General features: G+C 46.1%; 2 protein-coding genes across 6 annotated transcripts; one reads left to right on the top strand and one right to left on the bottom strand.

The window, feature by feature from the left end:
* Window positions 1-35,519: 35,519 nt before the first annotated feature.
* Window positions 35,520-41,513, bottom strand: MRPL23 (mitochondrial ribosomal protein L23). Of its 3 annotated transcripts, none has more exons than XM_063944712.1 (5): window positions 41,440-41,513; window positions 38,834-38,956; window positions 37,400-37,482; window positions 37,249-37,322; window positions 35,520-35,974 (listed from the first exon to the last, which is right to left on the bottom strand). In XM_063944712.1, the coding sequence occupies exons 2-5, from the start codon at window positions 38,896-38,898 to the stop codon at window positions 35,810-35,812; spliced, it is 387 nt and encodes a 128-aa protein (XP_063800782.1). In that variant the 5' UTR covers window positions 38,899-38,956; window positions 41,440-41,513; the 3' UTR covers window positions 35,520-35,809. The 3 variants fall into 3 exon arrangements, with proteins under 3 accessions (XP_063800782.1, XP_063800780.1, XP_063800781.1); XM_063944710.1 differs by lacking the exon at window positions 41,440-41,513 and adding an exon at window positions 41,272-41,387; XM_063944711.1 differs by lacking the exon at window positions 41,440-41,513 and adding an exon at window positions 41,277-41,366.
* On the top strand, window positions 41,473-68,020 carry LOC134969012 (general transcription factor II-I repeat domain-containing protein 2B-like). Of its 3 annotated transcripts, none has more exons than XM_063944708.1 (2): window positions 41,473-41,555; window positions 66,135-68,020. In XM_063944708.1, the coding sequence occupies exons 1-2, from the start codon at window positions 41,520-41,522 to the stop codon at window positions 67,956-67,958; spliced, it is 1,860 nt and encodes a 619-aa protein (XP_063800778.1). In that variant the 5' UTR covers window positions 41,473-41,519; the 3' UTR covers window positions 67,959-68,020. The 3 variants fall into 3 exon arrangements, with proteins under 3 accessions (XP_063800778.1, XP_063800777.1, XP_063800779.1); XM_063944707.1 differs by having other exon boundaries at window positions 41,517-41,594; XM_063944709.1 differs by lacking the exon at window positions 41,473-41,555 and adding an exon at window positions 41,604-41,689.
* Window positions 68,021-72,089: the final 4,069 nt, after the last annotated feature.

Here is a 72,089-nt window from a genome sequence, read left to right as displayed (position 1 = left end):
CTGGAGCTTGATAAACAAATGTCTCTTTGAGCATCTCTTATATACAAGGCAGCATCTCTGATATGCTCTCTGGTCATTAAAATAGCATCCCTATCTAAGGTGTCAATCTCCGTAGATAAGGAATCTGCCCATGCCGCAACAGCACTACAAACCCAGGCCGACGCCATAGCCGGTCTAACAATAGTACCTGAATGAGTGTAAATGTGCTTCATGGTAATTTCCTGCCTGCGATCAGCAGGATCCTTGAGGGAAGCTGTATCCTGAGAAGGCAGTGCCACCTTTTTGGATAAGCGTGTCAGCGCCTTGTCTACTTTAGGCGAAGATTCCCATCGTATCCTATCCGTTTGTGGAAAAGGATACGCCATAAGAATCCTTTTGGGAACTTGTGGTCTCCTATCTGGAGATTCCCAAGCCTTTTCGCACAATTCGCTCAGCTCAAATGAGGACGGAAAGGTGACCTCAGGCTTTTTCCCTTTATACGCGTACCCTCGTGTCAGGGACAGGGGGTTCCTCAGTAACATGCAAAACCTCTTTAATGGCAATAATCATGTACCGAATACCTTTTGCCACCCTCGGCTGTAATTTTGCATCTTCATAGTCGACACTAGAGTCAGTATCCGTGTCGGTATCTGTGTCATCGATCTGGGATATAGTGCGCTTCTGAGACCCCGAAGGTCCTGGCGCCACAGGGACCGGCATTGTCTAGCTACCTGACTGATCCCTAGCTTCAGCCTTGTCTAATCTTTTATGCAATAGATTGACATGTGCATTTAAGACATTCAGCATATCCACCCATTCCAGTGTCGGCGTTGCTGACGGCGACATGACATTCAAGCACTCCCCCTCCACATTAAGCGAGCCTTCCTCGTCAAACATGTCGACACACACATACCGACACACTTCACACACACAGGGAAACTCTTTCTGAAGACAGTATCCCCTTTAAGGCCCTTTGGAGAGACAGAGAGAGAGTATGCCAGCACACACCCCAGCGCAATAACCCTGGAAAAAAAACACAGAATGCCCTTTTCCAGAAGCGCTGAGTAGTAATAAAACGCCAATTATGTGCCCCCCTCTCCTTCAAACCCCCTTTCACCGTGTGTAAAGCAGGGGAGAGTCCGGGGAGCTTCCTCTCAGCGGTGCTGTGGAGAGAAAATGGCGCTGGTGAGTGCTGAGGGAGAAGCCCCGCCCCCTCGGCGGCGGGCTTCTGTCCCGCTCAAAGTTATTAAAAGATGGCGGAGGCTTTTTTATATACATGTACAGTGCCTACCTGTACATGTATATTGTATTTTGCCATAAGAGAGGTGTTATATTGCTGCCCAGGGCGCCCCCCCTGCGCCCTGCACCCTTACAGTGACCGGAGTGTGTGAGGTGTATGGGAGCAATGACGCACAGCTGCAGTGCTGTGCGTTACCTCAGTGAAGCTCTGAAGGCTTCTGCCGCCTGAGACGTCTTCTGACTTCGTTTCTTCTGGCTCTGTGAGGAGAACGGCGGCGCGGCTCTGGGAGTGAACGCCCAGGACGAACCTGTGTTCACCCCCTCTGGAGCTAATGGTGTCCAGTAGCCGAGGAAGCAGAGCCTATCATTTAAGAAGGTCTCTCTCCTCAGTCCCTTGATGCAGGGAGCCTGTTGCCAGCAGTGCTCCCTGTAAAAATATAGAAAAAATCCAAACAAAAATGCTTTCTAGGCAGAGAACTCAGGGGAGCTCCCTGCAGTGCACCCATTTCCCTCTGGGCACAGTGTAAAACTGAGGTCTGGAGGAGGGGCATAAAGGGAGGAGCCAGTGCACACCCAGAATCCAAAGCTTTCTTAAAGTGCCCTATCTCCTGCAGAACCCGTCTATTCCACATGGTCCTTACGGAGTCCCAGCATCCTCAAGGACGTTAGAGAAATGTGGTATAATTATACTCTGGAGAACTAACAGCACGTCTAATTAAAAAAAGGGGAGTCCTCTCGTTCAAATTATGGGGTCGATCCAATTAGCCGCGAAGGGTGTGCTGTGCCGTTGCGACAGCCTTTCAACAACAGCAACGGCACTTGATCTCGCACCCTTTGCATTCTGAAATCAGTCCCAATTCAAACAAAATTGCTCGGACCCCTATTGGGCAGCGCGCAATTTTGTGCGAATTCGGACTGCTGTAGAGTGCGGCCCCTGACACGATGACTCTCGCCCACACGATCGTTGCAGCTAATTGGATCAACCCCTGTGTATTGCCTTACAAATTACTGTCTGGAGATAAGTGTGATCACCAGACAATGACCTACAATGCACTGCAGAATAATGAAGACGTCCAAGCATTGGGAAGATCTCCCTCCGGACTTGGGGGCACCCACGCTTGAAAGAAGAGAATCAACTCCTACAAACAATATGACCCCCTTAGTTGTTGTTATTAACTGGTGATCAGCAAGCAATGTCTACCAAGAATGCTTTCCAGAGATGTATAATTATGCCCAGATCTCCCCCAACCTGGGTTAAATAAAGAAACGGGTTAACCTCATTCAATGTGATCATTTTTATTTGTTTTCAAAATGGCATGGCTTGTTGGGCTACCATATTATTCCCATACATTGCAAGTGTTTAATTCAAGACGGCAAACAATAGCAAGTGATTATATTCAAGTGCAGATATTATTACAAAAGCCTATACAGTATGTGTAGAATTCTGCTGCTTTATGCTGTTTTGGAAAGATGGGATATTTTTTTGAAACAAGAAACAGTATTTTGGTGGTGTTTAAAAATAAATAAATACATTGGCAACATGTTAGTAAATGACTCAAAATGTTGGAATAAATGATCCTGCAACGACCAGACCAAGGTATATTTCCTGTAAGTCCTGATATTCCCTCATGTTTATAAATAATTAAATACCTAAAACATATATATATATATATATATATATATATATATATACACATATACATACACAGTATATATATATATATATATATATATATATTCATATTCTGCAGCTCTTTACGCTAGCTTGCAATCTAGGCTGCAGTTCATTTTATCAGGTAATTAACCTCCCAGTGTGACTTTGGAGAGTGGGAGCAACTAGAACACCAGAGAAAACCCATGTTAACACTGGGATAACATACAAGCTTTCAGGAATCTAACCCATACCCCCCAGTGCTGTGGGGCTGTAATGCTAATCAGTGTGCCCCAATACTGCCTATATGTTTTGAGAATGTACCTATGCTAAGAACAGGTAGGATAATTACTGAACTTCTCAAATAGATTACTTCACCTATGCATGAATAAGGAAATCCTGAAACCATGACCCTTAAGGGATACTGGAGTTGGGAAACCTTCACCTAGATAGCTTGAGCTAAATAGGTTTCTAAGCACTGGCGTATCTATAATGGGTGCAGTGTGTGTGGTGCACATGGGCCCCAGGGTCCAGGGGGGCCATACACCCTGCACCCATTTCTTCTATACTTACCTCTCTGGGAGCCAGCATTGGCAATCACAGCTGTAAAGAAATCACAGTAAAAATGTCCGCCAAGACCACTTTCCTGGAGTTTTGTGCATGTGCAGAGGAGAAAGTACAGGGAAAATGGCCGCTGAGGCCATTTTCCTGGAGACCTGCACAGTGCCAGTCTACTAGTGCTCAGTGCACAGATAAGCACTGCCAACTAGAGGAGAGTTAAGTGTGCCCAAACGGAGACAGCACACGGCTCCCTCCTCTCATGATACATCCATTTCTATGTAGACTGTTGAAATGCCAAATTTACCATGAATGTGAAGCAAGCCAGAGCTTGACCCCAGTACCTAAACTCTACAATAGTTACTGGGAAAGGGATCTGCAGGTTCCCATTCCAGCAATGGTCGCTCACACATGAGCGCATGCGCACATCGCAGGGATGGGATGAACCTCCATGCCTTTTTTAATACATTCAAATGTTGTTTAATTCCTCATTGCTTCAAAATTATTGAGTCTAAAACCTGGTAATTAATTAATATTCCCAATAATGTTGCAGATATAAAATGCTAGATCAAAGTCTTTCCTCTGTTACTGATCTGGAACGTCTGAGTACTTGGTACCATCCTGCATAAAACATTTTTTTTTACTATCCATTTAGCTAAATAAATAGCTGCAGATAAGCAAATGCTATAGAATGTGTAAATCCCCTTAAAAGATAAGAACACTTAGCCCCACTCCCCACCCACTCACGCAGATTTCCTCCTCAGACTATTTTTCTGGTCTTTCCCTCTGGCTGGTTTGTTACCAGTCCTGTAAAAATAATAATAAAAATGTCAAATTGAATCCATATGGTTTAATACTAGGCAACCGGATATGGAGCAGGCTGGGTGCCCCCACCCCTCCTTCAAACCACACATATAATCACTGCCAACCCCCCAGCACACACATTGTGTCACCAGAAAATTAAGGGCAGCCCTGCTCGTTATTTCAATTTGGAGCCGCAGGGAGACCTGGAAAATACAGTAGTGATTTCCCTGGTTTAATCTGATTCTATATAGAGAGAGTCAAAGGAAGAATGACGGGTAAATAGCAGTTATGATGTGAATGAATGGAGGCCGTAAAACTATTTTACTTGAAAGCTTCAAGAACAATCACAGTGTACTGTTCACCTTATACTATTAAAGAGACCACAAGATCTTCTTTACTCATACTCGCGTGTCTCATATTATCAGGAAACCATGAGGATGGACAATTGTTTTATATTTCTATGACATAAAACACATACGGTGCATTGAACGTTATCCTTTATAGAAAAACAATGTTATGCTTACGATCTGTTACGTAGAACATAAAGCAGCTTTAACTTGGATTAACACCTCTGTCTGCTGTCCTAGACTGACCTCAGTCTCTATATATGCCAGATGCCTTTAACGCAAAACTGCTTTCTGATCATAACTAGGTTTAGATTGTTCTGGCTTTTACTCATGATGCCCCAAAAAGGGCTTGAATGTGGGGCATATTATTTAGTGATTCTCTTACAAAAAAGGACACAACAGGTTAATAATAGTGCAGATCATCCAGAAGCAAAGAATCTCAATTAAAATAAGAGTTAGTAAATAATGGATAAAATACAGAATAGTTCCTTTTATTTACTTCAAATAAAAGTTTTTATTGTTATGCTGCTACCATACTGATGCTCGAGTACGCAACTTTAAAACCAGGCGTTACCCAAAATGACATACTTATTTGCAAAAAGAACAAATTAACAGTGAAGAAGGAGAGAACTAGGGAAAAGGTTAAAGAAGACAATTGCAAATCATAAGACTCATCCCAGCCCCCTTTCCCAGGCCACAAACCCAGCAGGAAAACCAACTGATGGCTCACAGTGGACCCACACAGAGACTCAACACACAATCTTACGTATTCAAAACGTAAGCTATTCAAATAAACAATATTAATTACAAACATGAATAATAACTGTTCCAGTAAACAAGTTTAGCAGACTTTTTCAGCTGACTTCTATTGTTATATGAACAAAGTAGTGCACCTCTGAGGGTATAGAGGAGACGCAAAAAAGGGACAGCAAGGAAAGAAGAGGACAAAAGGGGCGAGAGCAAGAGTGGGGAGTATGGTGAGAAATGGCAAAGATATAGTCTCTCTAGCCAGAACTCGAGTAAAACATGCTAGCGGTACCATTCTGGGCCCACGGCAGGGTGTTGAGTGGGGGCCCAGCATGCAACTCACAAATGCAAAACATAATATATTTCAAAGAAATAACCAGAAGGATTACAGACACAAAGTATTAAACTGTCAAATAAACTGCATTACATAGAAGATGAGTTTAGCAGATATTTGAAGCAGCTGAGCGAGGAAAGTGATCACTACAGTATGTGGAAATTCGAATGAAATATATGTGAAGGGGCATTAAAGTCTGTTCAATAGAGATGATTCTAGTCAGTTGCTATTGCAGGCAATAGCTCAGACGATGGCTAGATGGCTATATACGTAGATCATGTGGTCATCCAAGAAGTGATGAGATGTATCACTGATTAGTGGAGAGTGGAGAAGTGGTCTGGGAGGTGGCTGATAGACAATTACAAGGTTGACAGTCAATAGGTCGACACCATAGGGTCAACAGTCAAAATGTCAACATGGTCAAAAGGTCGACACACATATGGTCAACACATGGTTTTTAGTTTTTTTTATCATGCTTTTACAACTTTTGTTGCATTTTACTATCTATGTCACAAACTATTACCTATAGGGACCTTGTGGTGAGTGAAGCGAGCCACCGCGTCAAAAGCAAAGTGAGCGAAACAAGTGGATGCATTTCAACAAATTTGGGTGAAATATTTTCAAAAACACAAAATAAAATAAAAAGTTGACTTTTCTTGTGTCGACCTTTTTCATGTCAGCCTTGTAACTGTTTAACTAACAGACCACACCCAAGTTGTCCAAATCAACCAATCAGCATCTACCTATTATTTTATAGAATGTACTTGATCAAGTCTGATTGGTTAACATGGGCCACATTCTACTTATGACAGTGATTGATACATTTCCATAGAAGAAAAAAAGTATCTCACAGACAAAGTAAGTTAAAGTCAAACTGTATGATTCTTTTTATTTAACATCCCATCCAAAGCTTGCTGACATTTTTATCTGTCTTGAAAATAAAGAATTACATTTTTGTAAAAGCTGTTTTAATACGTTTCCTCTTGATCCCTCCAGGTGCATAATGGAATTAATAGAGGTGAAATTAGTGCTTGAAGAAAATCACTGTTCTTTAGTGTTCCACATCCACAAGGCTACATTTCAGCCATAGGAACACTTACATACACAGTGTCTTTTAAACTTTTATAGGGTCAGAAAATTTGTTGCACGAGGGACAAAGGTGATGAAATCCAACTGAGTTTTAGTCAAAAGTGTCTAAGAAAATCCAGAAGTCAAGCCAGGACTTTAAAGAGATAATTAAAGTCTGAAGGGGTCCAGTTTATATTGCAGCGGTGTAATTAGGTGTGTGAGTAAATAATGGTTTGGATCGAAGTGAGCAGAGTAATATGGAACAGATTAGGCGATTCAAAGGAATGTTGAAGTCATTGATGATAAGGGAGAAACAGGCTGTGGGTTCTTTTTTCTATTTTATTCTCTTTGAAACAATTTTTTTATGGTTCCCGCCTGGTGTCACTTGCCAAAAAACAGTGATTGTAGAAGAGGGCTGATTTTATAGGTTTACTCTTCTACCTCCTTGTACACTGAAGTATACTAGATAGTGATTGGGAGACAAACTGAATGACCTTTGATTACGGAGCGGAGCGCTTCCTGGCATATTGGAGGTGAAAATATACGTTATGGTAAGAACTTACAGTTGATAACGGTATTTCTCCTAAGTCCACAGGTTCCACAGGATAACATTGGGATATGATGAAGCGACAGCATATTTGCACCAATCGGTCAAAGCTTTTCGGCCTCCCAGCATGCAACGGGCCTGTTCGTATAATTCCGCCTCCTGGCTCAGGTAAATCAGTTGTATTCCCAAAGCCCAAGGCAGGAGCATCATAGATTACCCTAATCAGGCGAGAAGAACACACATACACACCCTTCCGTACAAGAAGGAAGAGGTTAGTGAGTAAAAGGATCCTCAAATCAGGTGCGTCAGGGTGGGATCCCTGTGCAACCTGTGGACTTAGGAGAAATACCGTTATCAACGGTAAGTTCTTACCATAATGTATATTTCTCCGGCAGGGTCCACAGGTTATCCACAGGATAACATTGGGATTTCCCAAAGCAATTTAGTGGTGGGGACGCTCCTGACTGGACAGGAGAAAACATCGCCCGAATTCAGCGTCATGAGAAGCAAAGGTATCCAAGGCATAATGTCTAATGAATGTGTTAATGGAAGACCATGTGGCTGCCTTACATATCTGTTCTGCTGAAGCACCATGTTGTGCTGCCCATGATGGACCTACCTTACGAGCAGAGTGAGCAGAGACATTAGCCGGAACAGGGAGATCAGCTTGAGAAAATGCTTCTGAAATCGTCATCCGAAGCCACCTTGCCAGTGTCTGCTTATCAGCAGGCCATCCTCTCTTGTGAAATCCGTAGAGAATGAAGAGAGAATCTGTCTTTCTGATGGCACTGGTACGATCCACATAGATCTTTAAGGCAAAGACCACGTCCAGCTATGCATCTCCCGCAGAAAGGCCTGGTACATGGAAAGCCAGGACTACAATTTCTTTAATGTGGAATTTAGACACCACCTTGGGAAGATACCCAAATCTAGTTCTGAGAACTGCTTTATCTGGATAAGAAATCAGAAATGGGAAATGACATGACAATGCCCCTAAATCTGAAACTCTTCTAGCTTGCGCCATGGCCAGTAGAAAGAGAACTATAGCTGTCAACCATTTAAGATCCACTTTATTAAGTGGTTCAAAGGGGGCAACTTGAAGGGCTTTTAGGACTAAATTTAAGTCCCAAGGCACTGTAGGAGGAACAAAAGGAGGTTGAATGCGCAGCATTCCCTGGAAAAAAGTACACACATCCTGTATGTTGACAATTTTCTTTTGGAACCATACAGTCAATGCTGACACTTGCACTCTCAAGGAAGCCATCTTCAAACCTTTATCCATTCCTGCCTAAAGGAATGCTAAGACCCTGGAAACTCTGAAAGACTTAGGGTCCATTTTCTGTTCACTGCACCAATGAATATAGGTTTGCCACATTCGGTGATAAATGCGAGCTGAGGAAGGTTTCCTTGCTGAGCATTGTTTGAATTACCTATTGTGAGAATCCTCTTGACTTCAGGATAGAGGTTTCAAGACCCACGCCGTCAAAGACAATCGGTCCAGATGTCTGTGATAACAAGGACCCTGCATCAGTAAGATCTGGACGCTGAGGGAGCAGGAGTGAAGCATCCATCGCATTCACTGCAGATCTGTGTACCAATGCCTTCTGGGTCAAGCCGGAGCCATTAGAATCACGGCACCCTTTCCTTGCTTTATCTTTCTCACCACCCTGGGTAATAGGGTGATTGGAGGAAACACATAAGCCAGATGAAAGTCCCATCTCACCGACAGGGCATCCACAAAGATTGCTCTGGGATCCTTTGTTCTTGACCCGTATGCGAGAACTTTGTTTTTCTGGTGGGACGCCATGAGATCTATCTTTGGCAACCCCCACTTGTCTACAGTCTGGAAGACCTCCGGGTGTAGAGCCCATTCACTTGCCTGAATGGCGTGTCGACTGAGAAAATCTGCTTCCCAGTTTAGGACTCCCGGAACGAACAATGCGGACAAGGCTGGATAATGAAGTTCTGGTTTAGTATGAGACTTATCTCCTTCATCGCTTTTCGGCTGTGAGTTCCTCCCTGAAAGTTGAGGTACGCTACTGCTGTCGCATTGTCCGAGCGGATCTGAACTGGTTTTACCCAAAGAATGTCCTTTGCCTGAATCAGTTCCATGTATATGACCCTAAGTTCCAATATATTTATTGGCAGGCAACCTTCTTCCTTGGTCCATTTCCCCTGGAAACACAACCTTCCTGACACTGCTCCCCAGCCCTGGAGACTGGCATCTGTTGTCAGAATTTTCCAATCTAATATCCAAAAGGATCCACCCTTGTCCAGATGGGATGTCTGTAGCCACCAGGCTAATGACCTTCTTACTTCTATCGTTGTCTGCATTTTTATCGTCTGATGAAACCCATTCCATTTGGCAAGAATCAGAGGCTGCAGATGCCTCGAGTGGAACTCTGCATACTCCACCATGTCAAATGTTGACACCATCAATCCCATCACACGCATTGCTGTGTGAATGGATATCTTTTGACTGTGTAGCAAGTCCTAAATCCTTGACTGAACCTTGGATATCTTGTTCAGAGGTAAAATTACTCTCTGAAGACTAGGGCAGTACGGATGGTGTAATGGTTAGCATTACTGCCTCACAGCACTGAGGTCATGGGTTCGATTCCCACCATGTCCCTGACTGTGTGGAGTTTGTATATTCTCCCCGTACTTGCGTGGGTTTCCTCCGGGTACTCCGGTTTACTCCCACAATCCAAAAATATACTGGTAGGTTAATTGGATCCCAACAAAAATTTACCCTAGCTTGAATGTGTGTGCGTGTACTTGTGGTAGGGAATATAGATCGTAAGCTTTACTAGGGCAGGGTCTGATGTGAATGGCCAAATATTCTCTGTAAAGCGCTGCGGAATATGTGTGCGCTATATAAATAACTAGTAATAAATAAATAAGACTTGAATCTAGTACAGCCCCAAACTGATCATCCGCTGTGATGGAACTAGAGACGATTTTGCCCAATTTATGAGCAATTGACATAGGAACAATTCCTGCGACTGTGCCAGGATTAAAAGATCGACGAGGTATGCAAAAATTCTTATCCCCTGCTGGTGGAGGGGTGTGGTATGTTAGGTAGATTAGTCTTAGGTCGACAGTGTCTAGGTCGACAACTATTGGTCAACAGTAAGTAGGTCGACATGGTTTCTAGGTCGACAGGGACTCTAGGTCGACATGAGAAAATGTCGACATGAGAACTTTTTTTTGTGTCGTTTTCTCTGTCCAGTGACCGGGAACCCCAATTAGTGCACCATGTTCACTCGCCATGCTTCGGGCAAGGTGCCTCGCTGCGCTCGGCACAGGTTACCGTTCCCAGTATTAGTCCACGTGGATCATAAAGTATGAAAAGGTTACAAAAATGGGGGGAAAAAATTGAAAAACTCATGTCGACCTTGTGTCATGTCGAACTAGAACATGTCGACCTAGAATACCTGTCGAACTACTTAATGTCGACCAATAGTGGTCGACCTACTTACTGCCAACCTAAAGACTGGATCCCCTGGCGGAGAAAAGCTGCCATTACCACCACAATCTTGGTAAGTACTCTGGGGGCTGTGGCTAACCCAAAAGGTAGGGCCTGGAACTGAAAATTCTGTTGGAGGATAGCGAACCTGAGATACACTGATGGAACAGTGCTATAGGAACATGTAGGTAAGCATCCTTTATATCCAGGGATACCATATAATCCACTGGCTCCATGGCCAAAATGATGGAACGTAAAGTCTCCGTATGAAACCGAGGTACCCAAATGTACTTGTTCAGCACTTTGAGATTGAGAATGTGCCGAAATGACCCATTTGGTTTCTGTACTAGAAACAGATTGGAGTAAAAACCCTGTCCTCTTTGTTCATGAGGAACTGGAAAGACTACTCCTGACTGAATCAATTTCTGAACTGCCTCTTGCAAAGCCCTGGCCTTCGTCTCTACCCGAGACGGGTTGGTACAAAAAAATCCTCAGAGGAGGGTGCTTCTTGAAGGCAAAAGCATAACCTAGAGATACCCCTTCCTGCAACAAGGCATCTGTTGTAGACTGCCTCCAGATCTGTGCAAACTGAAGAAGTCAGCCCGCCACCCTGAGATCCCCCAGGTGGAGGCCCGCACCATCAGGCTGATGGCTTATTATCTGTTTTACCAGATGGCTTATTATCTGTTTTGCATGAAAGAGAAAGGAAAGGGTTCGAAATGCCCTAGAGTGGTGCACACAAAATTTAATAAAAATATAACTTTTAATGTAATATATGGTAAAACCAGCGAATATTAAAAGGAAAGTAAAGTAGTGTAGATAAGAAAGAAATCGTGATTAAAATTGAGAGAGCTGGGGCGTGGCCTGGCTGTGGATGCAGGAGGTTGTGCAGCACTCAAGCTCCTGCCACAATAGCAGTTTTAACTGCTCATTTGCCGCACAGCTTCACTAACTACCCTTCACATACCCCACTCGGGCCTCCCCGGCGCCGACCAGGACGGTCGCGGAGCCGGCGGGTGCTCCCTGTACCCGTGCGGGTTGCGGCCTACCCTGCCAGCCGGAGCCGGGACCTCGCGCTCGGAGCTGACCCGGACCGGAAGTGCGGCACCCGGCGGTGGAGAGACGGGCCGGAGCTGTCCCCATCGTCCCTGGGGCCCCCGCACCATTCACCGCTGACCACCTCGTACTGGTGAGTTTACACTCGGACGATCCGCTCTGTGCGGCGGTTCCCCGAGTGCCCGGCGGCTAGCTCAGTGACGAGAGGGAGTGCGGCGCCGGTCACGTGGTGCCGCTCCCGGGGCCGGACGCGGCCACTGCTCTAACGCACGTCGAGTGCCCCATGAGACCCCACTAGGGCTCTGGAGACACCAACCACTGCCACCACTGACAATCTCCCGCAGACAGGGGACACAGGAGGCACTCCACGGGCACCTGAGGAGAACAGCCTGGCGGCGCCATCTTGGTTCCTGGCAGACACCACTGGCAATTGGGAATAGGAGCCTGCAGTAGCCCATACTAACAGAAGCTGCTCTAGGACGCTTTATAACCCGGCTGCCAACCAGGGTGAAGGTGACAGGGGCTGTTGACACAGGACCCCAACCACCCCACTAGTTATAGGGGTCGAGCTACACCTTACTGCACATTCTTAGCCTGACATAGGGAATTGAAGCTCCCCCTTGTGGACCCCTGCTACATCTCACCTTCTCTACTGTTACACTTGCTTGTATTATAACAAAACAACTTGCCCACAACTAGTCACCGCTGTGTGACCATCATGTCCCCACCCAAAAGGAAATAGACGCCTCCTCCTGCAGCCATGTAGGGCCGTTTCGAGGGATGATGGCTGACGCCTTCTGACACGTTCTACTACCAAAATGACCACAGATCTGTTTTGCTGAACTTGCAACGTCTTGCTAGACCCGACACGATAACGCACCCACCCAGACATGCATGTTGCCGATCACACCCACCGTTGCACCTGACACTCTCTTCTGTATGGTGGCGACTTAGAGATCAGTGAATATCAGCCCCAAGCTCTGGGATATGGGATCGAGGGAGTGCTCAGAGTGTGACCTGAGGTTCTGATTTGCCCATTACACCTGCCCCAACGCTTGTCGCACATCCCCTTCTTATTACCCATGAGTCGCAAGAATCGTAGGGGAGTGAAAACCTCTATTTGTCAGTCTGCAGTCACCCCCCGCTCAGACCTAAGGCGGTTTTTCAATCTCCGGAAAGATACAGCTATGTCGACTCCACCGACGCCTTCCTCTCCGGCGCACTCCGAGAGGGCGGAGAAGCAAGGCGAAACCAGGGTGACTACACCAGATAGGAACTCCGCTGGACAGCAAGACATGCAGAAGGTCCTCGCCCTCCTACAGACCTTGCCGACTAAGGCGGACTTCACATCTTTGGAGAGTAAACTTCGAGATGTGGTCCACTCTGAGGTGTCCTCACGTCGGTCAGAACTGACCCAGCTGGGTTCTAGAATCGAAACATTGGAGACCAGGGGAGATGAATCCAATGCTTTCCAACACGCACTGGTGGACACTATCAGGCTTCAAGCAGAAGAGATTCAAAACCTGCACGACCATCTTGATGATATAGACAACAGGGGACGTCGGAACAACCTGCGAGTGAGGGGCATCCCTGAAGACATACCACAACAGAGCATCCCAGATGTCCTCAACAAGATCTTTGGTGCAGTCCTGGAAACAGACCCGAACGACCCCATTGTTTTCGACAGAGCACACAGAGCACTGCGTCCCAGAGGCTTGCAGTCCGACCGACCAAGAGACATTATTTGCCGCCTCCACTACTACAGCCAGAAAGAAGAGATAATCAGGAAGCTCCGGAACGCCGGAGACCTAGACTTCAACGGCTCACCTATCCAGGTCTTCCAGGACCTTTCTCGCCACACCCTACAGTCAAGACGTCAAGTAAAACCCCTTACAGATGCCCTCCGCAAAAACAACATCAAATACAGGTGGGATTTTCCTTTCAGTATCACAGCGACCAACGACGGCAGGTCTGCAACGATTCGGACCCCCGAGGATGTCGCCCCCTTCTGCTCCACCCTGTCTATTGACCCAGTACAGGTCCCTGAGTGGCAATCCGTAGGCTGGAGATTACGCCCCCCCCAACCTCCCCGGGCTGACATACCTTTCCAAACGGTGGGATCTCCTTCAGCAGCACAGAAAAGGAATCGCTCCCTTCCGTCCCATTCATCTTTATCGTCTCCCTCGGCTGTGAAGACCTGATCACCCCTCCTTTAAAATGGCAACCTTTCCTCGCTACGCAAGATTGACGGACACGGAAAGGACGGCTTCACTATATCAAGTTACCATAGGAGGGGCCATGGCTCCAATACGAAGACTGCCTCCCTTGAGGCACCATGCAGTTGGGGGGCGCGTTGCCTCCCGGAACCTCGCCTCTATATTTGATAATTCCCCCATACCCGAGGGACCTAGACATTCCAATTTCCTGAACAGAGTGAGATTTAAGCATCTCTGCCATGATATCTACTGAATTATCGCAGCTCGGGTAATGTACTGTTTATATTGAGGTGACATGCAATGTTCACATTACTGTGGTTATCAAGTATGCTCCATTGATTTAGTTCGTGTGGGAGGGCGGATCCGTCCACCCCCTCGTTACCCCATTTGCACCGCAATGTTTGGTCCTGGAGCGATAGATGGGGACACTGTCCCCGTTGTTTGTTTCACCAGGAGCGGTGCTATGTTTTCACATGTTCGATTGTTCTATATTGCTATGATTTTCTGTTCTGTTGTTCTTCCTATATCCCTTTCTTTCCACCCTCCTCTTCTTCAGGTTCTCTCTTCCCCTCCAAAAGTACCTAGACTTACCAATGCCCAAACACTACTCTATGCTGCTGGGATCTCGGTGAGACCAGATTTACTATTTCTTTTTGGAACGAGTAAATGGCGCTACTAAAAGTGGTTTCTATAAATGCCCGGGGACTCAACATTCCTGAGAAGCGGTCAAGGGCCTTACGAGAATTGAAAGCCGAAAAAGCAGATGTTGCCTTTGTGCAAGAAACCCACTTTAAAGAGGGAGCGGCCCCCTCTCTCAGGAATCATGACTTCCCTACAGGGTATTTCTCTAATAATGTTGATGGTAAGACATTGGGGGTAGCGATCTTGATCGCTAAGCATGTGACCCTGGCTGATGTTGTTTGTCATCAACTTGTCCCCGGCAGGGCTCTGCTTATAAACTGCACTATCGCTAATAGAGCTCTTACATTTCTCAATGTCTATGCCCCCAATAAGGCACAGCCAGGATTTTTGGAAAGAGTCCTCACGCTAGCCCAACCTCATATTAATGGGATTTTGCTCTTTGGCGGGGATTTAAACTGGTCCTTGGAGCCCCGATTAGATTCCTCCAACCCCTCCCCAAGGTATTCGGATAAATTACACCGTAGGGTCCGGAAGATCCTACATAACTTCCAACTTATTGATGTCTGGAGGATACAACACCCCTCCACTCGAGATTTTAGCTTTTATTCACACCCTCACAACACTTACACTAGGATTGACTACTTATTTATCCCACATAGATTTTTGCACCTGGCTGAGGTATCTGCTGTGGGCAACATGTCCTGGACAGACCATGCTCCCGTCTCTCTGGGGGTTCGCCTGTCCCCTGTTCGGCCGAACTCTTACACGTGGAGACTAAACGAGATGATCATCCAGGATCCCGGTTGCCAGCAGCAGATCAGAGAGGCGATAGCTGATTATATGGAGGTCAACGACACAGAGGAGATCTCTAAAGTGGTAGTCTGGGAGGCACACAAATGTGTAATTAGAGGAAAGCTTATTCAAATGGGCGCCCATAGGAAAAGACAACATATGGCGACACGGGAGGCCTTGTTACAAAGAATCCAAGCCTTAGAACTTCTCCACAAATCCACCATGTCAGACGAAAACCTTCAATCATTACTAACGGCTCGGAAGGAATTAGACTCGCTTATGTCCCACAGACTGAAGTTAGAGGCTAGAAAATGTCGTAGTCGATATTTCCTATGGGGGAACAAGCCTGGGAAGCTGCTAGCGCGGGCTCTCCAGGCTCAACGAGCGGCATCTTTTATATCTAAAGTGAAATCTCATACGGGAACAACACAACACACCACGACAGAGATAGCAGCAGCCTTCCGACACTATTACATCCAATTATACAACCTAAGAGGCCCCACGGAGGCAGATCCTGATCTCTCCCGAAAGGCCTCCATTGCAGAGTTTTTACGGGAAATTAATTTCCCCACTCTTACATCTGAAGAAGTCGAGTCACTGGAGAACCCCTACACTCTGGCAGAGCTCGAAGAAGCTGTAAAAACCACCCCAAATGGTAGGAGTCCGGGCCCTGACGGCTTCTCTTTAGCTTACTATAAGACATTTGGGGATGTTTTGCTACCTATGATGCTTAGAGCTTTTAACCAGGTTTCAGACCAGTCCTCCTTTTCCCCCCAGTCTATGCTCGCACATATCACAGTGATCCATAAGGAGGGCAAAGACCCGTCACACTGTTCCAGCTATAGACCCATTTCCCTACTAAATGTGGACTTGAAGCTCTTCGCCAAATTAATGGCGAACCGCTTAAAACTTTACCTTCCAAAACTGATACACTCGGACCAGGTGGGTTTCGTCCCGGGCCGCGAGGCCAGAGACAACACCACGAAGGTTCTCGATTTGATCCATTACGCATCAACTTGTAAATCCCCCTCCATTCTCCTCTCAACAGACGCAGAAAAAGCGTTCGACAGAGTGGACTGGGATTTCCTATTGGGGGTGTTGGAACACATGGGCTTGGGCATGGTGGGCCTCCAGAGAATCAGGGCCCTGTATTCTGACCCTGCGGCTCGCGTACGTATCAATGGTGAACTATCAGACCCGTTCCAGATACGTAATGGGACTCGTCAGGGGTGTCCTTTGTCACCACTTATTTTTGTGCTATGCATGGAGACCCTGGCGAGGGCCATTCGCCAGAATATTAACATCACAGGGCTACAGGTGGGGAGGACGGAGTACAAGCTTGCCCTATTTGCAGATGACCTCCTCGCAGTAATTTCTAATCCTTTGACCTCTATACCCAACCTACTTAAAGAGTTCAAGCGTTTTGGTACTCTCTCCAACTTTAAAATTAATTTATCGAAATCTACAGCAATGAATTTAACACTAGATCAGACCAGCCTCCAAGTACTACAATCTATCTCGCCCTTTGCATGGCATCCATCACAATTAAAATATTTAGGAGTAATCCTTCACAGGGATCTCTCCCATATCTACCAATTGAATTTTCCCCCACTCCTATCAAAACTCCAATCTGATCTCTCCAAATGGGGCGGGAAAAAAATTTCATGGATAGGGAGAATAGCAGTAATCAAAATGAATATTTTACCCAGAGTCCTCTACCTATTACAAACTCTGCCTGTTACTATTCCTCGACAATGGTTCCTCTCACTACAACGTAAAATCAGAGACTACATTTGGGCGGGGCGAAAACCCCGATTTAAGCATGAGATCCTCTTTAGACGGAAACATCAAGGGGGTCTTCAACTTCCCCACTTTTTATCCTATTACCATGCAGTACTCCTTACGAGAGTCATGGAATGGAGTAGTGAATTCCACAGGAAACAATGGGTAGACATTGAACTGGCCTCTCTTAGCTTGAACTCCCCCTGGCTTTCTAAAGTCCCCCAGGTATTGCACCCACTAGCTGGTCCCATCTTTTCGTGTTGGCGTCTCCTACGCTCCCTCCCACATATTTCAGCTCACCCTTCCCCACTCTCACCGCTGTTTGGGAATCCTGAGTTTCCCCCTGGATGCCACTCCATGTCGTTCTATGCATGGCAGGAAAAGGGCATCCTGAGGGTTAATCAAATGCTGGACTCATCTGGTATAATACCTTTTCCCGAACTGCAAACTAAATGGAATCTACCCAATAAAGAAATCTGGAGATATCTCCAAATTAAACATTACCTACAGACTTCTTGCTCTTCTGGAAAAGGTATACGAGCACTTACTCTGTTTGAACAGATGTGCCTCTCCCATACATACCCTAGACACACCCTTTCCACGTTTTACAAGTGGATCTTGAATCATAGATTTTCTTTTCAACCGAAATTTGTCAGGGATTGGGAAATAGACCTGGGGGGGTCGGTAACCACAGACGATTGGGAGGGTATCTATAAAAATACCTTCTCATTAACTACCAATGTGCTAGTTTTGGAGACTCACTACAAAGTCCTTACAAGGTGGTATAGATGCCCAAATATCCTAGCGAAAATCTACCCTGGTGTACCCAACACGTGCTGGAGATGTGGGATGGCAGTAGGCACCCCGCTACATATATGGTGGGAATGCTCTCTCCTGCAACCGTTTTGGCGCAAGGTGGTAGAGACAGCTAGCATTATCCTCGGTGAGGACTTACCCTTTTGCCCTAGTTTTTGGTTATTAAACCTCACACGTACACCTAGATATCATCTCAAGAAATCACTACTTCGCCATATCTTGAGTGCCTCTAAGGCAGTGATCCCAGTTCACTGGAAATCAGCAGTTTCCCCCACTATGAAAGAATGGGCCCTCAGATTGGACCACTATATGACAATGGAAGATCTCATTTTGTCTTTAGAAATGAAAAACACCACCTTCGTTGCTACTTGGAGCCCATGGCTGGAATACAAAGCAACAATCCATTACAAATCTTCTCTTTAAGAGAACCCCCCCCCCCCCCTTCCTAAACTTTATTTCTTTACGCTACCTTTCCTTCCCCCCCCTCTACACTGAGAGTAATACTACCCCCTATCCTTCTATCTTTTTCTTGGTTTCTCGCTACTCCTCTTTCCTCTTCTACTTCTACTCTCTCCCTTTTGCTTCAAGAAGTTGTAATACATGAAACGTTTATGGTTCTTACTCCTTTATGCTCTATATATTTTTCTATCTCTGGAATTATGATACGTCAATGGAAAGGGGACATACCCCTCTACGGTTTTTTATTACACACGCTGTAGAGTATCTCCTGATGATGTACCTTTGACAGCACTAGAAGCTATTGTAATGTTTCTGCAACTTCCTGTTTTTGTTCATTTGAAATTTCAATAAAAATCTATTTGCAAAAAAAAAAAAAAAAAAAATTGAGAGAGCTGCGCATTAGATGTCACCCAAATGACTTCTATATTGTACATAAGGTTACAGATTAATGAAGAGAATCTGTAACCTTATGTACAATATAGAAGTTATTTGGGTGACATCTAATGCGCAGCTCTCTCAATTTTAATCACGATTTCTTTCTTATCTACACTACTTTCCTTTCCTTTTAATATTCGCTGGTTTTACCATATATTACATTAAAAGTTATATTTTAATTAAATTTTGTGTGCACCACTCTAGGGCATTTCGAACCCTTTCCCTTTCATGCAGATTTATTTTGCCTGTGGTAGCACCCCCTAAATGGTTACGAATAACGCAGATGTGTTTTGAATAATATAAATTGGGGTCTTTCTCATAATAAGAATTAAACCTGTGCGACCAGTACTACAGTTACTTATTATCTGTTTTACCAACCGGTCCTCTGGCAGCCCAACGCTTTTTAGTCTTACCAGACTTGTTTTATTGGGACTGCCTGCCATCACTTTTTCCTTTAGCTTTTCCTTGAGGCCAAAAGGGCCGAAAAGCCGGAACTTTAGGTTTGAAATTGTATGTGGAAGGAAACTTTACCTTCTTGGAGTCTTCTTCTGACTACAAAATATCTGTCAATTCTTTAACAAAAAAAATATCTCCAGGAAAAGGCGAGCAGCTATTGTTGAAGCTGATGCCTTGGAGGCAACAGTACCCATATCCAATGATGCTTCTTCCAAGAACATTGCAGCCTGTCTTATATGTGCTATATGGGATTTTTGCTCTCTAGATGCTATTGAAAAATCCCCCTCCAATGCATAAGCCCAGGCAGCCACTGCCTTTGCCATCCAAGCTGAACCCATTGCTGGCCTTATGACTGCCACAGACAGGTATAAAATGTTTTTTAAAAAACCATCCACTCTCCTATCTGTGACATTATTTAATGATGCTGAAAGGCAAAGGTAATGTAGATTTTCGCACTAATCGAATCACATGCGTACCTACTTTAGGAGCCACCTCCCTTTTTAAACAATCCCCAGCTGGAAGAGGATAATTGGAATTCCATTTCTTAGGAATTCTAAACTTCTTATTGGGCGTATCCCAAGCCTCTTCCATGATTTCTGTCATCTGATCTTACCCTGGAAACTCAGTCTTAACTGTTTTGGGACATTTAAACACAGGTGCCTTGGTTTTTAACATAGGCTCTGCTGAATCCTCTAAGGATAGAATGGCTTTCATTGCTTTAATTAACTCAGTTATATCCACCGAGCCGAGACCTTCCTCCTCCTCTTCGTATGCCGAAGTAGAATTTATTGAGCTTTCATCCTCCAATGAATCCTCATCTGAAACATGTAGCCTGTGAGGATGAAGATTTACTTACCACTGGCTTATCAGCCTGTTTCTTTTGAGAGGCTGCTGCTGGAAGTGATAAACCGCAGGTGGGAAGCTGCATGTAAGGATTAATTGTGTAACCTATCCCTGATACAGGAGTTGGAGGAATTATCCGTTCAGCTATACTGGATAATGTCTGTGCAAACATAGCCCAAGGTGGATCAACCTGCACCTGAATCTGCCTTGTATTTTTCAAGAGACCCTGGTGAAAGCTAAAACAATTTGCACACAAACCATCCTGAACCAGATCCTGAGAGGTTAACACAGCTTTGCAAGACAAACATGATATGAGTGTTGGTGTTGCTGTGAGTGTATCTTCCTCTCCTTTGCCGCTCTTAAACATTATAAATAATCAACACTTCCACAGTGTACTATACAATTTGTGACTGTAATCACTTAATATGAAATCATAGTGTCAATGACCTTAGTAGAGAAACCTTTGTTTCTCAATAGCAAGGCCGTCAAAGCCAACGGTTGAAGATCCAGATGGAGATAGGGACCTTGAGACAGCAAGTCTGGACAGAGAGGAAGACGCCATGGAAGAGCTACCGATAGGGCTAGGCTATCCGCATACCAGGCCCTATTTGGCCAATGAAGAGCAACCAGGAAAGAGATCACGGTCTCCGATTTGAGTTTGTGAAGGACTCTCGGAAGAAGGACCAACGGTGGAAAGAGATACACCATCTGAAACGGCCAAGGTACTGCTAAGTAGAGATGAGCGCCTGAAATTTTTCGGGTTTTGTGTTTTGGTTTTGGGTTCGGTTCCGCGGCCGTGTTTTGGGTTCGAACGCGTTTTGGCAAAACCTCACCGAATTTTTTTTGTCGGATTCGGGTGTGTTTTGGATTCGGGTGTTTTTTTCAAAAAACACTAAAAAACAGCTTAAATCATAGAATTTGGGGGTCATTTTGATCCCAAAGTATTATTAACCTCAAAAACCATAATTTACACTCATTTTCAGTCTATTCTGAATACCTCACACCTCACAATATTATTTTTAGTCCTAAAATTTGCACCGAGGTCGCTGTGTGAGTAAGATAAGCGACCCTAGTGGCCGACACAAACACCGGGCCCATCTAGGAGTGGCACTGCAGTGTCACGCAGGATGTCCCTTCCAAAAAACCCTCCCCAAACAGCACATGACGCAAAGAAAAAAAGAGGCGCAATGAGGTAGCTGTGTGAGTAAGATTAGCGACCCTAGTGGCCGACACAAACACCGGGCCCATCTAGGAGTGGCACTGCAGTGTCACGCAGGATGGCCCTTCCAAAAAACCCTCCCCAAACAGCACATGACGCAAAGAAAAAAAGAGGCGCAATGAGGTAGCTGTGTGAGTAAGATTAGCGACCCTAGTGGCCGACACAAACACCGGGCCCATCTAGGAGTGGCACTGCAGTGTCACGCAGGATGGCCCTTCCAAAAAACCCTCCCCAAACAGCACATGACGCAAAGAAAAAAAGAGGCGCAATGAGGTAGCTGTGTGAGTAAGATTAGCGACCCTAGTGGCCGACACAAACACCGGGCCCATCTAGGAGTGGCACTGCAGTGTCACGCAGGATGTCCCTTCCAAAAAACCCTCCCCAAACAGCACATGACGCAAAGAAAAAAAGAGGCGCAATGAGGTAGCTGTGTGAGTAAGATTAGCGACCCTAGTGGCCGACACAAATACCGGGCCCATCTAGGAGTGGCACTGCAGTGTCATGCAGGATGTCCCTTCCAAAAAACCCTCCCCAAACAGCACATGACGCAAAGAAAAAAAGAGGCGCAATGAGGTAGCTGACTGTGTGAGTAAGATTAGCGACCCTAGTGGCCGACACAAACACCGGGCCCATCTAGGAGTGGCACTGCAGTGTCACGCAGGATGTCCCTTCCAAAAAAACCCTCCCCAATCAGCACATGATGCAAAGAAAAAGAAAAGAAAAAAGAGGTGCAAGATGGAATTGTCCTTGGGCCCTCCCACCCACCCTTATGTTGTATAAACAAAACAGGACATGCACACTTTAACCAACCCATCATTTCAGTGACAGGGTCTGCCACACGACTGTGACTGATATGACGGGTTGGTTTGGACCCCCCCCAAAAAAGAAGCAATTAATCTCTCCTTGCACAAACTGGCTCTACAGAGGCAAGATGTCCACCTCATCTTCACCCTCCGATATATCACCGTGTACATCCCCCTCCTCACAGATTATCAATTCGTCCCCACTGGAATCCACCATCTCAGCTCCCTGTGTACTTTGTGGAGGCAATTGCTGCTGGTCAATGTCTCCGCGGAGGAATTGATTATAATTCATTTTAATGAACATCATCTTCTCCACATTTTCTGGATGTAACCTCGTACGCCGATTGCTGACAAGGTGAGCGGCGGCACTAAACACTCTTTCGGAGTACACACTTGTGGGAGGGCAACTTAGGTAGAATAAAGCCAGTTTGTGCAAGGGCCTCCAAATTGCCTCTTTTTCCTGCCAGTATAAGTACGGACTGTGTGACGTGCCTACTTGGATGCGGTCACTCATATAATCCTCCACCATTCTATCAATGTTGAGAGAATCATATGCAGTGACAGTAGACGACATGTCCGTAATCGTTGTCAGGTCCTTCAGTCCGGACCAGATGTCAGCATCAGCAGTCGCTCCAGACTGCCCTGCATCACCGCCAGCGGGTGGGCTCGGAATTCTGAGCCTTTTCCTCGCACCCCCAGTTGCGGGAGAATGTGAAGGAGGAGATGTTGACAGGTCGCGTTCCGCTTGACTTGACAATTTTGTCACCAGCAGGTCTTTCAACCCCAGCAGACCTGTGTCTGCCGGAAAGAGAGATCCAAGGTAGGCTTTAAATCTAGGATCGAGCACGGTGGCCAAAATGTAGTGCTCTGATTTCAACAGATTGACCACCCGTGAATCCTTGTTAAGCGAATTAAGGGCTGCATCCACAAGTCCCACATGCCTAGCGGAATCGCTCCCTTTTAGCTCCTTCTTCAATGCCTCCAGCTTCTTCTGCAAAAGCCTGATGAGGGGAATGACCTGACTCAGGCTGGCAGTGTCTGAACTGACTTCACGTGTGGCAAGTTCAAAGGGCATCAGAACCTTGCACAACGTTGAAATCATTCTCCACTGCACTTGAGACAGGTGCATTCCATCTCCTATATCGTGCTCAATTGTATAGGCTTGAATGGCCTTTTGCTGCTCCTCCAACCTCTGAAGCATATAGAGGGTTGAATTCCACCTCGTTACCACTTCTTGCTTCAGATGATGGCAGGGCAGGTTCAGTAGTTTTTGGTGGTGCTCCAGTCTTCTGTACGTGGTGCCTGTACGCCGAAAGTGTCCCGCAATTTTTCTGGCCACCGACAGCATCTCTTGCACGCCCCTGTCGTTTTTTAAAAAATTCTGCACCACCAAATTCAAGGTATGTGCAAAACATGGGACGTGCTGGAATTTGCCCATATTTAATGCACACACAATATTGCTGGCGTTGTCCGATGCCACAAATCCACAGGAGAGTCCAATTGGGGTAAGCCATTCCGCGATGATCTTCCTCAGTTGCCGTAAGAGGTTTTCAGCTGTGTGCGTATTCTGGAAAGCGGTGATACAAAGCGTAGCCTGCCTAGGAAAGAGTTGGCGTTTGCGAGATGCTGCTACTGGTGCCGCCGCTGCTGTTCTTGCGGCGGGAGTCCATACATCTACCCAGTGGGCTGTCACAGTCATATAGTCCTGACCCTGCCCTGCTCCACTTGTCCACATGTCCGTGGTTAAGTGGACATTGGGTACAACTGCATTTTTTAGGAGACTGGTGAGTCTTTTTCTGACGTCCGTGTACATTCTCGGTATCGCCTGCCTAGAGAAGTGGAACCTAGATGGTATTTGGTAACGGGGGCACACTGCCTCAATAAATTGTCTAGTTCTCTGTGAACTAACGGCGGATACCGGACGCACGTCTAACACCAACATAGTTGTCAAGGACTCAGTTATCCGCTTTGCAGTAGGATGACTGCTGTGATATTTCATCTTCCTCGCAAAGGACTGTTGAACAGTCAATTGCTTACTGGAAGTAGTACAAGTGGGCTTACGACTTCCCCTCTGGGATGACCATCGACTCCCAGCGGCAACAACAGCAGCGCCAGCAGCAGTAGGCGTTACACGCAAGGATGCATCGGAGGAATCCCAGGCAGGAGAGGACTCGTCAGACTTGCCAGTGACATGGCCTGCAGGACTATTGGCATTCCTGGGGAAGGAGGAAATTGACACTGAGGGAGTTGGTGGGGTGGTTTGCGTGAGCTTGGTTACAAGAGGAAGGGATTTACTGGTCAGTGGACTGCTTCCGCTGTCACCCAAAGTTTTTGAACTTGTCACTGACTTATTATGAATGCGCTGCAGGTGACGTATAAGGGAGGATGTTCCGAGGTGGTTAACGTCCTTACCCCTACTTATTACAGCTTGACAAAGGGAACACACGGCTTGACACCTGTTGTCCGCATTTCTGGTGAAATACCTCCACACCGAAGAGCTGATTTTTTTGGTATTTTCACCTGGCATGTCAACGGCCATATTCCTCCCACGGACAACAGGTGTCTCCCCGGGTGCCTGACTTAAACAAACCACCTCACCATCAGAATCCTCCTGGTCAATTTCCTCCCCAGCGCCAGCAACACCCATATCCTCCTCATCCTGGTGTACTTCAACACTGACATCTTCAATCTGACTATCAGGAACTGGACTGCGGGTGCTCCTTCCAGCACTTGCAGGGGGCGTGCAAATGGTGGAAGGCGCATGCTCTTCACGTCCAGTGTTGGGAAGGTCAGGCATCGCAACCGACACAATTGGACTCTCCTTGTGGATTTGGGATTTCAAAGAACGCACAGTTCTTTGCGGTGCTTTTGCCAGCTTGAGTCTTTTCAGTTTTCTAGCGAGAGGCTGAGTGCTTCCATCCTCATGTGAAGCTGAACCACTAGCCATGAACATAGGCCAGGGCCTCAGCCGTTCCTTGCCACTCCGTGTGGTAAATGGCATATTGGCAAGTTTACGCTTCTCCTCCGACAATTTTATTTTAGGTTTTGGAGTCCTTTTTTTACTGATATTTGGTGTTTTGGTTTTGACATGCTCTGTACTATGCCATTGGGCATCGGCCTTGGCAGACGACGTTGCTGGCATTTCATCGTCTCGGCCATGACTAGTGGCAGCAGCTTCAGCACGAGGTGGAAGTGGATCTTGATCTTTCCCTAATTTTGGAACCTCAACATTTTTGTTCTCCATATTTTAATAGGCACAACTAAAAGGCACCTCAGGTAAACAATGGAGATGGATGGATTGGATACTAGTATACAATTATGGACGGGCTGCCGAGTGCCGACACAGAGGTAGCCACAGCCGTGAACTACCGCACTGTACTGTGTCTGCTGCTAATATATAGACTGGTTGATAAAGAGATAGTATACTCGTAACTAGTATGTATGTATAAAGAAAGAAAAAAAAACCACGGTTAGGTGGTATATACAATTATGGACGGGCTGCCGAGTGCCGACACAGAGGTAGCCACAGCCGTGAACTACCGCACTGTACTGTGTCTGCTGCTAATATATAGACTGGTTGATAAAGAGATAGTATACTCGTAACTAGTATGTATGTATAAAGAAAGAAAAAAAAACCACGGTTAGGTGGTATATACAATTATGGACGGGCTGCCGAGTGCCGACACAGAGGTAGCCACAGCCGTGAACTACCGCACTGTACTGTGTCTGCTGCTAATATATAGACTGGTTGATAAAGAGATAGTATACTCGTAACTAGTATGTATGTATAAAGAAAGAAAAAAAAACCACGGTTAGGTGGTATATACAATTATGGACGGGCTGCCGAGTGCCGACACAGAGGTAGCCACAGCCGTGAACTACCGCACTGTACTGTGTCTGCTGCTAATATAGACTGGTTGATAAAGAGATAGTATACTACTAATATTATATACTGGTGGTCAGGTCACTGGTCACTAGTCACACTGGCAGTGGCACTCCTGCAGCAAAAGTGTGCACTGTTTAATTTTAATATAATATTATGTACTCCTGGCTCCTGCTATAACCTATAACTGGCACTGCAGTAGTGCTCCCCAGTCTCCCCCACAATTATAAGCTGTGTGAGCTGAGCAGTCAGACAGATATATAATATATATAGATGATGCAGCACACTGGCCTGAGCCTGAGCAGTGCACACAGATATGGTATGTGACTGACTGAGTCACTGTGTGTATCGCTTTTTTCAGGCAGAGAACGGATATATTAAATAAACTGCACTGTGTGTCTGGTGGTCACTCACTATATAATATATTATGTACTCCTGGCTCCTGCTATAACCTATAACTGGCACTGCAGTAGTGCTCCCCAGTCTCCCCCACAATTATAAGCTGTGTGAGCTGAGCAGTCAGACAGATATATAATATTATATATAGATAATAGATGATGCAGCACACTGGCCTGAGCCTGAGCAGTGCACACAGATATGGTATGTGACTGAGTCACTGTGTGCTGTGTATCGCTTTTTTCAGGCAGAGAACGGATTATAAATAAAAGTGGTGGTCACTGGTCACTATCAGCAAAACTCTGCACTGTACACTACTGAGTACTCCTAATGCTCCCCAAAATTAGTAAATCAAGTGTCTAAACGGAGAGGACGCCAGCCACGTCCTCTCCCTATCAATCTCAATGCACGTGTGAAAATGGCGGCGACGCGCGGCTCCTTATATAGAATCCGAGTCTCGCGATAGAATCCGAGCCTCGCGAGAATCCGACAGCGTCATGATGACGTTCGGGCGCGCTCGGGTTAACCGAGCAAGGCGGGAAGATCCGAGTCGCTCGGACCCGTGAAAAAAAACATGAAGTTCTGGCGGGTTCGGATTCAGAGAAACCGAACCCGCTCATCTCTACTGCTAAGACGTCGATTAAGTACGCGCCTGGGTCCCTTGTGCGTGCACCGTAGTAGGGAAGCTTGTGATTTTGTCGGGATGCAAACAGATCAATTTGTGGCAGGCCCCACCGTTGGACCAGCAGCTGGAAGACTGCAGCATGGAGATACCATTCGCCGGAATGGACATCCAGACGGCTGATGAAGTCCGCCTCCCAATTCAACACCCCGGGAATGTACACTGCGGATAGGGCTGGCAGAACCTTCTCTGCCCACAGGAAAATGTGAGACTTCTGTCATGGCCGCTGGACTGCGGGTGCCACACTGGTGGTTTATGTAGGCGACTGCCTGCCATCGCATTGTTCGACTGGAGTCTTAGCAGACGGTGATGTAAGAGAGGACCCAATTGAGTCAAGGCCCTGAACACCGATCATAGTTCCAGTACATTGATGGAGAGTTGGCTCTCCTGAAGAGTCCACCAACCCTGGAAGGAGTGATCTTCCACAACTGTGCCCCATCCACGTAGGCTGGCATCCGTCGTGAGGACTACCCAAGTCAGTATGCAGAAAGAACGACCTTTGTTTAAGTGGGATGTCTGTAGCCACCTAGAGAGCAGAATCATCTGCGATTTGAGATGTCGTGGAGAGTGATCCCAATTTCGTAGAAGTTCCAATTGTAATGGTCTTGAATGGAACTGCGCATATTCCACCATCTCAAAACAAGACACCATCTTTCTCAACAGTTGAATGCAGAAGCGAATGGATACCTTCTTCCGATCCAGAAACCTGCGAATCATGTCCTGTAAGGCTCTGCTCTTGTCGTCCGGGGGAAAGATTCTCTGCACTTGAGTGTCCAATAGAGCACCCAAGTGTGTCATGCGCTGAGATGGTGGGAGGCTGGATTTCCGCCAATTTATCAGCCAACCGTGTGACTCAAGAATTGTAAGCATGATGTCGATGTGCTCCTAAAGACTGGCCTGAGACTGCCATAAGTAGAAGATCGTCCAGGTATGGTAAGATGCGGACACCCTGTAGTTGCAAATGCGCCATCATCACCGCCATCCCCTTGGTGAAGACTTGCAATGCCGTGTAGAGTTCGAATGGTAATGCCTGGAATTGGAAATGTTTCTGAATAGCGAACCTGAGAAAAAGCTGGTGGTTTTCCCGAATGCGGATGTGCAGATAGGCATCTTGGATGTCCAATGAGGCCATAAAGTCTCCCTGTTCCAAGGCCTGCATGATAGATTTGAGGGATCCCATGCAAAATTTTTGAACCCTGAGAAACGTATTCAGGGTTTACAGATTCAGTATAGGACGGAATGTGCCGCCCAGTTTTGGAATGAGAAATAGGTTTGAATAAAATCCCGTCCCTTGTTGGAGAACTGGTACTGGGACAATAACCTCTCGAAGAATCAGGGACTGTACTGCTGCCTGAAGTGCGGCCGTCTTTTCGAGGTCTGCTGGCGGTCCCGTAGGAAAGAAACGTCTGGGTGGCCTGTCTCTGAAAGACAGGGCGTATCCGCTGGGCACTATGCCCAGAACCCAGACATCCGACGTAGTCTGTCCCCAGACCTCGCCGAAGCAGATGACCGCCCACCCTGGAAGCCATGCGGCAGTCTTCTCGGTTTGTTTGGTGGCCTGGCACTTTCCTGACCAAGGTTGACGACTTTTTGGTTTTGAAGACTTGGTAGAAGGAGACTGGAAACGAGAGCAGGAGGAAGGTTGACCAAGGGCCTTACCCTGTGGACGAAAGGAGCGAAAAGTTGGAGATCTAGTCTTCGGCGCAGCCGAAGGAAGAAATGCGGTCTTTGAAGCACAAACCGTGGCTACAATCTTGTTCAGTACCACACCAAAGAGGACCTCTCTCGAAAAAGGCAAGGACTCCAATGCTTTCTTAGAATTTTAATCAGCATGCCAAGAGCGTAATCACAGTGTGCATCTAGCCGCCACTGAGGCAGCAGAAATTTTGGATTAAAAAGTTTCAGCATCGAATACCGCTTCACCTAAAAAGGTGATGTCCTCTCTAATATTATCAACATATTTGATAAGATCAGAACGGCGCATGTTTGACCTGAGACACTCTGTTAACACATCTAACCATCTGCCAATTGCTAAGGAGACGTAGGCAGATGCAATTGCAGGGCGTAGAGCTGCTCCAGCATTGGAGTAGATGGATTTCAAGGACTGCTCAAGTTTCCTGTCCGTAGGTTCCTTCAGAGAAGTGACATCCGGGATGGGAAAGGTGGAAGACTTCATCAGGCGGGCTACATGTGCATCCACCGGCGGGGGACACTCCCATTTCTTCCAATCAGCTTCCGCCATGGGGTAGAAGGAAGAATTCCTCTTGGTTACCAAAATTTTTTTATGAGGATGAGACCAAGCTTCCTTGAAAAGATCCTCCAATTGTGTAGAAGGAGGAAAAGCTGATATATCTTTCTTTTTCTTCTTAAAAAGAGGAGTCTGTGCATCATTAGGGGTGTCCATATCCTTAATTTGAAGGACTTCCCTAACCGCCTTGACTAGTGCCTCTACCCTGGTCAAACTCATCTGACCATCTTGGGCCTGAGGGTCCTCTGAATCCTGAGGTTCTTCCCCCTCTTCTGAGTATTCCTCAGAGTGGGATTCCTCCGACGGTATCAGAGATGGTGCAGAGGAACTTTTACTCCTGCGCTTAGATTAAGATCCCTGCTATAGGTTACTGGAAACCTGCACTAATCCCTGTACTGATTGTGACAACCTTTGGACCCAGGATGGTTCATCAGGTTGAGGGTGCGACTGGGTAGGTAAAGAGTCAGCACTAGTTGTGGTAACAGGTAGGGGCTTTGTTAGCTGCCAGCTGGGAAGCTATGGCCGAGGCCAAGGAGGCAGGCCAAGCTGGCTCAGATGGAGTTGAACCCCCTGCAACAGGCTCGGCTGGAGGCTCGACAGAGCAACGGTCTTGTACTATGGAAGATAACTTTTCCTTGCAAGCCATACACGTAGAGGCGTGCAGTCAGCTGTTCCCTTCTCCTTTTGTGTAGCTTTGGAAGGTCCCCTGGAGGACATGTTCTAACCTGTTGTAGAAGCAAAACACTCACAGACACAGATATAGCAGATAAGTGTGTGAGAAAACTATAGGGGCTACGTAACACTAGCCTATAGAACCACAAATAAACAAATACTGTCAGGTGCTGTAACTGTGTGACCACCACAGCTTGTAGAAGCTGGAGTGTCAAGGGCGGAGCCCAGGCAGAGAGAGCGCAACCCATTGATAGGAAAAACTCTCTGGGGTTGGGGGCGGAGTTACAGGAATAAAACCCCCTTCCTGGAGCCCCTCAAGGGAGTATCCCCCGCTAGATAACCATCCCTGGTGGCCTAGTGGTACAAACAGGAGAGGACCCGGTGCCATTGCCAGGACTGACGGAGTTGCCTCTCCCCGGCGGTTTGTGCCTCAAGATCTGGTCGCCCATGCAGCAGAAACCCTTACCCTGAAGCTCCGTCCCGCTTGCGGCTGCTCTCGATGCCGGAGAGGTGCAGGGGTGGCTGGCTATGCAAGTCAGGGACCCGGCATCAGGACGTAGCCGAACTGCGAGCAGCAGCAGCCGCTGCTCTGTGAAGTTAAATCAAAGAAATTAAAGAAAATAAAGAAATTAATAATAAGTTATCAGGGCATCAAAGCCCTGCTCCCTGAAACATACCCTTTCCTGTTGAGCACCAAGGAAAAACTGATTGGCCTGGTGCAGGCTAAGTATAGGCCTCCCAGACTGCACTCAAATGTTTTAACTCCTTGGTGCCCGGACTGAAGTACTAAGCTATACCCACTGTCCTGAGTGTTACACCATTGACTGAGAGAAAAAGAGAGCATGTCAATGTGAATTCTGGGATTCACTTCAGTCTCTTATCTTACAGCGCCATCGGCTTTCTAAATCCACCTAGTAATCCCTCAGGCTCAGGTAATTGATATGGAGGTGTAGACCTCTAATGATGGCATTTTTGACTCATACACTTGTTGACACTAACCCTATACATCACGGTGGCTGTAATTATAGTGCAAGTTGTCTGGCTCTGTGTCCAGCTGCAAGCATGGTGCCAAAGAAAAATACATGTAATCAGTGCTGTAACTAGACATTTTAGCACTGTGTGCAAGAAACAGCATCACCCCCCATATATACAAATCAGGGCCAGTGCACGCCAAAAATATAGCGGCGTGGCTTCATGGGGAAGGGGCATGGCCACAGAGCTCACTTTTACACATTACGGCAGGCGGAGTCCCCTTTTACAGTGTGTGGCAGGTAGAGCCCCCCTTTTACACATTACGGCAGGCAGAGACCCCTTTTTACACATTAGGCAGGAAGAGTACCCGTTTTCTACACATTAGGCAGAGTCCCCTTTTTTACACATTATGGCAGCAGAGGCCCCTTTTTTTTTTTTTTTTACACATTATGGCAGCAGAGTCCCCCTTTTTTTACACATTAGGCAGGCAGAGTCCCCCTTTTTTACACATTAGGCAGGGTTCCCCTTTTTTTACACATTAGGCAGGGTCCCCCTTTTTTACACATTACAGCAGCAGAGTCCCCCTTTTTTTACACATTAAACGGGCAGAGCCCCTCCTTCTTACACATTAAGCAGGCAGAGTCCCCTTTTTACACATTACAGAAAGAGTCCCCCTTTTTACACATTAAGCAGGCAGACTCCCCATTTTACACATTAGGCAGCAGAGTCCCCCTTTTTTACACATTAGGCAGGCAGAGTCCTGCTTTTTTACACATTATGGCAGGCAGGTCCCCTTTTTTACACATTATGACAGGCAGTCCCCCTTTTTTACACATTATGACAGGCAGTCCCCCTTTTTACACATTATGGGAGGGAGGGGAGAAAGAGTTAGACATACTCACCTGTGACCAGCAAACATGCATCTCTCACTTTCTCTCTCTCCTGGAGATACATTCTGGCCCCAGAGAGATCAGGGAGGACATCATGAACAATTGTACATAACAGTTCCTGAAAATAATGCATGTTAATGTGAATTCTGGGATTCACCTCAGTCTCTTATTGTTACTGCGTTATCGGCTTTCTAAATCCACCTAGTAATCCCTCAGGTAATCAATATGGAGGTGTAGACCTTTAATGATGGCATTTTTTACTCATACACTTGTTGACACTGACCTATACATTACGGTGGCTGTAATTATAGTGCAAGTAGTCTGGCTCTGTGTCCAGCTGCAAGCATGGTGCCAAAGAAAAATGTCGCCAGTGCTATAACTAGACATTTTAACGCTGTGTGCGAGAAACAGCATCATCCACAACCCCCCACCCCCATATCCAAATCAGGGCCAGTGCATGCCGTGGGCGTGCGCAAAAAATATAGGGGCGTGGCTTCATAGGGAAGGGCCGTGACCACAGAGCTCACTTTTACACATTACGGAAGGCAAAGTACCCTTTTACAGTGTGCGGCAGGTAGACCCCCTTTTACAATGTGTCAGGTAGAGCGCCCCTTTTACACATTAGGCAGGTAGAGCACCCTTTTACACATTACGGCAGGCAGAGTCCCCTTTTTACACATTATGGGAGGGAGGGGAGAGAGAGAGAGTTAGACATACTCACCTGTGACCAGCCGACATGCCTCTCCATTGTGGATGGGCTGAGAGAAACGTCATCTCTCCCAGCACACGGGGAGAGAGCAGAGGGGGAGCTGCAGTGCTGCCCGGCTACCGGTAACGGCGGAGGGGAAGGGCGCGGCCGGCAACAGAGGCCAGGCGGGGGTTGCCGGTGGTCCTGCTCCTCCAGCGCGTCTGCACAGTGTGCCAGGCACCACTGGCACACACCTAATTACGGCCCTGCATGTTACACAGCTACAGATGGCCACAGGGCTGCCCCCAAAGCACAAGAATAAAAGCCTTCTCCAGGTTCAGGGGTATCAGATGTGATAAATGATGCAGGATAGTCATGGCTGCCACCAGCAGAATGCCCTGACACTTACACTGTCAAATGTTTAACACAGTTAGAATTTAAGGTCATCTGGGTTGGGCCATCTTTACATTATGTTCACGTTATTGTAAGTTATATAGTATGAACTCCTCAGTATGCAGCAATATATAATAAGTACCTTATAAATAAGGTACAGTAATAAGGAGGTATTATCATTCAAACATAAACTGCCATGAGGATAAAATAAATTGTAAGCTCCACTGGGGCAGGGACTGATGTGAATGGCCAAATATTCTCTTAATAACGAGGAGAACCACATTTTTCTTTGCTGAAATTTCAATTTGTACAATAGTTTATAACGTGGGGCTTCCAGAAATTGGTAGTTCAGAATTCTTTCCTTGAAAAAATCTTAACATTTGTTACCATGCATTTAATATTTATATGGCCACGCTATGTACTTCCTTGTCCTCCCTTCTAAACACTCACCCATGCCTCCCTATTTCCCTGGACTAAGCAAAGCTCCTAGTCTACACTAAACATACATGCTGTATTTATCTTTACCCATCCTCCCAGTTGTTCAAGTCTTCTCCAGCCATCTAACATTGTTATAATTCAGATGTTTATTAAGCATGATCTTATATCCAGTTGGAGGTTGACAGCTATCAGTCTGTGTTTGTAATAATCTTCAATGAACAGTGAGACTAACAGATTAAAATGTTATGGAGTTATAATAAAAACCACACAGTGACAAATACTGTATGGACACCAAACAGTAAAGAAACCCTGCATTCTCCCTTCCAATGCAATCTATGGCTACTAGAGGAAGACTTAGGCTGTGTACACATCAGAACGATGTTCGCTCAATGTGACATCGTCTGCAATGGGACCCTGACATCGTCAAGTGCGTACACACTTGCCGATGTCGGCTGCAATAGGGGGAGGAGCGAGGCCATGTTGCATCCGGCAGCATGGGCCTCGTAAGCGATCTCTCTCGTGGTCCGACGTGCGATGCAGGATACGATACGCAGGAACACACATCGTATCGAGAGTACACACTACACAATATCGCAACGAACCGGCCTGTATCAGCCGGATCGTATGCGATAATGCACAGTGTGTACGTACCCTTACTGTAGGTCAATTGGTTTCTGACACAAATTGACCCTAGTATGGGTGGGTGCACATGTGGTAGGGAATATAGATTGTAAGCTCCACTGAGGTAGGGACTGATGTGATTGATCAAATATTCTCTGTAAAAGCGTTGCGGAATAGGTGCGCGCTGTAAATACAAGAAAACACTTTAGTTACAATGTAATAATTGTTTTCTTCCCCCAACAACCTCAAACAGATGGTAATCAGCATGAAGAAATGATTAGTTACAGAGGCCGATAGCAAGTGAGCCATCTAGTGGTAAGTTTAGATATACCTTTAAAAGGCACTAACACTGTATTTTTATTTTCCCTTTGTACTTGTCAAATGTTACAATTAAGAAATGTATGTATAATTCTACTCCTATTGGAGAAGTCTACTTTAGCTTTTAGATTGGTGTTATGTCAGAGCTAAGCATTCACTAGAAAGCCATTGTTTTAGTCTGTACCATAATTTTGTTACTATTATTGTGTGTAGTCCTCCCATTGTTAAACAATTAATGGTATGGCCTAGTGGAGTGAATACACTGGAGAGTATGACATTATGTAATTTTAGGATCAGCAGTCTTAAAAACAGAGCAACCCCCTAAATCTCGTCCTCAGATAGGTAACATAAAATGAGATCTATACTGTGAGATTCCCCTCTAGTAGGCAGTACTAATGAGGGAAGTAACCTGACCTTAAATACAAAGTAAAAGCTTACAGTTCCCAATGTCAGGATGGATGACTATTGGTCATCACAAATTAAAATCATTCCAGAAATGTTCAATGGGATTTAGGTCTGGGCTCTGACAGTGCCAAGGGCCAAATTCAGAGTCACACACAATTCAATCTACGTATGAATTTCACGATTTTTAGCAAACTGATGATGCGATGCAACTTCAGCAATCAGGGGCGTCATACAGATCTCGCGCAACTGAACGTATACACGTAGGATAAACATGTCATGAGCATGTTGATGTAACTGCGGGCTATTCAGAGGGGAGCAGAGATCTGTCTGACTTCAGTTGGATCTCTTTCACAAAGGGCTGGTGAACATGCGTTCCGATGAAGATGGCAACTAATTCCAGCAGTGGATAGTTCGGAGGCATGGCGGTCTTATAGAGGAGTCCAACTATTTATGTCTGACCTGTGGCCACTAGCATTTAATATTCGACTTCTGCCAAAGGATATTAAAGGATACGAAGGCATTGCTGTTTTAATAGCTTCTTAGTGTTTGCCAAACAAATAAAACAAAAGCCTATGTATTATTTAAATTACTGTATGTTTGCTGGTAGTAAATCAGTAGTAAAAAAACAACAAAAAGAAAAGATGAACAATCTTATACACAAAGTAATGTATTTATAAATGAGTTGACTGTTCAATCCCCAATATGTAACAGATCCCAAAGCACTGCTCATGTTTACATCCAGGAATAAAGATTTTGCTGTAAAGAAAATTGAAATAAATAAGCATAAGACAACTCTCAAGGCTCTATTTATCCATTGTGGAATAGAAATGGATCTTATAAGAAAAATGGAGTATGGAAAAACTGGTCTCCAGATTTAGACATCATGTACTGAAGCAGCACCGGATCGGGTTACGGTCATTGGGTTTTTATAAATAAGGGCATTAAAGTCCAAACCAGTCATTAAGTCCGCCCCTACGTGGGTCACTGTGCAAACGCTGTTTCTCAGTCTCCAAATATTTTTCTTGCAGTTCTTCAAAGGAACCAGATTCGACAGAGGTTTCCTTCTCTGGAAAGAGGTCAGGGAACTGAAAGGTTTGTCCTTGGCCCTGCAGAAAGGGAGCTAGATGTCAGCACGGCACAAGTTTATAAGAGGCACAAAATCAGCTAGAGATGATTTAGGGGTATATTCAATTAGGGTCGGATCCATTCCGACATGCATTTGTCGGAATGGATCCAACAACCCCAATTCAATCCCATCTCAATTCGACTTTAAAAAAAAAAAGTCGAATTCAGATGAGACCTGTGAGTGGAGGAGAGGGGGGAGACCAGCGGGGACTGCCGAGGGGCAGACGGAGGAGAGCAGCGCTGCAGAAGGATGTCTCACAGCCGCCAGACCTCACGGCAGTGTCCACCCGGCTCCAGCAAGCGTGACCTCACTTGCTGGAGCCAGGTGGACGCTGCCGTGAGCGGCGTGGCTGTGAGACATCCTGCTGCAGCGCTGTGCTGTCCCGTCAGCCCGCGGCTCTCCCCCCTCTCCTCCTCTAAGGTCCCTCATCTTAGTACGACATTTTTTTTATGTCGGACTGAAATGGTCGGAAACGGGGCCAAATACTGTTGAATTTGGTCCCGTTTCCCTCAAAAGTACATGAATCGGCAGCTATACCGCCGATTCACGTACTATTCGACAAGTCAAATTCCCAGACTTGTCGAATAAAAATAGCGGGGACTGAATAGGTCGAATCACGATTCGACCTTAAAAAGTTGAAAACTGACATCTTTTCGACAGACGGCAGCTTTCGACCCTAATTGAATATACCCCTTAATCTCTAAATATGAAGAGGAAAGGTGTTACATCACAGAATACGCTCTGGACTGAAACAATGCAGCAAGTACCAGAGAACACTACCACAAGGCCGAGAATGTGGTGAGGAGGAAGAGACAGAGGGAATCGCAGCCAGACTAGTGTAAAAGTTTCACTGCATGAGTATGATGCAGACAACAAAGAGACAGCACACACTGAGATGGTTAAAGCAATATCAAGATCACAGGCACATCACAGGAAATATTAAAGCTCTGAATCAGAGACATTTCTAACTCAATCCAGGAATGATGTCTGTTATAAACACATATTGCATTACAATACATCCCTCATTTTCAAAGATCAGAACATCTGAGTCACCAAACATGTGTTGTTGACTGTTGGGAGCAGACAAGCAGCCTTAGGAGGGATGGCATCACAAAGATGATCAACAACCTCATAGGACAGAACCAAGACTTTTAATATAAAGAGGAGGACCCATGGATAGCCAACACGTGGACAATGGATGCGACCATGGCCTTGCAGGGTCAAAGCTGTGCAAAAAGACTAAGCGAAACTCACCAACTGTACGTAGGCTACCTTGTAATCCGGGCGCTTCACCTTCTGTCTCAGATGGTTTCTTTTCCGGTTGCTACCTGAAGGAGAGGGGATTTGTGTCAGTCAGAGAACGGCTTGGCTGAGCCTTCGCCTTTTGCTCTGTCACATGACTCACCATACTGGATGCGAGTGCGCACCGCAGCCACCGGCACACTGTATATACTCTGCAGATAATTCTGAATATCAAACTTTGTCATCCTGAGCGTGGAGAAAATACAACGTTTAGTAAATTTAGCATATGTAAACATCAGTGAGCACTAAATAATATTTAGTAGGGATTAGAATACATTGATGAAAAACACTCTGCCCTGTTATATCTTTATTCTACTGACATATACAAAGGTCTCTGAAGAGGATGGCGAATTTTGTAAAAATAATTAAAAACAAACTCTCCTTAAGCAGAAAAAATAACCAATGTGCTGCTTGTTCAACTTTGTTACCATAAGATACTAGAATGCGGCAGACTGTATATCCCATGGCTGTATATCATATATAGTCCAGCAGGAGGACTTACGGCTATTGGTATCTCTCATTACCATGTTAGTGGCAACAATCTTTCAAAACCACCCTTCCTCAGATGTGTACAGATAGAGCCGCGCTCATCTAATGCGGCTCCATTGCAAACGTGCACTCCCGGCGCGGCTAGGTGATCCGGCTACGGGAGTGCACAGAGACTCTCACATTGCAGTGAATGGGGTGCGTGCGCATCCAGACGCTGCGATAGGTGTGACTCGACGGGCGTGCTGTGGAGCAGACGGAACCACGTGGCTCCATCTGTATTCCAGGAAAACCCCAATTTGCAATCCCTGATGTCTTCTTTAGTACCTAATGCATTTCAATGGGCCCAATTACATAATCCTACACTACCTTGCCCAATACTATATTTCATATGCCAGAAATTACCCAGATACTAATTACTGTGCTGTCAAAGTACATGTACAGATGTGTCCTCATACATCTAGCCTCAATACGCAATTCCTAGCATGAGTGAGCCGCCAGGTCCCATTTAAGTCTGCTATTGTTGGGCTTCCTTTTTGCCTAAATGCATCTTAGTCACAACATGACTAGGATACACCAGGAGACCGTGCCGATTCATTTGATATACTATAGGACACTTGTATATTGTGTATGACTAAGTCTGTATGCGGATCAGAATGGAACTTGTATATCTGTGTGCAACTCAGTCTCAACACATAGATCTACAAGTGTCACATCAAATTAATCAACACAGTTTCCTTGTGCATCCTAGTGGCATTGTGTTGCGACTAAGACGCATTTTCAGCAAACGAGACGACTGTAGCTAGATGACTCTCATACGAGCTGACGTTCTAAGAGGGGGAGTTTGTCGCGACTGCACCAAAGATGTATAAGGACATATCTGTACAAAGTGTATATACCCTATATGCAATATAAGTGGCTATCACTGCACAATCGGGGATACTTTCTACCCCCAAAATACATGTTATTTTATACCACAAATAGAATGGGTTAGACTATATTGTACTTAATCAGTAAAGAAATATATGGTATAAGCAGATGGATAACTTACTGAAGAGCTACACGGAATTGCACTGTGTCTGGTGGAAGCTCTTTACCGGGTCTAACCAAAGTCATAAAGAAGTTAGTTCTAAATACACGAAGCTGTGGATTTCCGATTTGGTAAAGTGGATATCTAAGGTAATCAAAAACGAAAAAGTATTAATGAAACATCTTATAATTTCTACAGGGTAGGATTCATCTATTACATAATGGGCTAAAAGTTTGGCACCACAGTTACATACTAGAAATGAGAAGCCCCTCAGTGCTTTTAGTGCTGCTAGACAGAGATAAGGCCTGTGTTGGGGGGTTATGGTTAATGGTAAGGATAGGAGAATAATACATACCAAAACATTGGAAGATCAGGGGTCTGACTTAGAAGTGACAGTCACATGACAATCGGGACCCGGAAGCCATGCTAGAGCTGTGGCAGCCGCAAGGAGCAGGTAAGTCACTGCTAGGCCACAATCTATCATGTCAAAATTTCATCAGTGTCTGCATGATGAATGTGTCCACAATGACAGTAGACATATCCTACCACACCCCATATCTACAGGACGGTACTTAAAAAATATACATAATTAGGCCAGAAGTCAGATGTGCATGCAAGTTGCATGTGCGGGAGGTCAGATGTGCATGCAAAAGTCATGTGCGGAGGTCAGAGATAAATGCAAGGGGCACGTGGGGAGGTGGCACACTTTCTTGCCCAGACCACCTCACATGTTGGCAACTACACCTGCATTTACCAGCATCCTCCCATGATTCATTTAGACCCACATAAGGGCATGGAATTTAACAGCTACAACCCGAGTCTCAGCTGCAAACCCCTTTGTACACGATAGTAGAACCAGGTTTATTCCCGGGTCGTCGCTGTTCACACCAGACCAGAGTATTTTAAGGATCCGGGTCTTCCATCAGGCAGTAGATGCTTGAATATCATCTCCAAGTGCTACTGTGCCTGCCAATCAGCACCTTTTAGGCATGACCCAGGTTATGCCATTCACACTCCAGGCGACCCGAGTCGGATCTGGGAATAATACCCCTTTCACATTGCCAAAATAACCTAGTATATTGCTGGGTCGAGGTGTGAAAGGAGTATGTTACAATTTCCTGGGTCGACTGACGCGGCATTTCAACCCGGGAATATAGTACAGTGTGTAGGGTCGGCCCGGGATCCGTTCACACTATAGGGAGAGGCAGCACTTGGAGATGATCTGATCTCCAGGTGCCGCCTCCGCACACGTCACCAAAGGGGTCTCAAGAAGGTCACACCCGGGAAGGAGCCGTGCACAAGTGTCGGGTGTGAATCACTATTGCGATGTGAAAGGGGTCAGGAACCCGGATCATTTCACACATGCCAAGTCCTGGGTGGTTGCACGTGAACCAGAAAAAAACCCAGGTACAGTATTTAGGCTACATGTGAAAGGGGTATAAGTAGCTTTCTAGCGGGTCTGGGACTGAGGGTCGACAGCACAAAGGTCGACACACCTTAGGTCGACGCCAATTGGTCGACACACCTTAGGTCGACATGGACAAAAGGTCGACATGGACAAAATGTCGACAGGAACAAGGTCGACATGGAAAAAGGTCGACATGAGTTTTTTATGGGTTTTTTGGTGTCGTTTTCTTCGTAGAGTGACCGGGAACCCCAATTAGTGCACCGCTTCGCTCGCCATGCTTCGGGCATGGTGCCTTCGCTCTGCTACCGCTTCGCTCGGCACACTTTACCGTTCCAATCGTAGTCCACGTGGATCGTTAAGTATGAAAAGGTTCAAAAAAAGAAAAAAATCGTGAAAAACTAATGTCGACCTTTTTCCATGTCGACCTTGTTCCTGTCGACCTTTTGTCCATGTCGACCTAAGGTGTGTCGACCTTTGTGCTGTCGACCTGGAGTCCGGATACCCTTTCTAGCACCCTGGTTAAGTGCAATCACGTCTAATCAGTAGGCGAAAGGCTCAAGAGTCGCACAGAGACCCCTGTGCATTGAAGCCTCCTGCAGATGACCGTAAACAAGCAATAATAATTCATATATTTAGGTTTATTTAGAGGTTTTAGTTCAATGTTGTTACCTATACATTGCAGAATAACACCTTCTTGCAATTGATTTTCAAGACGCACTTTGTTTTATAGGTGCATTCTGAACTTTTTGGGACCTTTTTCTCTAATTTCAGACATTTGTATTTGTGTACGAGGTTCCCACAGTCTCTGACAGCCGCTCTGACATGATCAGGTACAGCAATGGCATAGCAAGCGTCTGTCCCGACATATCATGATAATCTCAGACTTGTCGCTCGGGAGGGTTAGCGAATGGCAGGGCATGCTGGTACTTGTAGCTCCAGGATAGCCCTGGGCTCTGAGGTCACCCTGGCAGATTGATGGGGAATAATGAGCGTGTGATGCAGCCACACAGCAGATTACCTGTCAGAGGGCACAGCCCTGCCCCATACTCACATCACCTTGCTCGCCATCTTCTCCCCGGGCACCGGCGTGTCCTCCTCACCGCCCACACTGACCGGGGGAACCACCGGTACTAGCCGCCGCGGTATCGGTGCTGACACAACAGCGCCACCTGCAGGATCGGAGGCTCATGCACCCGCCCGTGTAACCTCACCCACTCACCGCCACAGCGTCCACTCCGCACTTCCTGCACAGAGCCAGGGGCTCGGCGGCGGGGTTCCGGCTCCCGGTACGCAGAATCCATGGAAGATAATCCCACAGCGACGGCGCCCAAGGAGGTAAATATCCCATTATCTCTCCCAGGCCGTGTCTCGGTGGTAAGCTGCATATGTACTTACTCCTAGTAAGGGTACTAATACCATGATTCTGCTTTATATAGTGACTATATAGTCCATGTGCATGCTCTGCTGGGGTATGTATTATCTCTCCATATACTAAGCTGCATTTGTATGTGCTGTACACTAGTAGCATTATAATGCATTATATAGTTCATGTGCAAGCACAGCTGAGGTATATCTCATTCTCTCTCCCTGCACTGAGCTGCATGTACACACAGAGCCAGAGGTACACAAATCATTATAATGCATTATATAGTCCCTGTGCATGCACTGCTGGTGTATATCTCATGCTCTCTCCATGCACTAAGTAAGCTTCATGTATATATACTGTACACACAGAGGTACAATATTCTAATGCATTATATAGTCCCTGTGCATGCACTGCTGGTGTATATCTCATGCTCTCTCTCTGTACTAAGCTGCATATGTATGTACTGTACACACAGAGGTACACAGTGTCGGACTGGTGCGTGCTGGGTCCACCGGGGTAATGTTGAGGTAAGGGTTCATGTTTACTGATGTGGCCAGTTCCAGATGGAGTATGGCAGCTGCCACCGAGTCTTGGCTAACCATTAGAAAGTGCATGGTCTGGATCACTTGAGATAGATATAGATAGATATATATATATATATATATATATATATATATATATATATATATATATATATACTGCTTGTGCATGCATGAAAATGTATCACATTAATAACAGCAATGCATTGTAGAAAATACACCATAGTCCTATGCAGTATTAGATAGCATATGTATAATTCAAGTACACAGTCTGGAACCTGCTTTCTAGAGGAGAAGGTGGGCCCCCAGGCAGTAGGACCCACCGGGGGTTTCCCCTGTACCCCTCTCGATTTATTAGTGTACTAAATCCCCAATCTGGGTACTTAGTCTGCGACCAGGCTAAACTTGGCATTAGCAATAAAGGTGCTGTGTGCTGGCTCCAAAATATCTCTGTGTCTCCCTGGAAGGTTCTCTTTGTGGGTTAATTGTGCTTTTAACCTTTTCCTGTGTGTGTGTTGTCACATTTACAATATGTCTGGCCAAGAGTTTGTTTCATGGAGGTCATTCCGAGTTGTTCGCTCGCAAGTGAATTTTAGCAGATTTGCTCATGCTAAGCCGCCGCCTACTGGGAGTGAATCTTAGCATCTTAAAATTGCGAACGATGTATTCGCAATATTGCGATTACACACCTCGTAGCAGTTTCTGAGTAGCTCCAGACTTACTCGGCATCTGCGATCAGTTCAGTGCTTGTCGTTCCTGGTTTGACGTCACAAACACACCCAGCGTTCGCCCAGACACTCCAACGTTTCTCCGGCCACTCCTGCGTTTTTTCCGGAAACGGTAGCGTTTTTTCCCACACGCCCATAAAACGGCCTGTTTCCGCCCAGTAACACCCATTTCCTGTCAATCACATTACGATCGCCAGAACGATGAAAAAGCCGTGAGTAAAATTCCTAACTGCATAGCAAATTTACTTGGCGCAGTCGCAGTGCGAACATTGCGCATGCGCATTAAGCGGAAAATCGCTGCGATGCAAAGATTTTTACTGAGCAAACAACTCGGAATGAGGGCCCATGTACGGCAGAGTGTTCCTCTTCCACAGGGAGTTCACTGCTATGTGCTCAGTGTAGTGCACCTTCCCAGGCTAGCGGGGCTTAACCAGCATGGCTGGATTCCATTAAAGAAATGATTTCCAATATCTCTAATAAATTATCCCGCAATGAGAAAGAGACGCAATACTTAAAACAGTCTGTGGATGAGATTATGAACAGAGACTCAGTCCCCAAACAAGCATCTCAGTCCCCTGCCATTTGTCCACAAAAAAGAACTCTGGCCCATATCCTGCAGTCTGACGCTGAGGGGTCAGACATGGAGGAGGGGGAGGTGGATTCAGAAGGGGGGACGACGCTGATCTGTCACAGGAAATAGAGGCTCTTATAGAAGCTATCAGAGGCGTTCTGCAAATTCCTGATAAGGTGACAGAGGAGTGTTAGGAATCTTATTTTAATGTAAAAATGAAGTCCTCAGTCACTTTTCCTGTGTCAAAGGAATTGAATACCCTGGGGTAAATTTACTAAGATGGGAGTTCTATTTAAGATGGGATGTTGCCCATAGCAACCAATCAGATTCTACTTCTCATTTATCTAGCACCTTTTGGAAGATACCTGAAATCTGATTGGTTGCTATAGGCAACATCCCATCTTAAATAGAACTCCCATCTTAGTAAATTTACCCCCCTGTTTGAAGAACCATGGGTTAATCCTGATAAGATATTTCAAATCCCTAAAAGGTTACTCTCATCTTTTCCTCTTGAGGATAGGAAAAAATGGGAAAGTCCACCGATAGTGGATGCATCTGTGTCCAGGTTGTCACGGAAGATTGTGTTACCTGTCCCTGGTGCAGCCTCCCTGAAAGACACGGCTGATCGTAAGATTTAGACTACACTCAAATCCTTGTACACAGCTGCTGGGGTGGCTCAGAGACCCACTATAGCATGTGCATGGATTACTAAAGCCAGCCATTGCTAAATGGTCGGGTAACCTCATTGAAGGGTTAGATTCCTTATCTAGGGGGGAGTTTGTGTTACTCCTGCAACATATACGGGACTCTGCAAACTCTATGGTGCAAGCTATAAAAGAAGTAGGTTTGCTTAATGAACGCACCACTGCTATGGCAGTGTCAGCACGCAGGGGCTTATGGTTACGCCAGTGGACTGCGGACGCGGACTCCAGGAAAGGCGTGGAAGGTCTACCCTTCACAGGAGAGGCCTTATTCGGAGATGAACTAGACAAATGGATCTCCAAAGCTACTGCAAGTAAGTCCACATATCTTCCTTCTGCAGCTTCCCCAACCAGGAAGACCTACTCTACAGTCCGTTCGGACTGCCAAGTTTAAGGGCAAAGCCAGAGGATCCTCTACAGCCAACAGATGCACTAGAGGTAAACCACGCTAACCAGCAACAGCCGGTTCTCAGGAACAGAGCTCCAGTTCTGCTTCTGGACCGTGATGCCTGGAAGACTGGCAGGTGGGAGCCAGACTAAAAAATTTCGGTCACATCTGGACAACATCTTGCCAGGATCCCTGGGTCATAGATCCTATTTCCCAGGGCTACAGACTGGATTTTCAGGAGCTCCCATATCACAGAATCTTCAAGTCAGGCTTACCAGTTTCACAAGAGGCAAGTATAACCTTACAGGATGCAATTCAAAAACTGGTACAGACTCAGGTCATTGTTCCAGTTCCACCTCTTCTACAAAACAAGGGATATTGGGGGTCATTCCGAGTTCGCTCGTTAGCAGTTTTTAGCAGCCATGCAAACGCTAAGCCGCCGCCCTCTGGGAGTGTATCTTAGCTTAGTAGTAGTACGAACGAATGCATCGCAGAACGGCTACAAAAAAATATTGTGCAATTTCTGAGTAGCTTCAGACCTACTTAGCGCTTGCGATCACTTCAGACCATTCAGTTTTTGTTTTGAAAACAGAAAGAGGGGTAGGCTGCGCTGAATTTCTACATATAACAACAATAACCTCTGATAATAAAGATTTTAATGTTAAAAGTGAATTCACTTCAGTATAAAAATATGGACCATTAATGGTATGTTCCAATGAGCATTAAAAGATATACATAATGTAATAAGTAAACCAGGGTTACCCAATGAGCCAGGAATGGAAACAGTGTTGAAATAAAGAAGTCTGTTCCAGATTTATTCCCCAATGATGAATGAGTCCAGCAATTTGTAGATTAGAGGAGGCGTGTATATAACCAGTTGTAAGGCTTTGCCGCTAGAGGGTATGGTGCTCCAAGATGGCAAATGGTGAGCTCCTCATGCAGTGCGGTGGGCAGAATTCAACAGTTCAGCCAAAAATACAAACACCCTCCAGTTGGAGTCGTATGCTGGAAGTTTGTAGGGGATGGTCCGGACTTTCAAATGCAGTTTCCTGGCAAGGGTCCCAACAGCGACAGTTTTTGTTTTGACATCACAAACTAGCCCTGCGTTCGCCCAGCCACTCCTGCGGTTTTCCTGCCACGCCTGTGTTTTTTCGAGCACTCCCTGAAAACGGTCAGTTGACACCCAGAAATTCCCACTTCATGTCAATCACTCTGCGGCGACCATTGCGACTGAAAAGCTTCGCTAGCCTTTGTGTGAAAATACATTGGCCGTTGTGAAAATACGTTGCGCACTGCGCCGCATGCGCAGAAGTGCCGTTTTTTCACTTAATCGCAGTGCAGCGAATATTTTCAGCTAGCGATCAACTCGGAATGACCCCCATTATTCGAACTTGTTTGTGGTACCGAAAAAAGACGGTTCGGTAAGGCCGATTTTGAATCTAAAATCGTTGAACCCGTACTTACAAGTGTTCAAGTTTAAGATGGAGACTCTGAGAGCGGTGATCTCAGGTCTGGAGGAGGGGGAATTCCTAGTGTCTCTAGATATTAAGGATGCCTACCTTCACATTCCGATCTGGCCGCCCCACCAGGCTTACCTACACTTTGCACTACAGGACTGTCACTACCAGTTCCAGGCCCTGCCATTTGGTCTCTCCACGGCAGAAATTATGTTTCTCTTTCGCAAGCAGGGAGTGAACTTAATTCCGTACCTGGACGATTTTCTGAGAAAGGTACCATCCAGGGAGAGGTTGTTGAACAGCATTGACCTCACAATCAAACTAATCCTGGATCACGGGTGGATTCTAAATCTTCCAAAATCTTACTTAGAACCAACTCGGAGGCTCCCATTTCTGGGAATGATACTGGACACACAGTTGCAGAAAGTTTTTCTTCCGTTGGAAAAGCTATTGGTAATCCAGTTGATGGATCGGGGATGTCCTGAAGCCAACCCGGATATCGGTGCATCTATGCATTCGCCTTCTGGGGAAAATGGTGGCCTCTTACGAGGCTTTTCAGTACAGAAGGTTTCATGCAAGACCCGGCTCAATCTGTTGGACAAATAGTCCGGCTCACATCTTCACATGCACCAGAGGATCTGTATGTCACCAAAGGCCAGGATCTCCCTTCTGTGGTGGTTACAGACTTCTCACCTACTAGAGGGCTGACCTAAAAACCAGGATCTCCCTTCTGTGGTGGTTACAGACTTCTCACCTACTCGAGGGCTGACGGTTCGGGATTCTGAATTGGATTCTGCTAACCACAGACGCAAGCCTCAGAGGTTGGGGAGCAGTCACCCAGAGGGTGCAGTTTCAAGGAAGATGGTCAAGTCAGGAAGTCGTCCTTCCAATCAACATTCTGGAGCTCAGGGATATATACAATGCCCTTCTGCAGGCCTCATATCTTCTTCAAGATCGGGCCTTTCACGTCCAGTCAGACAATGTGATGGCAGTGACGTACATAAACCTACAGGGCGGAACAAGGAGCAGAGCAGCAATGTCGGAGGTGTCAAGAATTCTCCTCTGACAGAAAAAAACGCTGCAGCGTTGTCTACTCCCGGAATGAAGACCGCCGACAACTGGGAAGCAGACTTCCTCAGCAGACACAGCCTTCACCCGAAGGTGTTCAGGTGCTTGACACGTCGAAGGGGATGTCCACAAATCGACATGATGGCCTCTCATCTCAACAAGAAGGTCAAGCGGTATTGTTCCAGGTCGAGAGACCCACAGGCAGTGGTGGTAGACTCACTGACAAATCCATGGGTCTACCAGATGGTGTATGTGTTTCCGCCACTTCCTCTGATCCCAAGAATTCTCAAAAGAATAAGAAGGGGAAAAGGTTCAAGCAATTCTCATTGCTCTGGACTGGCCAAGAAGGGTGTGGTACGCGGACCTTCCGGAGATACTCCTCGAAGATCCATGGCCTCTACCTCTTCGTGAGGATCTTCTGCAACAGGGCCCGTTCGTCTATTAAGACTTACCACGGCTACGTTTAATGGCATGGAAGTTGAATGGCTGATTCTAGCCAGGAGAGGCATCCCTGACAGGATCATCCCGACTATGATCCAAACATTACCACCGTATTTGGAAGAAATATGTCTCTTGGTGTGAGAGCAGAAAATATTCTGCCGTGGAATTTCATCTGAGACGTTACCTGCTTTTTCTGCAGTCGGGTGTGGATGGGGGCCTACGTCTGGGCTCCATAAAAGTCCATATTTCGGCCTTGTCCATTTTCTTTCAGAAACAATTGGCTTCTCTTCCTGAAGTCCAGACGTTCTTGAAAGGTGTTATGCACATCCAACCTCCCTTTGTATCTCCCACGGCACCTTGCGATCTCAATTTGGTGCTGCAGTTCCTCCAATCGGACTGGTTTGAACCGATACAGGAGGTAGATGTTAAATATCTTACGTGGAAGACCGTCACACTGTTGGCCTTGGCTTCAGCAAGACGTGTGTCGGAGCTGGGGGCATTGTCTTACAAAAGCCCCTATTTAATTTTCCATGAGGACAGAGCTGAACTCGGGACTCGTCAGCAATTTCTTCCTAAGGTGGTGTCAGCGTTTCACATCAACCAACCTATTGTTCCGGTTGTTACCGACACCTCTGTCACTTCAGAGTCTTTGGATGTTGTGAGGGCTTTGAAGTTGTATTTGAAGAGAACAGCTCGTCAAAGGAAGTCTGTTTGTTCTTTACAATCCCGATAAAATTGTGTGTCCTGCTTCAAAGAAGTCGATTGCGCGCTGGATCAAGCTCACTAACTAGCATGCTTATTCCACGGCATGGAGTAAAGACATACAGACTTTCAAGTTCTGCAGAACTACTTTTGCATACCAGATACATCGAGCTTCACATCTAACAAGACCCGGTCACGTGATCGGGAGAAACCCGGAAGCGGACCAGGTTGCTGAGCAACAGAAGACGGACAAGCCGGTGACGGGACCTGGTAAACACAGGAGAAGGTAGGAAGCGAGCCTCTGTTGCGGCGAGGGTCACTCACTAGGCGGCTCCGGAGAGCGCTTTCTGAGTTTCTCCCTCGCCCCAGACGAGATTACCGGTGCGGCGCCTCGGCTCTCAGGGGGTGTCTGTTCCAAGAGGCACCACGGGAAGCTGAGGCCGGCCTGTAAGATTAGTCCAGAGCCTCCCTATCATACCCCCCATGTGTAATTGCCCCATGCCCACACCGTGAAGATTCACAGTGTGACACATACAGAATAAGCGATATTTGTGAGACTGAAAAACTAGAGTGCACTCTAACAGAGACAGTAATCTATGCATGCGGGACGCCGCTAGTTTGAAACTATTTGCTGACCAAGAGTGACATTACTTATCAGTGCCATCCAGCACTCATCTTCACAATATTTAGTTATTTAGCCAATTATAATAAAGTGTTACATTAATACTGAATCTTTATGATCATCATTGATTTCAATACATTTCAATCTGGAACATAGGACCACCAAGCACCCAATTGATACATCATTTAATATATTTATTATATATATTTTATTTGATTTTTCATTTTATATTCGTTTCTCATTCATCTCTATATGCATTGATCATTTTATCACATACGCACCAGTATTTGCTGAATTTAAGGGTTTATATCCAATTAACCATTAACCATCCAATTAATTATTTATTCATTTATTTATTTATCCTCATCCATACTTGAAGAAATCAAGGGCTCATATCTTATTAACCAATTAATTTGATAAACAGACCAATCATCCAGATTGAGCGCGACACCATTCCCAATCATCTCTATAGTTCCATCAGGTCAGTCACCTGAAGGTGTAGCAGCTCGTCCACACAAATAGATCCCAGTGCGCAGGTTATCACATTTCTATTATTCCACGGCATGGTTGCTGGTACCTAAATCTGTACAGACCCACTCGACTAGGTCAGTGGGTTCTTCTTGGGTGGCTGACCGCGGTGTCTCGGCCTTACAGCTCTGCCGAGCAGCTGCTTGGTCAGGTTCGAACACGTTTACAAAGTTTTATAAGTTCGATACTTTGGCCTCTAAGGACCTTCAGTTTGGTCGATCAGTTCTGCAGGAACCTCTGCACTCTCCTACCCGGTTTGGGAGCTTTGGTACTTCCCCATGATACTAAATGGACCCCAGTATCCTCTAGGACGCAAGAGAAAATAGGATTTTAATTACCTACTGGTAAATCCTTTTCTCGTAGTCCGTAGAGGATACTGGGCGCCCGCCTGTTTCTTCGTTCATCCTGCACTGATACTTGGTTAAGTATTGTTGTTTGGTTCAGATGTTGCTGTTCCTGTTCCAAGTTTGGTTAGCATGACTTTCCTCTTGTTTGTGTGTGCTGGTTTGGAATCTCACCACTATCCTTTTATATCCTTCTCTCAAAGTATGTCCGTCTCCTCGGGCACAGTTTCCTAGACTGAGTCTGGTAGGAGGGGCATAGAGGGAGGAGCCAGCCCACACTATCAAATTCTTAAAGTGCCCATGGCTCCTAGTGGACCCATCTATACCCCATGGTACTAAATGGATTCCCAGTATCCTCTACGGACTACGAGAAAAGGATTTACCGGTAGGTAATTAAAATCCTATTTTCTATGTACACTTGCACACAGTTATTTAAGGAACTTAACAGGTAGGTTGTTCCAAACATCTTGGAGGACTAGCCACAGATCTTCTGTGGATGAAGGTTTGCTCAAATCCTTTTGTCCCTTCATGTAATCCCAGACATACTCAATAAAGTTGAGATCAGGGCTCTGTTGGGGCCTTATCATCACTTCCAGGTCTCCTTGTTCTTCTTTACGTTGAAGATAGTTCTTAATGACATTGGCTGTATGTTTGGGCTCGTTGTCCTGCTGCAGAAAATATTTGGATCCATTCAGGCTCCTCCCTGGTATCGCATGATGGATAAGTACCTGCCTGTATTTCACTTTAAAGGCAAAGGGTGATCACACCAATATTGATTTCATTTAGTTATCTCTTCTGCTCATTCAATTTGCATTTCTCATACGTCCTAGAGGATGCTGGTGATGCTTCAAGAGCCATGGGGGGTATAGACGTGATCCGCAGGAGACATGGGCACTTTAAGACTTAAAAAGGGGTGTGAACTGGCTCCTCCCTCTATGCCCCTCCTCCAGACTCCAGTTAGATTCTGTGCCCAGTGAGACTGGATGCACACTGAGGAGCTCTCCAGAGTTTCTCAGAATAAATACTTTGTTAGGTTTAGTATTTTCAGGGAGACCTGCTGGCAACAGGCTCCCTGCATCGTGGGACTGAGGGGAGAGAAGCAGACTTACTTCTGTGAGTTTCAAGGCTCTGCTTCTTAGGCTACTGGACACCATTAGCTCCAGAGGGTTTGATCGCTAGGTACGCCTAGATGCTCATTCCGAGAGCTGCGCCGTCACCCTCCTTGCAGAGCCAGAAGTCAGAAGCCGGGTGATTAGAAGAAGATCAGAAGACTTCAGTGACGGCTTTGAGGTACCGCGCTGCGCGCCATGCTCCCACATACACAGAGGCACTGCAGGGCGCAGGGGGCCGCCCTGGGCAGCATAAAACCTCAATAGCAACTGGCATAAGAGTATACAGTGCCTGGGCACTAAATACAGACCCCCGCCAGTATAAATATATAAAAATAAGTGGGACTGAAGCGCGCCATTAAGGGGGCGTGGCCTATCCCTCACAGCTCTAACCAGCACCATTTTCTCTTCACAGCTGCAGAGACGCTGAGCCTGGCCTCCTACACTGCTGTACAAGTAGCAGGGTGCAAAACGGGGGGGGGGGGGGGGGGGGGGGGGTGTTTCACAGTTGATTTGGTGCTGTTTTATTGATATTAAAAGCGCTAACAGGTCTGGCCAGTATATTACACGCTTCAGAACCGGGATAGGCGCTGGGTTGTGAGCTGGCAGAACTCCCTCTGTGTTTCTCTAAAAGGCTTTGCTGTGGGTCTGTCCCCTGTAGCCCCAGTGTGTTGTGGGTGTCTACGCGTGTGTCGACATGTCTGAGGCTGAGTGCTCTACCCAGGAGGAGGATGGAGTGGGGACAGAAAAGACCGAGGGAGTGACCGTGTCTGCACTGCCGACGGCTGATTGGGTAAATATGTTGAGTGTTTTGAATGCAAATGTGGCTCGGTTCAATAAGAGATTAAATAAATCTGAGTCCCAGAACCAGACATGGAGAAAATCCATGGAGGATGCATTGTCGCAGGTTCAGAACCCCTTGGGGTCACAGAAGCGTTCATTTACACAAATAGCGGATACAGATACCGACACGGACTCTGATTCCAGTGTCGACTATAGTGATGCCAGATTGAATCCTAAACTGGCTAAGAGCATTCAGTACATGATTGTGGCGATAAAAGACGTATTACATATCACGGAGGACCCTGCTGTTCCTGATACTAGGGTCTGCATGTTTAAGGGAAAGAAACCTGAGGTGACATTTCCTCCCTCTCATGAACTGAACGCTTTTTTTGAAAAAGCTTGGGAAAATCCTGACAAGAAAGTACAGGTTCCCAAGAGAATTCCGGTGGCATATCCGTTCCCCTCTGGAGACAGGGAAAAGTGGGAGTCAAACCCCACTGTGGACAAAGCTTTATCGCGTCTGTCCAAAAAGGTGGCGCTTCCGTCTCCTGACACGGCAGCCCTGAAGGATCCTGTGGATCGTAAGCAGGAAAATACACTAAAATCCATTTTTGTCACTACAGGTACGCTGCTCAGGCCTGCCGTTGCATCGGCATGGGTGAGTAGCGCTATTGAAAAGTGGGCAGATAACTTGTCATCTGATATAGATTTCCTTGACAGGGATAGCGTGCTTTTGACACTGGGTCATATCAGAGACGCTGCAGCCTATCTAAAGGAAGCTGCGAGGGATATTGGCCTTTTGGGATCAAGGGCCAATGCCATGGCAGTCTCAGCTAGAAGAGCATTGTGTATTCATCAATGGAATGCTGATACTGACTCTAAGAAGACTATGGAGTCTCTGCCGTTTAATGGTAGTGTCTTGATTGGTGACGGCCTCACTGACCTAGTATCTACGGCTACCGCAGGTAAGTCATCGTTCCTACCTTATGTTCCTGCACAACAAAAGAAAACGCCCCACTATCAGATGCAGTCCTTTCGGCCCAATAAATACAAAAAAGGACGAGGGTCTTCCTTCCTTGCTACGAGAGGAAGGGGAAAAAGGTCACAGGCTGTGGCAATTTCCCAAGAGCTGAAGTCCTCCCCGGCTTCTGCCAAATCCACCGCATGACGCTGGGGCTCCTCTGCGGGAGTCCGCACCGGTGGGGGCACGTCTCCAAATCTTCAGCCAGGTCTGGGTTCGCTCGTCCCTGGTTCCTTGGGTATTAGAAATAGTAGCCCAAGGGTACAAATTGGAGTTTCAAGATGTGCCCCCTCACCGTTTTTTCAAATCGACCATGCCAGCTTTTCTTCCAGAAAGGGAGGTAGTATCCGCTGCAATACTAAAGCTGTGTCAAAATCACGTCATTGTCACTGTACCCCCGTCGCAACAGGGGGAAGGTTTTTATTCGAGCCTGTTCGTGGTCCTGAAGCCGGATGGCTCGGTCAGACCGATTCTGAACCTAAAATCCCTCAATTTCTATCTAAAAAAAAATTCAAATTGAAGATGGAATCTCTCCAAGCAGTGATCTCCAGTCTGGAGGAGCGGGATTTTATGGTGTCGGTCGACACAAATGATGCCTACTTACACGTCCCCATATATCCTCCACATCAAGCTTATCTGAGGTTTGCTGTTCAGGATTGTCATTACCAATTTCAGACGTTGCCATTTGGTCTGTCCACTGCTCCGAGGATTTTCACCAAGGTGATGGCGGAAATGATGGTTCTCCTGCGCAAACAGGGAATCACAATTATCCCGTACTTGGACGATCTCCTGCTAAAGGCGAGATCCAAGGAGCAACTACTGAAAAATGTTACGCTCTCCCTGACAATTCTGCAACATGGTTGGCTCCTAAACTTGCCAAAATCACAGTTGCTTCCGACAACACGGCTGTTGTTCTTGGGTATGATTCTGGATACAGAATTACAGAGAGTTTTTCTTCCAGTGGAAAAGGCTCTGGAAATACAGAACATGGTAAAACAGATTATGAAACTGGCAAGAGTGTCGATCCTTCAGTGCACTCGGTTGCTGGGGAAGATGGTGGCGGCCTACGAGGCCATTCAGTTTGGCAGGTTCCATGCCAGAGTGTTTCAGTGGGACCTGTTGGACAAGTGGTCCAGGTCTCACCTGCACATGCACCGGAGAATAATCCTATCTTCCAGGACCAGAATCTCTCTCCTGTGGTGGCTGCACAGTTCTCACCTTCTAGAGGGACGCAGGTTCGGGATACAGGATTGGATCCTGGTGACCACAGATGCAAGTCTCCGAGGCTGGGGAGCAGTCACACAGGGGAAAAATTTCCAGGGAAAATGGTCAAGCCAGGAGGTTGGTCTGCACATAAACATTCTGGAATTAAGGGCCATTTACAACGGCCTTCGGCAAGCGGAACATCTTCTTCGCAGTCTGCCCGTCTTGATTCAGTCAGACAACATAACAGCAGTGGCGTACATAAACCGGAACAAAGAGCGGCGATGGCGGAGGCCACAAAAGTTCTTCGCTGGGCGGAAAAACATGCAGGCGCTCTGTCAGCAGTCTTCATTCCAGGAGTGGACAACTGGGAAGAAGACTTCCTCAGCAGACACGATCTCCATTCAGGAGAGTGGGGTCTTCATCAAGAGGTCTTTGCAGAAGTGACAAGTCGTTGGGGAGTTCCTCAAATAGACATGATGGCGTCTCGCCTCAACAAGAAACTTCAGAGATATTGTTCCAGGTCAAGGGACCCTCAAGCACTAGCGGTGGACGCTCTGGTGACACCGTGGGTGTTTCAGTCGGTCTATGTGTTCCCCCCTCTTCCACTCATTCCAAAGGTGATAAGGATCATAAGAAGAACAAGGGTTCAGGCGATACTCATTGTCCCAGACTGGCCAAGGAGGGCCTGGTATGCCGATCTTCAAGAATTACTCATAGAAGATCCCTGGCATCTTCCTCTACGAGAGGACCTGTTACAGCAAGGACTGTGTGTGTATCAAGACTTACCGCGGCTGCGTTTGACGGCATCGCGGTTGAACGCCAAATCCGAGCCCGAAAGGGTATTCCCAGTAAAGTCATTCCCACACTACTTCAGGCTAGAAAAGAAGTAACGGCAAAGCATTACCACCGTATTTGGAGAAAATATGTGTCTTGGTGTGTGTCACGATCCAGGTAATTCCTTATTAGTATTTACCTTCCAAATGCCTCCTGAGACTGTCCCAGTGTCCCAAGCCTGGATTCCATCTGCACTGTCTGTGTGTAGCATGCTGCATCTCATTGTCTCAAATCTCTTTACTATGATTCTGGCAGCTTCATGGTTAAAATTCACATGCAAGTTACAAACAGTCTTTCCCTCCAAGTTCAAACATGGGCGCAGCCATGTTTGTTTTCATCACATGTTACTTTTCAGCCAATCAGCTGCACTCTGCTCCCAGCCTGATTACACAGCAGCTGCAATCTGGTCTCTGGTTAATTGCCCACCAATCCCTGCTAACCTGTGGGTTTAAATAGCCTGTCCCAGCATTGAAGGATGTCAGTGCTTCAATGGTCTTCAGTGTTTCCAGTGAGCAGTTCTTCCATGGACTTTCTCTGCAGTGCTTCATTTGTCTCCAGTGGTTCCTGTGTGCAGTCTTCTACAGATTCTTCAGTGAACTCTCCTGCATTCAAGCCTGACTCCTCTGTGTTACACTCTGTGGTGTAACACGACACCTCTGTGATTAACCCTCTACAACATCACATTACTCACCTGTGTCTGTATTCCGGCTTTCCAGCAGCCACTCTTCAACAACTACAGTTTTCCAGCGCACTCCAGTTTCTATTTCAATTTTCCAGTGAACCCTAGCTTCATTTACAGTTTACAGAACTTTTCTCTACATTCCAGGTTACTGGTATTAACCAGTTGCACACCTAAATTTCCACTTGTGACTTTCTGTTGTTTTTTCACGTTTTCTGACTTTTCATTTAATAAAATCACTGAAAGATATTTCCAGTTGTCGTGGTCACGCCTTCGGGCATCCTTGCTACTGTCTTTACGCATGTCCAGGAGTCACATGGCTCCTCCTAAGTTCAAGTACCCGTCAGCCCCTACAGCTGAGGCTCCCAGCCACGGTCATCAGCCCTCAGTTGTGACAGTGTGAATACAAGAAGGCTCCTACGGAGGAATTTCAGCTGGGGCGTTTGCTCCATTTTTTGCAAGCAGGTGTGGATGCGGGCCTAAAGTTGGGCTCAATTAAAGTACAAATTTCGGGTTTATCAATTTTCTTTCAGAAAGAATTGGCCTCCCTTCCAGAAGTTCAGAACTTCGTGAAAGGCGTGCTACACATCCAACCTCCTTTTGTGGCACCATGAGATCTTAAGGTGGTGTTGCAGTTCCTGCAATCTCATTGGTTTGAACCTTTGCGTAAGGTTGAGTTAAAATTCCTTACTTGGAAAGCAGTCATGTTGTTGGCCTTGGCATCCGCAAGGCGGGTATCTGAATTGGCGGCTTTGTTTTACAAAAGCCCCTATTTAATCTTCCATGCTGATAGAGCGGAGTTGAGAACTTGTCAGCAATTTCTGCCAAAAGTGGTTTAATCGTTTCACGTAAACCAGCCTATTGTGGTGCCAGTGGCTACTGACGCCTTGGCGGAATCGAAGTCTCTAGATGTGGTCAGAGCTTTGAAAATCTGTCGCCAGAACGGCTCAAATTAGGAAAACAGAGGCTCTGTTTGTCCTGTGGGCTCCCAACAAGAAAAATACACAAACAAACAACTTGGTGCTATCAGCTAGATAGAATTTGTGTGCATATAAAATAATCAAAACAGAACACACAGATCAAATAGCAGCTGTTAATAAAGGGAGAGTACTCTACCCTCCAAAAAACACAAAATATAGACACACAGATAACAGCGCTGATTCAAAAAATGTGTGTACTTATTATTTTACACAATTAAAAACAATAATAAAAACTCCACATTTATAAATGAATATTATCCGAAGTACCGGTAACTCCTGCAAAGCATAACATTAAATAGCACAGTACAGTTCTAAGCCTTTATACTAGTGTTCAGTGCAGGAACTATTTCAAGCAGATCTAGTTGGTTAGTCTCTTGGCTCTTTCCAACTTAGCAGTCATTTGCAGAACAGTGGTTATTAATACTGATGAAAGCTGGTCAGTTAGTAGCAACAGATACTACAGTCATTTGCAGTTCCCACTGATACAAGCTTGTCAGTTAGTTGCAGCAGACATTCAAAGCAATATTTGTCAATTAGTGCAGCATGCTGTTCTTTATATTAAATAAGCTACAACAAAAGTCCACGTTAGTAAATCAATATGACCTGCTTCAAGGATCTAGCAATTAACCCTTTGGTCCAATATGTTGGTGTCTCCCGGCTCCTGGTGCTTTTAATTACCCATTTTAGGTGCCTTATCCGGAGTATCCCAACAGTGGTCCAGGCATAAGCAGGTGAGAAAAAGTCACGGCCGGTACCGGACAAACTGGTGAACTCTCTTACGCATTTCTCCGCCTATCACTGGTTTAGCGGCTTCCTCAGAGAAGTATATGACCGTCCCTCCATGCTTCCGTTTAAATAACAAACATTCTCCCGCCTACAGGGGTGCGTTGCGTCTCCGTACCAAGCCTCATTTCGGAATGGAGCGCACACGCCAGCGGACTCCGGCGTGCTCGTGACGCCTCTTAGTCACGTGTCTGCGTCTCACGCCTCAGTTAGGAATATGACTCTACTTTGCTAATACCATATTGAAGATCTTAAATGCATTCAACTTGACTTCCGGAAAGAGAATAATCAAAGTCCGCTTATTACTCTATTTCTCTGACGTCCTAGTGGATGCTGGGAACTCCGTAAGGACCATGGGGAATAGCGGGCTCCGAAGGAGGCTGGGCACTCTAGAAAGATCTTAGACTACCTGGTGTGCACTGGCTCCTCCCACTATGACCCTCCTCCAAGCCTCAGTTAGATTTCGTGCCCGGCCGAGGTTGGATGCACACTAGGGGCTCTCCTGAGCTCTTAGAAAGTAATAGTCTTAGATTTTTTTATTTTCAGTGAGACCTGCTGGCAACAGGCTCACTGCAGCGAGGGACTAAGGGGAGAAGAAGCGAACTCGCCTGCTTGCAGCCGGATTGGGCTTCTTAGGCTACTGGACACCATTAGCTCCAGAGGGATCGACCGCAGGCCCAGCCTTGATGTTCGGTCCCGGAGCCGCGCCGCCGTCCCCCTTACAGAGCCAGAAGCAAGAAGATGGTCCGGAAAATCGGCGGCATGAAGACTCTGTCTTCACCAAGGTAGCGCACAGCACTGCAGCTGTGCGCCATTGCTCCTCTCACACACTTCACACTCCGGTCACTGAGGGTGCAGGGCGCTGGGGGGGGGCGCCCTGAGGCAGCAATAAAAACACCTTGGCTGGCTAAAATACCTCAATATATAGCCCCAGGGGCTATATATGAGGTAAATACCCCTGCCAGAATTCCATAAAAAACGGGAGAATAGGCCGCGAAAAAGGGCCGGAGCCTATCTCCTCAGCACACTGGCGCCATTTTCCCTCACAGCTCCGCTGGAAGGAAGCTCCCTAGCTCTCCCCTGCAGTCTACAAAGGGTTAATAAAGAGAGGGGGGGCACTAAATTTAGGCGCAGTATACATTATATATAAAAACAGCAGCTATAGGGGACATAACTCAGTTAGTCCCTGCATTATATAGCGCTCTGGTGTGTGCTGGCATACTCTCACTCTGTCCCCCCAAAGGGCTTTTGTGGGTCCTGTCCTCGTTTAGAGCATTCCCTGTGTGTCTGCGGTGTGTCGGTACGGCTGTGTCGACATGTTGAATGAGGAGGCTTATATGGTGACGGAGCAGAGGCCGATATATGTGATGTCGCCCCCTGTGGGGCCGACACCAGAGTGGATGGATAGGTGAAAGGTATTAACCGACAGTGTCAACTCCTTACATAAAAGGGTGGATGACGTAACAGCTGTGGGACAGCCGGCTTCGCAGCCCGCGCCTGCCCAGGCGTCTCAAAGGCCATCAGGGGCTCAAAAACGCCCGCTCTCTCAGATGGCAGACACAGATGTCGACACGGAGTCTGACTCCAGTGTCGACAAGGTGGAGACATATACACAATCCACTAGGAACATCCGTGACTTGATCCCGGCAATAAAAAAAATGTGTTATACATTTCTGACTTTAACCCAAGCACCTCTAAAAATGGGTTTTAGGTTTGGGGAGAAAAAACAGGCAGTGTTTTGTTCCCCCATCAGATGAATAAATGAAGTGTGTGAAAAGCGTGGGTTCCCCCGTTAAGAAACTGGTAATTTATATAAAGTTACTGATGGCGTACCCTTTCCCGCTAGGTGGATAAGTTACGCTGGGAGATATCCCCTAGGGTGGATAAGGCGCTCACACGTTTGTCAAAAAAGGTGGCACTGCCGTCTTAGGATACGGCCACTTTAATAGGTACCTGTTGATAAAAATAACAGGAGGCTATCCTGAAGTCTGTATTTACACACTCAGGCACTAGACTGAGACCTGCAGATAGTGCTGCTGCAGCGTGGTCGGTGACCCTGTCAAACAGGGATACTAGTTGGCAAACATAAAAACATATTAAAGACGTCGTCTTATATATGGGGGATGCACAGAGGGATATTTTGCCGGCTGGCATCCAAAATAAATGTAATGTCCATTCTGTCAGGAGGGTATTAGAGACCTGTCACTGGACAGGTGATGCTGACTTAAAAAGCGCATAGAGAGCCTTATAAGGGTGAGGAATTATTTGGGGATGGTCTCTGGGACCTCGTATCCACAGCAACTGCTGGGAAGAAATAATTTTACCTCAGGTATCCTCACAGACAAAGGTACAGTCCTTTCGGCTTCAGAAAAGCAAGCGGGTCAAATGGCGCTTCCTTTCTGTACAGAGACAAGGGTAGAGGGAAAAAGCTGCACCAGTCAGCCTGTTCCCAGAATCAAGATTCTTCCCCCGCCTCCTGTGAGTCCACACCATGACGCGGGTGCTCCACAGGTGTAGCCAGGTACGGTGGGGGGCCGTCTCAAAAATTTCAGCAATTAGTGGGCTCGCTCACAGGTGGATCCCTGTTTCTTTCAAGTAGTATTTCAGGGGTACAAGCTGGAATTCGAGATGTCTCCCCCCAGCCGTTTCCTAAAATATGCCTTGCTGACAACTCCCTCAGGCAGGGAGGCTGTGCTAGAGGCAATTAATAAGCGGTATTCCCAGCAGGTAATACTCAAGGTGCCCCTACTTCAACAAGGACGGGGTTACTATTCCACACGGGTTGGGGTACCGAAACCGCATGGTTCGGTGTGACCCATTTTATATTTAAAATCCTTGAACACATACATAAAAAAATTCAAGTTCAAGATGGAATCGCTCAGGGCGGTTATTGCAAGCCTGGACGAGGGGGATTACAGGATATCCCGGGACATCAAGGATGCTTACCTGCATGTCCCCATTTACCATCCTCGCCAGGAGTACCTCAGATTTGTGGTACAGGATTACCATTACCAAGTCCAGACACTGCCGTTTGGACTGTACATGGCACCGAGGGTGTTTTATCAAGGTAATGGCCGAAATGATGATACTCCTTCGAAAAAAGGGAGTTGTAATTATCCCGTACTGGACAATCTCGTTATAAGGGCGAGGTCCAAGGAGCAGTTGGTAGTCGGGGTAGCACTATTTTGGAAAGTGCTACAACAGCATGGTTGGATTCTAAACAGTCCAAAGTCACAGCTGGTTCCTATGACACGTCTACTGTTCCTGGGGATGGTTCTGGACATAAACCAGAAATAGTGTTTCTCCCGGAGGAGAAAGCCAAGGAGTTGTCATCTCTAGTCAGAGACCTCCTGAAGCCAAAATAGGTAGCGGTGCATCATTGCACGCGAGTCCTGGGAAAAATGGTAGCTTCCTACGAAGCAATCCCATTAGGCAGGTTCCATACAAGAACTTTTCAGAGGGACCTGTTGGACAAGTGGTCCGGATCGCATCTTCCGATGCATAGGCTGATAACCCTGTCTCCAAGGACCAGGGTATCTCTACTGTGGTGGCTGCAGAGTGCCCATCTTCAAGAGGGCCGCAGGTTCGGCATACAGGACTAGGTTCTAGTGACCATGGATTCCAGCCTTTGAGGCTGGGAGGCAGTCACACAGGGAAGAAATTTCCAGGGACTTTGGTCAAGTCAGGTTATTTCCCTACACATAAATATTCTGGACCTGAGGGCCATTTACAATGCCCTGAGGCCGGCAAGGCCTCTGCTTCAAAACCAGCCGGTACTGATCCAATCAGACAACATCACGGCAGGCGCCCATGTAAACCAACAGGGCGGCACAAGAAGCAGGATGGCGATGGCAGAAGCCACAAGGATTCTCCGATAGGCGGAAAATCATGTGTTAGCACTGTCAGCAGTGTTCATTCCCGGAGTGGACAACTGGGAAGCAGATCTTCTCAACAGACACGACCTCCACCCGGGAGAATGGGGACTTCCTCCAGAAGTCTTCCAATAGGATTGTACACCATTGGGAAAGGCCACAGGTGGACATGATGGCGTCCCGCCTCAACAAAAAGCTATAAAAGATATTGCACCGGGTCAAGGGACCCTCAGGCGATAGCTATGGACGCTCTGGTAACACCGTGGGTGTACCAGTCGGTTTGTGTTCTCCCCTCTGCCTCTCATACCAAAGGTACTGAGAATAATAAGAAGGCGAGGAGTAAGAACGATACTCGTGGATGGCCAAGAAGAGCTGGGTACCCAGAACTTCAAGAATTTATATCAGAGGACCCATGGCCTCTGCCACTCAGACAGGACCTGCGGCAGCAGGGGCCCTGTCTGTTCCAAAACTTACCGCGGCTGCGTTTGACGGCATGGCGGTTGAACGCCGGATCCTGAAGGAAAAGGGCATTCCGAGGAAGTCATTCCTACGCTTACTAAAGCCAGGAAAGAGGTTACAGCAACTCATTATCACCGCATATGGCGAAAATATGTTGCATGGTGTGAGGCCGAAAGGGCCCCAACAGAGGAATTTCAACTAGGTCGATTTCTGCATTTCCTGCAAGCAGGAGTGACTATGGGCCTTAAATTGGGTTCCATTAAGGTACAGATCTCGGCTCTGTCGATTTTCTTTCAAAAAGAACTAGCTTCAGTACCTGAAGTTCAGACATTTATAAAAGGAGTGCTGCATAGTCAGCCCCCGTTTGTGCCTCCTGTGGCACCTTGGGATCTCAACGTGGTGTTGAGTTTCTTAAAATCACATTGGTTTGAACCACTAAAAACCGTGGATCTGAAATATCTCACGTGGAAGGTGGTTATGTTATTGGCCTTGGCTTCTGCCAGGCGAGTATCAAAATTGGCGGCTTTGTCTTGTAAAAGCCCTTATTTGATTTTCCATATGGATAGGGCAGAATTGAGGACTCGTCCCCAGTTTCTCCCAAAGGTGGTGTCAGCGTTTCACCTGAACCAGCCTATTGTGGTGCCTGCGGCTACTAGGGACTTGGAGGACTCCAAGTTGCTAGACGTTGTCAGGGCACTGAAAATATATGTTTCCAGAACGGCTAGAGTCAGAAAATCTGACTCGCTGTTTATCCTATATGCACCTAACAAGCTGGGTGCTCCTGCTTCTAAGCAGACTATTGCTCGTTGGATTTGTAGTACAATTCAGCTTGCACATACTGTGGCAGGCCTGCCACAGCCAAAATCTGTCAATGCCCATTCCACAAGGAAGGTGGGCTCATCTTGGGCGGCTGCCCGAGGGGTCTCGGCTTTACAACTTTGCCGAGCAGCTACTTGGTCAGGGGCAAACACGTTTGCAAAATTCTACAAATTTGATACCCTGGCTGAGGAGGACCTGGAGTTCTCTCATTCGGTGCTGCAGAGTCATCCGCACTTTCCCGCCCGTTTGGGAGCTTTGGTATAATCCCCATGGTCCTTACGGAGTTCCCAGCATCCACTAGGACGTCAGAGAAAATAAGAATTTACTCACCGGTAATTCTATTTCTCGTAGTCCGTAGTGGATGCTGGGCGCCCATCCCAAGTGCGGTTTATCTGCAATACTTGGACATAGTTATTGTTAACTAAATCGGGTTATTGTTGAGCCATCTGTTGAGAGGCTCTATTGTTTCATACTGTTAACTGTGTTTCATATCACGAGTTGTACGGTGTGATTGGTGTGGCTGGTATGAGTCTTACCCGGGATTCAAAATCCTTCCTTATTGTGTACGCTCGTCCGGGCACAGTACCTAACTGAGGCTTGGAGGAGGGTCATTGTGGGAGGAGCCAGTGCACACCAGGTAGTCTAAGATCTTTCTAGAGTGCCCAGCCTCCTTCGGAGCCCGCTATTCCCCATGGTCCTTACGGAGTTCCCAGCATCCACTACGGACTACGAGAAATAGAATTACCGGTGAGTAAATTCTTATTATTCCAATTTGAATACATTTGTACGGAGTTAGAATTCAAACAAGCAAATTATTATATCCTACTCAATACAATTAAACGAAAGCATAAAAACAAAAATGACTGAATGCACACTCAGCATACTACATATACATTTCAATGGACCGACCTGTCCTTATTTTCATTTTTATTATTATTATTATTTATATTTTATATTTATTATTTTCACCACTCAGATGTTTCATATAAAAGAGGATATTTTCCCTAGCTCTCTAGGAAAATTCTATAAACCTATTATTATTATAAATAACCTTACTTTCAGATATGCATACACATCACTAGCATATGTATTAAAAAGAACTCATACAACCTAATTTTAATTATTATTAATATTTTAGTTTTATTGGTATTTAACAATTCTCATTGGGTGTTTCCTTTATTTGAGATATTGAGATATGAAACATCTGAGTGGTGAAAATAATAAATATAAATAATAATAATAAAAATGAAAATAAGGACAAGTCGGTCCATTGAAATGTATATGTAGTATGCTCTGAGTGTGTATTCAGTAGTTTCTATGTTTTTATGCTTTCGTTTAATTGTATTGAGTAGGATATAATAATTTGCTTGTTTACATTTGCACGGAGTTAGAATTTATTCAGATTGGAATATAGAGTAATAAGCGGACTTTGATTATTCTCTTTCCGGAAGTCAAGTGGAACGCATTTAAGATCTTCAATATGGTATTAGCAAAGTAGCGTCCTATTCCTAACTGAGGCGTGAGACGCAGACACGTGACTAAGAGACGTCACGAGCACGCCGGAGTCCGCTGGCGTGTGCGCTCCATTCCGAAATGAGGCTTGGTACGGAGACGCAACGCGCCCCTGTAGGCGGGAGAATGTTTGTTATTTAAACGGAAGCATGGAGGGACGGTGATATACTTCTCTGAGGAAGCCGCTGAACCAGTGATAGGCGGAGAAATGCGTAAGAGAGTTCACCAGTTTGTCCGGTACCGGCCGTGACTTTTTCTCACCTGCTTATGCCTGGACCACTGTTGGGATACTCCGGATAAGGCACCTAAAATGGGTAATTAAAAGCACCAGGAGCCGGGAGTCACCAGCATACTGGACCAAAGGGTTAATTGCTAGATCCTTGAAGCAGGTCATATTGATTTACTAACGTGGACTTTTGTTGTAGCTTATTTAATATAAAGAACAGCATGCTGCACTAATTGACAAATATTGCTTTGAATGTCTGCTGCAACTAACTGACAGGCTCCCAACAAGATTGGGGCTACTGCTTCCAAGCAGACTATTGCACACTGGATCTGTAATACGATTCAGCAAGCTCATTCTACGGCAGGATTGCCGTTACCGAAATCAGTGAAGGCCCATTCTACCAGAAAGGTGGGCTCATCCTGGCGGCTGCCCGAGGGGTCTCAGCATTACAGCTTTGTCGAGCTGCTACTTGGTCGGGATCAAACACCTTTGCGAAGTTTTACAAGTTTGATACCCTGGCTGAGGAGGACCTCTTGTTTGGTCAATCGGTGCTGCAGAGTCATCTGCACTCTCCCGCCTGTTTTAGAGCTTTGGTATAAACTCCATGGTTCTTGAAGCATCCCCAGCATCCTCTAGGACGTATGAGAAAAAAGGATTTTAATACCTACTGGTAAATCCATTTCTCTTAGTCCGTAGAGGATGCTGGGCGCCCGTCCCAATGCGGGCTGTATCTGCAATTATTGGTTATGGTTATACACATGTTGTGTTGAGTTCAGTCAGTCTGTGGCTGATGTTATTCATGCCGTTGCATGCGTTGTTGTTGAATGCCATGTTGTACGGCGTGTTTGAGGTGTGAGCTGGTATGTATCTCACCTTATTTTAAAAATTAAATAAATCCTTTTCCTCGAAATGTCCGTCTCCCTGGGCACAGTTCCTCTAACTGGAGTCTGGAGGAGGGGCATAGAAGGAGGAGCCAGTTCACACTCCTTTTTAAGTCTTAAAGTGCCCATGTCTCATGCGGATCCCGTCTATACTCCCCATGGTTCTTGAAGCATCCCCAGCATCCTCTACGGACTAAGAGAAAAGGATTTACCGGTAGGTATTAAAATCCTGTTTTTGTTAGTTTATAAAAATAAACTATTAACACTTCTATTTTTGAAAGCATTCTTACTTTGCAGCATATTTTCACTCCTGTGCGCTATTTACGATCCAAAGTGTAGTTGTACACATTGTGCTAAATATTTTAAGTACTTACTGTCTGCTCTCAGTGCTTCTGTTTTTGCTTTTCAAGAGTGTCAGCTCTCAGAACTAAGGGGCAGATTTATCAAAGCTTGGAGAGAGATAAAGTACCAATCAATCACCTCATGTCGTTTTTCAAACAGAGCCTGTAATATAACCTGGATAATCTGTCTGGTTAGTATTTTACCGCTCTCCAAGCTTTGATAAATCTGCTTCTAAATCTTAGCGGTGACAGTGTATTGTGTTAATAATGAGGGTGGGGTGCTGGTTATTTTAGACTGACCAGTTGGTTCTATTACAATTAACCCTTTCACAGCCATATGCTGCACATGCCCAGGTGCGTATTGTGATAACGTGGTAGAAGCCTATGAATTGTACTCGCAGAAATGTGCTTTTTGGAAGTTGTAGTACTATACGCTGCATATAAGTTTATTTCTGCTACTTGTGGAAATACATGTCCAGGTCAGGCCGCTTACAACTTACAATGTGCACGACCTACAATTTTCACTCGGTTATATGGTATTTAAGCATAGCAATGATGGCATTTCTGGATGGTTAGACCAACTCATTTTGTAAAATAATATTTATCCAGCCTTCCTTTTCTCACATTAATGGTGATCTAACGAATCCCGTCAGCTCAGATCGTGTGTAGACACTGGGGCGATACTAATGAAGGTCGGAACAAACCTGTTCCGTCCTTCATTAGCATACTACAGGACAGTGCGCAATCCCCCATACACACTGAGCGATGTAGGCAAAATGTCGTTACGAAACTGCATATTGTGCCGACATCGCTCTAGTGTACCTGGCTTTAGGCTTTTGAGATCAGCGAATTTGCAAACAAAAAATACATAAATGGCGCATGTAATATCTATTGTGCCTATGCATTATCACATTTTCTGGTTCTTACTAACTGCTCTTCCATTTTATTTTACAGGTCTCTCGTTCTCACTGTACAGCAAACATGAGCACCCCCAAGCATCGGAAGGTGGACAGTGAAAATCGCATGTTTAAGGAACGTTGGGAGATGGATTATTTGTTTGTAAAAACCAAAAATAAACCCCAGTGCTTAGTGTGTTTCCAAATATTGTCTGTCTGCAAGGAATACAATGTAAAGCGGCATTATGTATCTCAGCATGAATTCCAGTACTCCAAATATACCGGGGATTTAAGGATTGCAATAATAAAGGAGTTAAAAAGTAAACTGAATAGTCAAGCCCCAGTGCCGGAACCAGCTCTAAACACAGAAAAGGCAGCTATCAAGGCATCATTCCTCATCTGCGAGGAAATTGTAAAGAGGAAAAAAGCTTTCAGCGACGGAGCGTTTATCAAGGAGTGCGCCGTCAAAATGGCCCGTGCGTTTGGCAATGAAGAAATGGCAAAGAGTTTTGAATCTGTATCCCTCTCCCACCAAACTGTAGCCCGACGCATTTCAGTCATGGATCATTATGTCATACAGAAAGTTCACGAAGCCGTTAAGAACTGCACCTATTTCTCTATTGCAGTAGACGAGAACACAGACATTACTGGTACCAACCAGCTCATTATTTGTATCCGTACAGTGGACGAGGATTTTAATATATCAGAGGAGTTGTTACATTTGACCCCATTGCAAGGAGCTGGAAAAGACGAAGACATTTATGAGGAAGTGAAGACTGCTTTGGGGGAATACGGTGGATTTGATAGGTGTATAAGCATTATTACTGATAGCGCCAGCTCCTCTGTCCTGAAAAACGCCGGCCTTACGGGCTTGCTAAGGAGAGATGGCATTGGCTGTCTGATATTTCACTGCATCGTGCACGAGGAAGGTTTAGTAGGTACCTTATTAAAAATGTCTGACGTCATGGATGTTGTAATAAAAATTACCAATTTGATAAGAGACAAGAAATGTGGCGTAACCCGCAGGAGATTTAAGGCTTTGTTGGGAGAGCTTGAAGCGGCCAGTTGCGAGTTACCACAGAACAGAAACGTCCGATGGCTAAGCAAAGGGAATTATCTCTATACGTTCTTCAGACTTCGGAGGGAGATTTATTTGTTCCTAGCAGAAATAAAGTCTGACCCTGCCTTGGAGAAACGTCTTTCTGACACGGACTTCCTCTGCTCCCTCGCCTTCCTAACCGACATAACACAGAGTTTAAATTTACTGAACACAAATTTGCAAGAGAAGGAGCAGAACGTCAGCCAGCTCTACAAGCACATTTCTGCTTTCAGAAACAAATTGATGCTGCTGAAATTGAATTTATTAAGGAACGAGCTGCTCAATTTTGAGTGCTGCAGTGAACTCTTTCATGAATTCAAAGAAAGTGGAACCATCTTAGACTTTAACAGATTTATCCCAAAGATTGAAACTCTTATTGAGAACTTCAATAGACGTTATCATGAGTTTAATGATCTGAACCCAAGTCTCAAATTATTCAATAACCCGCTGACTATTGATATAGTTTCTGCAGATACACATTACCAAATGGAGCTGTGCGAATTGCAGGCAGACTTATTTCTAACATCCAGAGCAGAAACGGCCATCCCATTCTTTAAACTGCTTCCTAGAGATAGATACCCAAATTTAAAAGATCTAGGAATGAAAATTGCCTGCATGTTTGGCAGCACCTATATTTGTGAAAAGGCATTTTCTGACTTGAACCATATAAAGTCAAAATACAGGAATAATATTTCGAACCGCACACTCCTACAAGCACTACGTCTGTCTACAACAAGTCTTAAGGTGGACATAGACGAGTTGTTGTCACAACCATCCCATTAAAACTTGTCCTCTGAATTCTTACATACAATAAACAAATCCTGCCGGGTGTTTGTCCTTTTCAATTTACAACTTTTTTTTGTTGCATTCTATGAACATGCCTAATACCCCTTTTCACATTGCCAAAATAACCTGGTATCGACCCGTCATATTGCCGGGTCGACACGGGTCAGTGTGCGATGTGAAAAGGCCCCATGAGAATTCCCAGGTCACCTGACCCCGTAATTCAACCTGGGTAATAAGAAGGGTTATTCCCGGGTTGAATACCAGATCAGTGGCAGTGGAAACGGATTCCCGGATTGATGCGACCTGGGACCCGTTTACTACACAGGGAGAGGCGGCGCAGAGAAGAGCTCATCTCCCAGCACCGCCTCCAGCCCATCCCTGCTGCCGGCTCCGCCCCCCGCCGCTATAGCAACCGACCCGGCATATTGCCGGGTCGGAAAGCCAGCGCAGAGGCTCTAATGCCGGATCACACCCGGGAAGGACCAGTTTCCAATTCCCGGGTGGGATCCGGCATTGGAGATCTGAAAGGGGTCTGTGATGAATTACGCGCTAGATTAGACCGAAAAGCAAATTGTTGCAGTTTAAAGCTTTGTTTATTATTATTATTATTTATTTAATATTAGTTTATCGTTTTGTAAATATGTTAGTAGTGAGATTTATTTTGTTGTTTTTTGTTTTTTAAAGCAAGTGATACAAATATTGATAAGTGAAACTATAACAGCATCCAGGTCTAAATGGGAAGTACCATTTATTCTGAAAAGTTACATTTTGTGGGTTTAAAAAACAAAAACTAATTATAAAACTAGGAAATGTGCTATAGAGTGCAGTGCTTTATAATCGGTTATAAATGGTGCTACGGTGTTTATAAATTGATCGTTTTTAGCAATAAAGCCTGGATGTAAGTACCAATAAATAGCAAGATTATCCACAGCAGAGACAGCCGTTTTGTGGTCTTATGCATTATTTCAGAATAGAGCTATCAATTCATTAGGAACCACTGACATGGGTTGGATTTGGGATACCGGCGGTCAGCATGCCGACGCTGGGATCCCGGCTGCCAGAATGCGGGCTTGGTGGCTTGCTGTGCTCACCACAGGTTCTACTCCCACTCTGTGTGTCGTGGACATCCACGAGTGGGAATAGCCCTCGGCCCCCTGCCATCATTCTAGCAGCAGGGATCCCAGCGTCGGTATCCTGAACGTCTGGATCCCGACCACTGGGATTATGACTACATCCCACTGACGTTACTGAGGTACAGATGAAGAGTGAAGACCCACCACTAACCCAGGTTCAGCCTGTGGTGTGGCACTGCTTGAAACTGTTCTATTATCGGGATCTGACCCAGATGTTTGGTGGAAAAGAGGTATTAATAATATCCCTTTTACACTGTCCAATTAACCTGGCTGGGCTTTTGCAGGGTTGCCCCTCTGTGTAAAAGAGTCTTTAAGGAAAATCCTGGCACCCCAACCCAGGTAGTGAGCAGAGTTGGACCTGTGTAACGAGACAGTGTGAATGTGTAACCCAGGTCCCATTTACAGCACAGGGAGATCGGATTTCCCAAATAACCCAGATCGGCACCACGGTGTGAAAGGGGTCTGACTTGGTTTGGAACTATGTTCCAAATCCTAGGTCAGAGCCGGGACTTTGGTGTAAAAGGGGTATAAGAGTTGTCAGCATTGCATTGAAAAAAGAAATGACGTAAAAGCTATGCATCTTACTTTGGAAGTAAATGCAAGTTTAGTTTTGGGCTCCATATTAAAATGATATGGTGTGTCCTTCATAAACGAAGCTGGGCGTACACTGCCAGATAGAATGCCTGTCAGACCAACAGACACTTTATCTGACAAGCTGAGACCCATCAGATGGTATGGGCATAAACGGTTAGCCATTTCACAGTGTTTGGCCATAATATCTGCTGTGGGAGGAATGCGTCTGACCAATAATCTGATCTATGGGACATGCTGGATGATTTTGCATGTCCAATAGTCCGATGATGACTAGTCATGGCAATACAATGGGCCTGATTCAGAGATGTACTCAAATTGCGTTGCAGCTGCACTCCCGTTTGCAACGTCTATGCAAATGAAGTTGGCTGGGTTTGTACTGAGACGCCCACCGGAAACATTACGGCCATCTCTGAATCAGGCCCATTGTTCAGTTATCAGTCCGATCAGATGATTATCGTCTGATCGGGCCGTTACTTGGACAATGACTGCCCTCCATAACAGATTATTATATTCAAACGCTGTGTGTATCACTGGGTATCTTTTCTGTTTCAATTTGAATGCCAGAACCGTTACTGGTATGCCGTCAACAGCTGAGCAACCAATAAAATCCTTTTCATTTCAATTATATTTTGTGTAATATCTCCAAGATTACAGCAGAGGGCGACCTTTCTGATTTGTTGATCCTACCACTTCTGCACAGTGCAACTTACATTTTTATTTGGATCATTTGTGAAAACACAGAATGTTTAAGGGATGAACTGTACTTGAGTGTTTATCTTGTTTTATGCTGTATCAATGCACCACAGGCCTGGTTTTTCTCTTTTTTATAATGACAATAAAATATTTACTATGTAATTGTCTTCTCTCTTTCCAAAATGGTGCAGAATAATACAGTATATATTAACACACAGCAATGCTGACCTGGTTTGCTTTTAGTTTCACTAACTGCATGTGTAGAAGAAATAGGTCTCTCCCACCAAGCAGCAAAAATAGATCCATGATATAATGGTAACTGCATGTATGTTAATAACTAGCTATTCTACCGTTCTTTGCATCGGAGTTTCTGATTTTCACGGTTGTGAATATATAAGTGAGTGTTAAAAATTTGGTAAATCTATAGAGCTGTAAATTTGAAACTTCTGAAATGTAAGTAAGTATTAATCCATGGTTCTTGGCGTTACCCGAGGAGATCCCGTAGCAGAGATGGTAAAAAGTGACAGGACCATTTTTATAGTTTACTAGGTGATTCATCGCGCCCTACGGGCGCTCTTCACACCGTCGTAAGGGGCTACGCCCCCGTAATCTCTCCAGAAAAGTTAAGGTGTATGTGGATGTAGTGTGAGCGATGTTGGAGAGGGTGGTTTCTAGGCTAGGTGTGTGTACGGGGCACGGCGTAACACAGTGTGCAGGGTCGGCAGACAGTTTGTGTTGGGCTTGTGGGGAAAGTAGTCTGTGTGTGGCGGTGTTGGGGACTGTGTGCGGGTGTGCTGCGGGACTCTGTGGGTGCGCCGTGGCTGTAGTGTGTCAGATGTTGGTGGGGGTGCATGTATTAGCGGTGTGGGGAGGGATGGAAGGTAGTGCTTGTGGGGAGAGTGTCCGCTGTGCGTGCGTGCTGGGGTCTGTATGCAAGTGTGGTGTGTGCGTAGTGCTGCAGGATTGTGTTGCCGCGGCATGGCAGCAGTGTGTCAGATGTTGGGGGGGGTGAATGTTTCCGCGGTGTGGGGAGGGGGTTAAGCGGCTGTACACACTGTGCAGGGAGGGAAGACAGTGTTTGTGTGGAGGGTGGCCTGTGGTCGACCGTGCTGGGGAATATGTGCGTCCGTGCTGCGGGACTATGTGGCCCTGGTGCACTGTGGACAGAAGACTGTGTGGGGTAATGTTGGGGAGTGTGTGCGTCCGTGCTGTGGGTGCCCGTGCTGCAGGACTGTGTGGGGGGGCCATGGGTGAGGTGTGTGAGATATTAGCGGGGGTGAATGCATGAAGGGCGTGTAGCGGGAGGCCGGCGTCTGTCCAGACTGTGCAGGGGGGGGGGGGAGTCTGCTGTGCGGCCGTGCTGCGGGAGTGTGTATCCGCGACACGGCAGCAGTGTGAGATATTAGCGGGGGTGAATGTAGCCGCGGCGTGTAGAGGGAGGCCGGCAGCTGTACACACTGCAGGGGGGGGAGAGAGTGTGCCTTGGTCTTGTGGGGAGGGTGGGCTGTGGTCGCCGTGCTGCGTACCTGGTTGGAGATGGTTGTGGGATGACGTGTCTGCTGCTCAGTTCTGTGCAGGGCAGGAGCTGGTAACTCCACCCAGCGTTAGAGGGCCAGGCACACACAAGGCAAATATATAGGAGATATATATATATATATATTTTATATAAATATACACACATCCATATAGATATACACATATACCCCTA

This window comes from Pseudophryne corroboree, chromosome 11 (assembly GCF_028390025.1).
Source record: "Pseudophryne corroboree isolate aPseCor3 chromosome 11, aPseCor3.hap2, whole genome shotgun sequence".
NCBI lineage: Eukaryota > Metazoa > Chordata > Amphibia > Anura > Myobatrachidae > Pseudophryne > Pseudophryne corroboree.
Note: the sequence above shows the minus strand (reverse complement) of the source record. Positions and strands in the feature narration are given on the sequence as shown.

Coding starts and splice junctions, on each gene's coding strand:
- LOC134969012 (XM_063944707.1), top strand. CDS start 41,520: ATGGAAGATAATCCCACAGCGACGGCGCCCAAGGAGGTAAATATCCCA. Junction 41,595..66,134: donor TCCCAGGCCGTGTCTCGGTG/GTAAGCTGCATA, acceptor TTTATTTTACAG/GTCTCTCGTTCTCACTGTAC.
- MRPL23 (XM_063944710.1), bottom strand. Junction 37,323..37,399: donor GCGCACTCGCATCCAGTATG/GTGAGTCATGTG, acceptor CCTCTCCTTCAG/GTAGCAACCGGAAAAGAAAC. Junction 35,975..37,248: donor AGGTAGCCTACGTACAGTTG/GTGAGTTTCGCT, acceptor CCCTTTCTGCAG/GGCCAAGGACAAACCTTTCA.